This window comes from Magnolia sinica, chromosome 10, assembly GCF_029962835.1.
Source record: "Magnolia sinica isolate HGM2019 chromosome 10, MsV1, whole genome shotgun sequence".
Lineage (NCBI taxonomy): Eukaryota > Viridiplantae > Streptophyta > Magnoliopsida > Magnoliales > Magnoliaceae > Magnolia > Magnolia sinica.
In genome coordinates, this window is record NC_080582.1 from 21,942,728 (window position 1) to 22,003,675 (window position 60,948).

General features: G+C 41.7%; 2 protein-coding genes across 4 annotated transcripts; both read right to left on the reverse strand.

Moving 5' to 3' along the window:
• Nucleotides 1–8,463: 8,463 nt before the first annotated feature.
• Nucleotides 8,464–10,311, reverse strand: LOC131217427 (disease resistance protein RPM1-like). Its single transcript, XM_058212348.1, has one exon. The coding sequence runs from the start codon at nt 10,309–10,311 to the stop codon at nt 8,464–8,466; it is 1,848 nt and encodes a 615-aa protein (XP_058068331.1).
• Nucleotides 10,312–24,087: 13,776 nt separating this feature from the next.
• Nucleotides 24,088–60,670, reverse strand: LOC131258156 (poly(A)-specific ribonuclease PARN). Of its 3 annotated transcripts, XM_058259266.1 has the most exons (7): nt 60,266–60,670; nt 36,130–36,260; nt 35,265–35,593; nt 28,710–28,823; nt 27,965–28,091; nt 26,605–26,875; nt 24,088–25,160 (listed from the first exon to the last, which is right to left on the reverse strand). In XM_058259266.1, the coding sequence occupies exons 1-7, from the start codon at nt 60,622–60,624 to the stop codon at nt 24,323–24,325; spliced, it is 2,169 nt and encodes a 722-aa protein (XP_058115249.1). In that variant the 5' UTR covers nt 60,625–60,670; the 3' UTR covers nt 24,088–24,322. The 3 variants fall into 3 exon arrangements, with proteins under 3 accessions (XP_058115249.1, XP_058115251.1, XP_058115250.1); XM_058259268.1 differs by lacking the exon at nt 36,130–36,260 and having other exon boundaries at nt 35,265–35,574; XM_058259267.1 differs by lacking the exon at nt 28,710–28,823.
• Between the last annotated feature and the right edge of the window lie 278 nt (nt 60,671–60,948).

Genomic DNA, 60,948 nt, shown 5'->3' on the forward strand with positions numbered 1-60,948 from the left:
TCATGTTATATGGGTCGTAGTTGATATAGGTGGTTGTCAATTGTCATGTTATATGGGTCGTAGTTGTATGAGTCGTGGTTGTCATCCGGGTCGTGGTTATCATGTCATATGGGTCGTGGTTGTCATGTTATGTGGGTCGTGGTTGATATAGATCGTGGTTGTCACGGATCGTAGTTATCATGGATTGAGGTTGTTACGTGACGTGTGCAGTTCGTGGTTGTAACGTAATAAGGGTCGATGTTGTCGTGTTATAAGGATCGTGGATCGTGTCATGATTTATGTGTCGAATCCAATCAGTCCATTGGATTTAGAATTTAATTTAACATCATGAGGCCAAAAACTGAATTACATCAAAAAAATGTATGCCCTAAAAGGTTTTCAATGGTAGGTTTTCAATTTCATTGCTTTCTATGGTGTGGTCCACATAAGCCTTTGATATGCCTCATTTTTTGGCTCATTCCTTAAAATGATCTTTCAAAATGAATGGATGACGCAGAAAGATTGGATTCATACACGACCCATATAACATGACAACCACGATCCAAAAAACATGATAACCACAATCAATATAACATGATAACCGCAGCCCACGTCAACCACGACCCATATAATAGGATAACTGCGACCCATATAACAGGACAACTGCGATCTATACAACCGCGACCCATATAACAGGACAACTACGACCCATATAACATGAAAACTGCGATCCATATAACTGTGACCCATATAACAGGACAACTGCTACCCATCTAACATGACAACTACAACCCATATAATAGGACAATTGTGATTCATATAACAGGAAAACTGCGACCCATATAACATGACAACTGCGACTCATACAACTGAGACCCATATAACAGGACAACTAAGACCCATATAACATGACAACTACGATCCATACAACTGCAGCCCATTTGGGTCGTGGTTTGCATGGGTCGTAGTTGCCATGTTGTATGGATCGTGGTTGTCATGTGCACCACCAGATGAAAACAATAGTGATTAGATATCCACCATTAAAATCCTCTTAAGGCCCACTGTACTGTTTATTTGACATCCAATTTGTCGATTAGGTCATACAGACACAGATGAAGGTAAAAAAAAAAAAGAGATCATCTTGATCCAAAACTTTTATGGCCCCCAAAAAGTTTTTAATGGTCTATGCTCATTCAACACTGTTTCCTGTAATGTGGTTGACCTGATATTGGGATATACCTCATTTTTTGGTCTCATACCATAAAATGATCCGGAAAAATATATGGACGGCACGGATGAAACACATACATCAAGGTTGGGCCCACAGCGGACCGAGCACCAGCCATTGGCCGGTGGCAGGGGGAGTAGCCAATCCATCACTTTCTCAGGGGTTGAAACAAAAGGTAACTTCTTATTCACTTCAGGACCGTACAACTTCTGATCCAAGGACATGGACATTTTCCTCCAAAACAATATCCAAAGCTTGTTAGAAGGCCACTCTTAGGATATATGGAACGTCGTAGCTTTCTAGGTAAGTTGCCCAAACTTCGAGGTCAGTACGGTCAAAATCCCTTAAGTTTATGAAATGGTGGGGCCACGCTCGCCATCCCACGATTGGGCTGCATATGAGGAAGAACGCTAGCAAGAACCGGAACTAAGGTGCTGTTACTATCCTGATGCACATTACTAAATTGGCATTATTAATCAAACTAATTTGGTGCAACATATCCCAAAATTTCATAATATTTGGTGCAACTAGGCACAACTTCAGTTAAAAAAATCTACAAGTAGTCTGTACCTTACACTGCAACCATGTAGCGACACCACATACTTCCAACGTGGTGAACATTGCGCCACACGTCTATTTAAAACATTGATCCAAACATACAAACATTTTCTGAATCAGGTGGTAAATAATGTTGGAAAACATAATCATTATAGTAATCCAAGTCCACACCATGAATTCCTTGTAAAAGCCCTCATCCTAGTAAGACTAATAATTTTCTAATGCATAGATACATATCTAAGAAGGAAGCGAGAAATACCAAACAAGAAAATGTGCGGGTGTGTGTGTGTGTGTGTGTGTGTGTGTGTGTGAGAGAGAGAGAGAGAGAGAGAGAGAGAGAGAGGCACACAGTTTCTCATTTTAAGCTTTGGGATCACTTGAGAACTAATCGCACCATTTTGATTCCTTGAGTCATGAGAAGGAGGTGAAGTTTATATAAAATGGTGGGCTCATTGGCACCATCCCACGACTAGGCTGCATAAGAAGAAGAACGCTAGTAGGAATAAAGCATGAGTTGCTGACACATGTCAATGGAGCGGCATTATTAATCAAAATAGTTCAGTGCAAAATATTATAAAATTTTGTAATATTTAGTACAATCAAGCACAACCTTAATTAAAAATATAACATATATACTTAAGAGGGGATGAACGCTATATTGCACACTATTCACCATTTAAAGAGTTGATCCAAACATAACACTATTTTCGAAATCCACCAATGAATAGTGCCAGAAAACATAATCATTATACTTAACCATGTTTATATCATGGATTCTTGGTATCCGAAAACATAATCATTATACTTAACCATGTTTATATCATGGATTCTTGGTATCCGAAAGATCCCTAACAATAGGAAGATTGATATTTTTGAAAAATTTACAAAAGAAAAACTACTTAATTAATATGAAATTTGCATTCTAATACCCTTTTGAAAAATTATTTAAAAAAGCTACCTCATATATATATATATATATATATAGATATATATATATATATATATATATATATATATATATATATATATTCATTCCACTACCTTCCTTAATGATAGTTGTGAAAGAAAACAGATTGTAACGCCCTGAATTTTCACGGCTCGAGTTTACACTCATGCCCAAGAATTTCAGGTGTTAATAATATAATAATTGAAAACTTCAAAATTTCACCTTGTTATATATATATATATATATATCACATTTATGAAGGTAAATCATTTACGAGAATAAAACTAATCATACTAAAATTCGTATTCCCTTTAAACATAAAAGTACAACTAATCATTAATTTATTGCTCACTCAGGTGAAAGCTTATTACAAATATCTAAATTTATAGCATGAAACGTAAATAAAGTTGAATTAAAATAAAAACATTAACAACATAATCCCCTGTCACTCGTAGTCCTTCGTAGGGAAACCATGCATTGCCCATATCTTCAACTTGTGCATCACCTGCATCATCTATATAGTTGGAGTTGATCAATGCTCGACTTGTAGTGATGGTTATCTTTCAAGATTAATAAATTTTTAAGTAGTTTCTCAAAGTAAGACAATATAAGAGTTCCAATACTTTTCCTACTCCACCACTACGAATAGTATCGATATGTACAAGCAATCTACATGAATGCATGTTTAGCATAGTGTGTGTGGCTCATCATACATAGTGATCATCACATTGTGGAATATAATTCATAAAAATCTGGCTCGCTCCATATCCCATAATTACAGAGATTCATCGGCATGTCTAAAACTACTGTGGATTTACGTGAACACCTTGAGACAGCACGACTCATGCATTTGATGAATTACATAACACGATTTATTCATAGAGTAACTAATTGCGATATCGAATCCTAAAAAGGTGATGTAACATGCATTACAGATTACGTACATCGATGTGTGCACCACTACTCAAATCCAAGAATTTACACGTTAACTAAAAGGGTTACTACCAGAGTTTATTACGTCTACAATAAATACATATAAGTCATTAGTTGTGAGTCCTTCAATATATCATCTACATTAATAGAGAACTAAATCAAACCATGAGAGTTTTGGAATTCCATAACACATGCCCAATCCATAAAATAAGGGAGGTAGTATAAAACTAACATAATAAAAGAAAAAAGTACCAATAATCTAACTCAATAAAAGAGAAGAGTAGCAAATATGTTAACTAAACAAAATAAGAGAGATGGGCAAAAGTCAACTTAATACAGAGTGAAAAACACGCATCGCTCGAATTCGTAAAAAATCCAACAGCATTTTCATGGACTAATTAATATAAATTATAATAAAATAAACCATTTACGGTAGAAAATAATCCATATACTTCAAAGTGAATCTATAGGCACGACAGTGCGATATCGAGTCAGACGGGTTACCTGATAAGTCCAAATTATTCCAAAAGTGAGTCCCGCTGCTCTAAGGTTTAAAATATGAATTTTAGGTCAAATTAATGTCAGTAAAATCGTAAGATTTTTTGGCATAATTATCTGGTCCATTGGATGCCCAAACTATACACAGTTCGGGACCCAAACACGTGTAGTCTCTCGATTTAAGGCATAATTTTGTAATCCAACCGGCAAAATATGTTCAACATGATTAAAATCATATCTCAAACATATTTTCAACACGGATAAATAATTCATAATTATCCAACAACTTATTAACATAGAAATCCAAAAAATTAAGATGGCTTGTGATTCATGTGATGGATATACTTTTTTGGACAAAGACTTAAATGTTTGTGTGGAATCTAGTGATTGGATTGGATTTCATCTGATTATCAAGGTGGATCCTTAAAAATCAAGAGTGGATGTCCGTCTCCAAATTGTTTACTTTGGTGTGCCTCACTAGAATCACAGATTAACTTGAATTTTTACCTTTGGGCCTCATATGGTACTTAATATCTAATAATTAGAGTAGATTTTATATAAACATCATGGTGAGCCTCATCAAAATTAAGAGCAAAGTCCTATGCAAGTCTTTATTATTATTATTTTTTTCTTAATAATCTCTTTTCAGTTACATAAGTGTGCACGGGACTTTGATTTTTGGCAGGGCCTACCATAATGTTTATGTAAAATCTACTCCGACCATTAGATGTGCATTCCTATTTTAGACCTAAATCCAAAAAATTAAGATGGCTTATGATTCATGTGAGCCACACCAAAGAAAAAAGTTGGGAGAGAGATGTCCACCCTTGTTTTTTATTAGGCCCACCATGAAGATGATATGAAATAACTCTAGCCATTATATGCGGGCCTAAAAGTCAAGCCTATCCATGATTCAGGTGGGTTATACCAAAGGAAATAATTTAGAGAGTGGTCATTGACCTATACTTTGTTTCAATCATATGGTCAACCTAAACCACATATGGCGGTAATTAATGAAGTGTTTGAATTTTTTATTTTTTATTTAAGTATGGAATATAAATTTCATATTAATTAGTTATAGTTCTTTTCAAAATTCTTTAATGCATGGACATATCAAAGAAGAGTGCAAGAAAGAACAAACCAGAAGGTGTGTTTGGGGGAGTAGGTGCGGTCCGACCTCACCCAAGTGCAGCCTTTACTGTGGGCCCCACCTTGATGCATGCTATTTTACTTCCATGCCTTCCATCTATTTTTCTAGATCATCTTAGGGTATGATCCCAAAAATGAAGCAGATCCAAATCTCAGGTGGGCCATGCCATAGGAAACAATGGTGAATGAACATTAATAAGTCATAATCAGACACAAAATTTTTGAATCAAACTGATATATATTTTTTTTTTCCCTTAATCCAGATTTACAGGGCCTTATCTGTAGGTCGGATGGCAAATATACATTACAATGGGTCTTAGGAAATTTTAAATAGTGGAATGTTCGATCACCACTGTTTCCTATAGTATGGTCCAAGTGAGACTTTGAATATGCTTATTTTCAGGCTCATGTTCTAAAATTATCTTTAAAAAAAAAAAAGATGGACAAAGTAGAATATATAGAGAAAGAAAGAGGAATGCTCACACACAACTGGTAGGAACTAAGTGCTAATGACTGTTAATAAATGACTCTCTTTAAATATTAATTCAAACAAACAAAGGATTAGCTAGCTTCGAATACCCCACCGTCATGTTTATATAAAATCCACCCTAACCATTAGATGAGTCACCCCTTGTTAGATCCGGGGCTGAAAATCAGCCCCATCGGTGGTTAAGGAAGACCACGTGATTGAAAACATTGTACAAGGAAAACTCACCCTCCAAACTGTTTCCCTTGGTATGGGCTACTTGAATTATGTATGGGCTGGCATTTTAGGCATCATATTTAGATTTTGGTGCAGCATATACCGGTTAGAGTGGATTTCATGTGCTCATCATGGTGAACCCTTAGCAATCGAGGGTGGACGTCTCTCCCAATTGTTTCCATGGGAATGGCCCACTTGAATCACACATCACTCTGATTTTTTGGCTCTAGCTAGGCTCAACAAAGGATTATACATCCAATGATTAGAGTAGATCTCATGTACACATCACGGTGGACTTTGAAAAAAAAAAAGAAGCGTGGGCGTGGGCGTCCATCAAGAACATTAGCCCCAAGAAATGTGCATGTTTCCGAGAAGAGGGGAGAGTGGATAGGTATTACCCGGATAAGAATGGAACGGGTGCTTCAGTGACCATCAGACCCATCTTATGTATGTGTTGTATATCCACGCCGTCCATCAGTTTTTACCAAACATTTTAATATTGGCTACCAAAAAATGAAGCATATCCAAATCCCTAGTGGACTAATTAAACAACAATAGAACAGGAAATAGTGAAAACTGAACGTCCACAGTTAAAAACTTCCTACGTCTCCTTATAATATTCATTTGCCATCAACCAGTTGATAAGGTGAAACCGACATGGATAAAGGGAAAACACAGATATCAGCTTGATCCAAAAGTACTTAATTTATGCCCCTGTGAAGTTTTTAATGGTCAATCACCATGGTTTCTTGTGATGTGGTCCACTGGATATATGGATGTACTTCATTTTTTTGGGGCCATGCCCTAAATTAACATGAAAAAATATTGATGGACATCAAGGATATATAACACATACATGAAGGTGGGCTGATGGACATCGTAGATATATAACACATGCATGAAGGTGGGCCTCATGGCTAGGTAAACACCCACAGTGGTGTTGCCGTGTAACCCGACTTGGAATGCGTAGGGACAAGGCCGGTACCGTTTGATGTGGCAAATTCCTATGGCCCCAACATGATGTAAGTGATATATGATCTCAATTGCTAGATTATCTCAAGGCACGAATCCAAAAATGGTGAGGCAGATCCAAGTCTCAAGTGTACCACACCCGAGAAAGCAGTTAGGGCAATGACTAATCTACTGTTAAAACCTTCCTCGGGCCCACCATGATGTTTATTTTACATTTTACCTGTTCAACACTACTGTTTTATTTCTGTGTTATCCATTTGATCTTTGGATCTACCTCATTTTTGGGCTCATACTCTAAATTGATATGAAAAGATGGATGAACAGTGTGGATATAACACATGCATCGTGATGGGGCTGTGAAATTTTGCCACATAAAATGGTACCTAGGTGCTAGGCAATCATGGTCTTTTATGGGAACCAACAAGAAAGATGCGTCCGACCCTTTATGTTTTTTTATAGGGCCTAACTTGACCTGTACCTAAGATCTACTCTATCCTTTAGATGTGTAATCCCATGTCAAGGCAGACAAGAAAAAAAAAAAGAATTACGTGACTTATGGGAGCCATACCAATAGAAACAATTGAAAGAGAGACGTCCGCTCTTAATTTTTAAATAAATCACGATGATAAGCATTTGAAATTCACCCAAACAATTAGATGCCGTATCAAAAGTTAGGCTTCAGGGCTAAAAATCATGCCTATATTTGATTCAAGCGCGTTATACCAAGGGAAATAGTTTGGATGATAACCTTTTGATGTATATAGTTTCCAATCGTGTGGTCCACCTGAATGATGGATGGGGTCGATTTTAGGATGCTAACTCTAACATTAGGTGACTCACCTGATGCACGGATTAGATTTGACATTAGCACCATGGTGGGACCACCCTAACCGTCGAGGCATTTTCATTTTTTAAATAACTTTTCATCTAAAACTATTATTAACATTAATTAATATTTAAAGAAGGTCACTAGTTGGGCCCACGTATGATAAGGGCCGTCCCTAATCTGCTTCAGTGTTTGGGGAGTACCCCTCCAAGACGTAATTAGAGACGATGATCATGGAAGGGGCCTGTGGGTTCACCATAACATGTGTTTTATCAAGCTGTCCATTCATCCAGATGCAGATGGAATGCTCAAGTTTTGGATCAAGCTAATATTTAAGTTTTCCTTCATCCAGATGCGCCGAGGAAGGATTCAACGGTGGGCATCATTGTCACCACTGCTTGCTGTGGTATGGTCCACTTGATCCTTCGATCTGCATTCTTTTCCGATGATGGCATAAAATGATCTGTCAAAATTGATGGACGGCGTGGATAAAAACACATACATTACGGTGGGCCCGACAGATCCCTGTAACGACTGTCCGTCTCTAGTCAGAGGGGTTAGTACTCAATCCGCGTCCCCGCGTGTCTGTGAGAGAGAGAGAGAGAGAGAGAGAGAGAGTTACATACAATTTCTCATTTGAAGTTGGATCGCATGATGATTGATCCCGTGAGTCATGACAGCTCATCCTCGACCAATTTCCCATCATCATCGTGATAACGGATGATATTGGGGATGTGCTGGACCTTGAAGTGGTCCTCTCCACCCTTCTTTACCCTGTCCATGAATTCTTCGCCCATGTCCTCCAAGGCTAGTTGTTGAAGAGCGGCAAGATGCTGAAATCCGTCCGGGAGCTTCTTTAAATTTGGACATTTAGAAATGTGGAGATAGTCAAGGCATGGCATGGTACCCTCATCTATGCTGCTCCACTCCTCCAATGCTTCCATTTCTTGTAATGACAAAGTTCTGAGCTTAGGAAATCCTCCGACCGTACAACCAATCCGCTTCCCCATATAAGCATTCAGTAGAAGAAGGTACACCAGATTGGGTAAATGTCCTAGAGCTGTGAGTGGGTCACTTGTTAATTGGGTGTCAACAAAGAAGATCACCCGCACACAGTTGAGAGAGCCGACCCAAACCGGCAACTCCTTCATCACGCCTCCCACTCTTAGTTTCTCAAGATACTGCGGAGGCCTCGACACTGTTTGTAACTGGAGCCGCTCATTCTCATCAAAAGCATATATTTTGAGGGAACGCAGGTGTTGCAACTGACTAATGGAATTGCATAGTTCTGCACAGCATTCTTCTTTAACCTCAACATTTAATTTCCTAAGTTGGGTTAACTCACCCAATTCTCTCGATAATCTATCATCAACAAACGCACCTGATAATGTTTGGAGGTTACGTAAATTGATTGCTCCGCTTGGCATCTTAAGGTATTCAACAAAGAGAAGATGCCTCAATTGCAGCAGCATCTCTGTTCCAGCAGGCAAGCATTCCAAATTGGAATCCCTGACATCCAATGTCTGTAAGTTATGCAATCTTCCTATTGAAGTCGGCAGGTTCTTGATCTGTGTCCTCCTCAAGCTTAAATACCGTAAGTGAATTAGGCCACCCACTTCGTCCGGTAGATTCTTGACTTGAATGCCATCGAGATCTAGTATTCTCAGCAGCTTAAAATCTAATAATGTTCTGCGTAATGAGGAAGGAAAGTCATTTACATTATTTACAAAGAGTGACCGAGGATTCAAATTGACCATACTAGATAGAATGCCAATTTCACAGTTTTGAATTGCTAAATGGCGTTGCTTTCCATCCACCTTGGTGTCTCGGTTTGTTATGATTGTCCCAAACCCTTCCTTCTTAAACATATAGATAGCGATGTCACGCATGAGGTCATGCACTTGACACGCTATCAACTCCCCTGTAAAGTCTTCAAAGATAGGCTGGAGGAGGCTTCTGTTAATGAGCTGAACAAAGTAATCACTTGAGACCTCCTCCAGCGTCTTCCCTGGACTCTCCTCAACGAAGCCTTCAGCCACCCATATGCGGATCAGCTTCTTTCTCTTGATTACATGATCCTCAGGGAACATACCACAACACAAGAAACAGTACTCGAGGTGAGGAGGTAAATAACGGTAGCTCATGAGCAGGGCTTCGTTCAATCTTGCAAGATCTTCGTTGTGGCTCAATTCCCAGTCCGGATTTTTTAATACATTATTCCATTCAAAAGCATCCATGCTCTTCTTCGACATGAGGCCGCCTATAGCCGCGATTGCAAGTGGTAAGCCTTTGCATCTTCTGACCAGGGCTTCTCCCACTCCGACCAAGTGCTGTGGGCAAGTCCCTTTGGGGTCTTTATCCCAAAAGGCCTTTCTGCAGAAGAGCTCCCAACCCAAATCATCAGATAATGGCTCGAGTTCATGTATGTTACATCTCTCGCCCACGGGAGAAGCTACATTTTGCATGCGGGTGGTGAAGATGATCTTGCCTCTGCCCTCACGAGGCAGAGCATGCTTCATGTTGATGCAAATGTCCGATTCCTCCTCTTGGACCTTCGTGTACCTGCACAAAAGAAAAAGGGACAAAGGAGACCCTGGCTTGAGCAGGGGACCCTCCGATGCCAAAGTCAGGCTTGGATTCTAGGTCTAAGAGTATTGAGGAGCTTTTTAGAGAGGATTTTTTCCGTACCTCTCAAGGTGACAGGGGTCCTTCTTTTATAGCTACTGGGGCGTATGTCGCACGAGGATTCTCTTCCCGATATTGAGCGCGGGATCTTCTCCTGGGATCACGGGGATAGGATCGTGCCCATCTTGAGCCTTCATCCGATCCCATGAGCTTCGGGGTCGGAGATCTTATCCCAAGATATTCGGGATGAGGCTCGTCCTAGTGATGGTCGGTCTGGCAGGGTGGTCCGCCCGACGCATGCCCGGGACGCTGATGAGTCGTCCGAACCGACTCAACCTTTGTCTCGGTTTAGCGCACCATGCCTCGGACTTGACACATCCTTTTGTGATCCGAGGCATTAAGTCCGAGTCTGCGGACTTGTATTTTTTATCCCCAACAGTAAGCCCCCCCTACTCCGTGTGTTTCATATGACACTTAGGAGTAGCGAGTTTTGAGTCGGTTCATAACCCAGTCCGAGACAGTAGGTGGTCATTTAATGCGTTCCATGTCGCCTTTGACGGGAGGCGGTTCGGTTCCTGACATCGCATGCGCCGTCAGCCGTCAAGTCGCTCATCCCGCCAATGAGGGTTGGACACGTAGCAAGGGCATTATTGTCGTCAGTCGACGAGCGCCACGTGTCGAGTGGGGGAATCGATGCAGGCGTCGAATCATTTCCTCATTAATTACTCCCGCCGTATGGCGATCTTATAAATTGGTGGGGGTCCGCATTTTGAACTTCTATTGTCATTCCTACTTTTCATTCCCTTTGGAGCCTTCTCAGTCTTTCATCTTCTTCCTTTCCTCTCTCTTAACCGTCAGCGCTTCCTTCCGCCATTTCCGTTTTCGTTTCTCCCTCCGGTGAGTTTCTTCTCCCTCTCTATTAGATAATAATGGCGGATAGGGGTTCTCGAAGTCCCCAGGGGGGAGCTTCCGGAGACGAAGGCGAAGCGCAACGTTTTTGGAATGTTGCGGAATCGCCTTCCTTACTGACGGAGATAGCAGTGGATGCCAACGCTGCTTTTCTATCTGAGAGAGTCGCTGAAGCTCCGGCGGAGCGCCCTGCTTCTGTTGTTCCTTCTCGTGGTGGGTCGTCTTTATTAACCCGCCCGGGAAGGCCTAACTTCCCAAGGGGCATGGAGGAAGATGAGGAGGAAGAAGATGAAATGTTGATTGCCGAGGGAACCTCCGACCCAGTTCCCGTTGACGAACCGGCGCATGCCGAGTCTGAAGGAGAAGGATCGGGGGAAGATTTAAGCGGTCCAGTTCCCTCAGTTTTAACTGAGGCGGACTTAGACAGAATCCGGATCGGGTATCACATCCCTGAATCGGTCATCACCTATCTCCCCCGTCCAAATGATTTGCCGGATCACCCTCCTGCTGGGGCGGTCGCCATTTACCAAGTGTCAATGCAATGCGGCTTGCGTCTGCCCCTTTAGGCCATCGTCCGGGGAGTATTGTCTCGCATTCAGATTGCCCCGGGGCAGATAGTCCCGAATGGGTGGAGAAATTTATTCGGGTGTGCGGTGTTGTGGGCCGAGATGGAACAGCCACCGCTCACAGTCGACGAATTTCTCCACCTGTACCAAGTGCGGATGAATCCGAACTACCCTGGCTTCTACGTCTTCGCTGCTTGGCGAGGCGGAGGCGGTTCCTTGATAACTGACCCTCCCACTTCCAACAAACATTGAAGAGAGCGTTGGTTTTGGGCATGTGGTCGTTGGGAGACTGATGACTCCGGGTTTTACGAGGCTCGTGTTCCTCGGACATTCCAGAGGGCAGGTGACTTGGGTTCTCTCTCTCTCGTCCTTTTTCATTTTTTGTAATATTCTGAGTCTAAACTTGTGTCCAGCAGATATCCCGAAGAAGCGGGCGAAGCGGCTTCAGTGCCTCGGCTCGGATCAAAGAGTTGAGGACGTTGGATCCGTCAAGTCTTGGAAGGTGCTTCTACAGGAACGCCTTCATCTTGCAGTTCTGGACGGAAGTCACGGGTAATTGAAAATGTGTCTTCTGAGTTTCTGAATTTTTCCCGACTTACTTCGTTTTTTTTTTTTTTTTTTTTTTTTTACGATCTTATGAACAGGTCCCAATCTCAGGATTATTCACGAGCCGGCTCCCTCAGAAATGACTGGAGCTCGTCCTCCCCTTAGGGCAGTCACGAAGTTGAAGGCTCCTCCGCGGTCAGTTCTTTTGTCGGAGCCTCGGCCGCCTAAGAGGCAAAAGGTGGTGCGGAAGGAGAAAGAGCCAGCGAGTTCTTCTGCCCCTCCCGTCGTCGTAATTCCCGACCCAGAAGAAAGGGCTGAAGAGACGGCGGTTGCTGCCTCGGAACCTCAGGCGGCACCCGACTCGGCAAACGTTAAGACGGACGTTCCGAGACGGGAGGAAGAGACCAGGGCCGCGTCTTCCAGAGGGGAAGGTGAGACGAGGACCGCATCCTCCAGAGGGGAGGAGACGAACCAGGAAGGGCCGTCTGTCCTGCAGCAAGTGGTATCGGGGATGGTTCCCTGGGCCTTAGCCCACGGGGGCGAAAGAGAGTTCGTGAGGCTCTATAACGCCCCGTCATCGCAAACCGTCAGCCATGCAGCGAGGATGCTTTTCGAACTCGCTCCCTGCTTGATTAAGGCCAGCAAGGAGCTATCCTCAACTCATCGGCTGCAGACCCTTCTGTCAGAAGCTGAAGGGCGGCGCGAGGAGGCCGAAATCCGGGTCGGCATCCTGACAGGCGAGGCGGCTCTTGCCCGAAAGGCTGCCAAAGATGCGGGAGCAGAGGCGGCTTCCTCCAGAAGAGCCTTGGATGAAGCGAGAGCGGAGGTCGCTCGGGTACTGGCTCTGCTCTCCGAGGCTGAAGAAGAGAACCGGCGAATTCTCGCAGTTCATGCTTCGTGCGCAGATGACTTAGCTCAGGCTAAGCTTAAGGCGGCGGAGCGTATTCGACAGGCCGACGAGAAGGCTCGGGAGGCTGAGAAGGCCAGGGACCAAGCCGTCCAAGCTTTCCTTGAGTCGGCAGAGTTCGAGGACGAGAGGGACCGCTTGTTCCAAAGCGGATATCTGGAATGCGTCAAGGATATAAAGGAATCTTTTCCTGACCTTGACCTTTCGGAAATCAAGGGTGGAGCAGCCCCGGAACCCGAGAACCCGGACGCCGCTGCCGAAGACACTGCTGCTGGGGGCGAGGCCGGTGCATGAGGACAGTTACCAGGGCCCTTTGATTTTTTTTTCACTTTGATGTAGTCACACATTGTATTTGTACGTGCTTTGATGAATGAAAGAAAAATACTTAGCTTTATTCATTTGATTTGGCTTTAACCTTTCTTAGTTCAGAGTCTTTAAACATTGAGTACCGAGCTAGGGATAGTAGACCTTGAGGTGTTCAGCGTTCCAAGGGTGAGGCAATGGTTGTCCGTTTAGGTCTTCTAGCCGATACGTTCCTGGTCGTATGGTGCCCGAGACGATATAGGGTCCTTCCCAATTGGGTCCCAGCGTACCCGATCCAAATTCCTTGGTGTTGGAGAAAACTTTCCGGAGAACCATATCTCCCATTCGAAACCTTCTAACCTTAACTCGGGTATTGTAGAACCGAGCCACTTGTCGTTGCCGCGCCTCCGTGCGCAGCCGCGCCACTTCCCTTTGTTCGTCCAAAAGGTCGAGTCCGAGTGCAAGGAGTTCTTCATTCTCTTCTGCATTGAATGAGGTGATTCGAGCCGAAGGTAATCCGACTTCAACGGGAGTGACGGCTTCCGAGCCATAAGCTAGTGAAAACGGAGTCTCTCCTGTGGCTGTTCGAGCTGTAGTTCGGTAAGCCCAAAGAATCTTCGGGAGCTCTTCGGCCCATGCTCCTTTGGCCCGGCCAAGCTTGGTCCGAAGATGTTGCTTGATAATCTTGTTAACCGCCTCAACCTGTCCGTTGGTTTGAGGGTGATGAGGTGAAGAATAAACGTTTCTGATTCCGAGGTTGTCGCACATCTCGCGAAAGCTCCTATTATCAAATTGCCTTCCATTGTCTGTGACAATGGTACGGGGCACTCCGAATCGGCAGATAATGTTTTTCCACACAAACTCGGTGATCTTCTGCTCGGTTATTTTAGCTAATGGCTCCGCCTCGGCCCACTTCGTGAAATAGTCCACTGCTACCACGGCAAACTTGGTCTGACCTTTTCCCATAGGGAGCGGGCCTATGATGTCGACACCCCATTGTGCGAAGGGCCAGGGACCAGTCATCGGCGTCAGTGCCTCGGGGGCTTGCCTCGAAATTGCTGCGAATCGTTGACATTTGTCGCATTTTTGGACGAGCTGGCGAGCGTCGTGTTGGATAGTGGGCCAGTAATATCCCTGTCGTAGGACCTTATGGGCGAGAGATCGCCCTCCAGAGTGGTTTCCGCAGATTCCTTCATGGATTTCCCGTAATACATAGTCTGCCTCGCTGGGTTTGAGGCACCGCAGCAACGGGGCGTAGTAACCTTTCTTATAGAGGGTTCCGTTGAGTATGGTGTAACGGGAGGCTCGGATCTTAATTCGTCGAGCCTCGGCGCGATCCTCGGGCAACTTCCCTTCGTCAAGGTATTGGCGGATTGGATCGATCCAGGATGGTTCCGAGTTGATTGTATTGACGGCCTCGCTAATTGGTTCATCTATACTCGGCTTATCGACGTATTCGACAGGGACGGACCTGGGTATTTCATCTTCATCGGCTGAGGCGAGCTTTGCTAGTAAATCGGCTTTGCTGTTTTCCGTGCGAGGGATCCGAGTGACACGACAGAGTTGAAATCCGTTGATAAGTTCTTTCGCTTTCTGCATGTACGCCCTTAACTGGTCTTTTCGTGTCTGGTATACACCGGTAACTTGATTAACAACCAACTGAGAGTCGCTGAAAACACTGAGGTGCGTGACCTCCAAGCTAGCGGCGAGACGGAGGCCGAGTAACAATGCTTCATATTCCGCCGTATTGTTCGACGCTTGGAATCCAAGTCGTAAGGCATACTGTATATAGGTATGTTCCAGCACAACCCCAGCCCCACTTGCCTTCGAGGTGGAAGAACCGTCGACAAATAGTTTCCAGGGAATAGGGTAGGTAAGGGTCGGGGGAGCGGTTGTTGGAACTGCAACATCCTTTGGCATATCGTTGACCGGGAGCTCGAATGGTGGAGTTCCTTCGGCGATAAAATCAGCTACTGCTTGCCCTTTGATTGCTGCCTTCGGTTTATATTGAATGTCAAATTCACTCAATTCGATGGCCCATTTCGTGAGTCGGCCGGAAGCTTTTTTCTGCAATACCTGGCGAAGCGGAAGATCGGTCATTACGATGATGGTATGGGCATGGAAGTACGGCCTGAGTCGGCGAGAGGAAGTGATTAAAGCCAAGGCCATTTTTTCCAGGCTTGGGTATCTTGTTTCCGCCGGCAATAATGCTTTGCTGACGTAGTAAACCGGCAGTTGCTTTCCTTCGGATTCTCGTATCAAGGCCGAGCTAACCGCTGCCTCGGACACCGCTAGGTAAAGGAGCAGAGACTCCCCCGATTCGGGCTTTGATAAGAGAGGTGCGGAACCGAGACATGATTTTAATTGTTGGAATGCCGCTTCACATTCTTCCGTCCAGTCCATTGTTTGTCTTCCTTTCAACTGTCTGAAGAAAGGGAGACATTTATCGGTGGCTCTGGACAGGAACCGATTAAGTGTTGCGACTCGTCCAGTCAACCTTTGTATGTCCTTTATGGTTTTAGGGGATTCCATATCAATCAAAGCCTTTATCTTCTCAGGGTTTGCCTCTATTCCTCGCTGACTAACCAAGAAACCGAGGAACTTTCCAGAGCGCACCCCAAAAGCGCATTTATTCGGATTCAGCTTCATCCGAAACTTTCGTAGGGTGAGAAACATTTCTTCTAAATCATTCACATGATCTGCCGCGTGTATACTTTTGACGAGCATGTCATCAATATATACTTCCATGGTTCGGCCTATCAGCCGAGCAAAGATTTTATTAACTAATCTTTGATAGGTTGCGCCGGCATTTTTCAGACCAAATGGCATCACTCGGTAACAATAAAGGCCTTTGTCGGTGACAAAGGTAGTTTTTGATTTATCTGTCTTATGCATTGCAATCTGATTATATCCTGAATAAGCATCCATGAAGCTAAGGAGCTCATGTCCGGCGGTGCTATCTACTAGCTGGTCTATCCTTGGAAGCGGAAAGCTATCCTTTGGGCAGGCTTTATTTAAGTCAGTATAGTCAATACAGACCCGCCACTTCCCGTTGGATTTCTTTACGAGCACGACATTCGCGACCCACTCTGGATAGTATACTTCTTCTATGAAATTAGCCTGGAGGAGTTTGTCGACTTCTTCCTCAATGATAGCGTATCGTTCAGGGCCGAGCGGTCGCCGCTTCTGTCGGATCGGTCGATACGACGGATCGATGTTGAGTCGGTGAGTTACCACAGAGGGGTCGATCCCGGGCATATCTTCATGACTCCAGGCAAAGACGTCGGCGTACCTACGGAGCAGGGCTGTCAGCTTTTCTTTCAAAGGGGACTGCAGAGACGAGCCAATTCGTACCGTCTTGGATCCATCTGTCTCGGCCAAGGGGACCGAGACAAGATCCTCGACCGGCTGTCCTCGTTCATAATTCTCGCCCCGAGGGTCCAATGATTCAATCGTTAATATGTTGGTCGGACTTTTGTCGGCGGCTCCTTTTACGGCTATCATGTAACATCGCCTTGCATCCTGCTGGTCTCCTTTGACAATTCCGACTCCCGACTCGGTCGGGAACTTCATTGAAAGGTGGTATGTGGATATCACGGCTTGGAGGAGACTCAATGAAGGTCGGCCGAGTATTGCGTTGTATACTGAGGGTTGATCGACGACCAAGAAGTCAACCATCATCGTCGTCTGACATGGGGCACTACCAGCGGTGAGCGGTAACGAGACAATCCCTTCAGGCAGTACCTGTCCTCCGGAAAAACCGGTCAATGGGGTCCGAACTGGGCGTAGTGTGGACCGTTCGATCCCCATTTTGTCGAACGCCTGGGTAAATAACACGTCTGCAGATGACCCCGTATCGACGAGTATCCGAAACACCTTTCGGTTAGCGATAGCCAGGGTGACAATCAATGCGTCATCGTGGGGGTGATAGATGCCTCGGGCATCTTCGTCCGTGAAAGAGATGCAATATCTTTCTCTTTTCTTCTCCTTTGGTGGCCGATCTATGATCATAAGCTCGGACTGAGGCTGAGTAAGTTTTCTTGCATGATTCCTTCGTGCATTGTTTGAGTCGCCCCCACCTTGTGGACCGCCGATAATCGTCCGAATTTCTTCCATAGGCTGGCTCTTGGTCGGGCGTGCCTCAGCCGCCCCAGCTTTAACCATATGTTCTCTGAGTCGGCCGTCTTTTATGAGTCGTTCGATCTCTTCTTTTAGGTGACGGCAATCACTTGTGTTATGTCCGTGATCACGGTGATAATGGCAGTATTTATCCTTGTCCCGCCGATTAGGATTACTCCTGAGCTTACTGGGCCAGTTAACAAAGCCTTTATTTTTTATTTCCATCAATACCTCTTCCCGAGTCTTGTTCAAGGGAGTATACGCGGAAAATCTTCGGTCCGGCTGCTTTCCCGACCTTCGCTCATCGCGCGCTTGATCATCCTTGCGTTTCCTTCCTCCGGCCGAGTCGGCTTCCTTTTTGGTTGACTCTTTGGCTAAGGTTTTAGTTTCACGCAGGATTCGCGCTTCCTCGGCATTCGCATACTTATCCGACCGTGCCATAAATTCTGCCAGAGTATCGGGCGAAGTTTTGTCTAGAGATGCCAGGAATGGCTTATCTCTAACTCCTTGCATGAGCGCATTGAGAGCCGTTTCTTCCGAATGTTTTCGAACCTGAAGGGATTCGAAATTAAAACGCTTGATGTAATCTTTCAGTAGCTCTCCCTGCTTTTGAACTACGTTGTTCAGATGTGCAGGGGGCTTCAATTTCTTCTTTCCGCCGATGAAATTGGTGAGGAAGGCGTCACTCAGCTCAGCGAATGAACTGACGGACTTTGGTTTCAACTGTTTGAACCACAGTCGAGCTACATCGGTCAATGTAAGAGAAAAGGCCCGACACATTACTGCGTCCGAGGCATCGTGGAGCTCCATATAGGTTCTGAAGCATTCGATGTGCTCCGTTGGGTCGGTCTTGCCGGCGAAAGGAGTGATTTGAGGTAATCGAAACCTCTCGGGCAACCGGGCCTTCAGTACCGAGTCCACAAAGGGGGACGCCTTCGCTTCGGATCCGGTTGGATATACATTCCGGCCGTGCTTTATGTCCGCCATCTCTTTCGCCATTTCTTCCCGCACTTCTCTTTTAAAATTTTGAATGTCGGCTTTCCAAGGTTCACTGCTCTCTACCGTGCCTTCCATGGATGGGCGATTGCGCCTTCTTCGTTCTATCTCGTGCCGAAGATCAGTCGGGGGGAGGGAAGCGTTGGCTGACTGCGCTGGAGATGGTTCTGATCCGCCTTGGGGTTGGCTCGGCCGGAAAGACTGCGGCGCGGAAGGTTGAGGATCAACCGCCGCCGCCGGTACGTGCGCTGTCTCCCCTTGAGGATGCGGGAGTGGCTGCATTTGCTGCTGATACATTTGTTCCAGCATCTGCTTCATCATATTCATATCGGAGCGGATTTCTTGAACCTCCTTGTCCAACCGCCCATCGTCGATACCCCGCTGATTGTTGCTTGTTCCGGTCGCCCCTCGTCGGGGGTTGTTAGGTGGGTTCTGGGCTGCGGGAACCGCGATTGGACCCGCTGGCCCTGTAATCGCATTCTCATTCAAATCTTCTTCTGGGACCGTCCTTCTAGTCATCACCATTGAAATCGGTATAGAGATACGAGATGGCTTTTTGTACGTTTCCCACAGACGGCGCCAAGCTGTTGATGCAAATGTCCGATTCCTCCTCTTGGACCTTCGTGTACCTGCACAAAAGAAAAAGGGACAAAGGAGACCCTGGCTTGAGCAGGGGACCCTCCGATGCCAAAGTCAGGCCTGGATTCTAGGTCTAAGAGTATTGAGGAGCTTTTTAGAGAGGATTTTTTCCGTACCTCTCAAGGTGACAGGGGTCCTTCTTTTATAGCTACTGGGGCGTGTGTCGCACGAGGATTCTCTTCCCGATATTGAGCGCGGGATCTTCTCCTGGGATCACGGGGATAGGATCGTGCCCATCTTGAGCCTTCATCCGATCCCGTGAGCTTCGGGGTCGGAGATCTTATCCCAAGATATCCGGGATGAGGCTCGTCCTAGCGATGGTCGGTCTGGCAGGGTGGTCCGCCCGACGCATGCCCGGGACGCTGATGAGTCGTCCGAACCGACTCAACCTTTGTCTCGGTTTAGCGCACCATGCCTCGGACTTGACACATCCTTTTGTGATCCGAGGCATTAAGTCCGAGTCTGCGGACTTGTATTTTTTATCCCCAACACTTCACATCATCCCAAACACGAATATCCCAAATATCGTCGAGGATGAGCACATACCCTCTTCCTTCCAGGTAGTTGTATATAGTCCTTCTCAGTTCTTCTCTGGGCATGTTCTCCATGCTGCTTGGAGGTGACTCTTTTCTGCTCTTGCAGAATTCTGTGAGCATTCCTCTCAAAATGATATCTATTTTGAACTGCTGAGAGACATAAATCCATGCATGCATTCGAAACACACCTTTGCAGTTTTGTATACTTTCTTTGCAAGGGTTGTCTTTCCCAAACCACCCATCTCCTCGATGGAAATGATGGTACGTTGCTGCGTCTGCTCTTCTGTGAGCAAGTTCATCAGGTGCATGGACGCATCCTCCAAACCCACGATATCTGGTTCTTCGACCCAAGGAGCAGCCACTCCAGGATCCGGATGCCCATCATCCACCAAAATTGAAGCCGTCTCTTGTGTACTTCGGAAATTGTAGTGTTCCTTCCTATCTTGAATCTCTTTTGCATTTCTTTTGATCTTTTGAACTTAAGTGCCGAATTGTCGACGAGCATACAAGCGCTTGATGAAGCAGGCTTGAAAGGCAAGGCAACCCATGCGCCGGTCAAGAAGACGGCGTTGCATATCCATCCGGATCATGTACTCATCAACTGCATCTTCAGCATCAAAGGCTAAGTGTCTCACTTGGGTGATCCAAGCCTCAACACCTTCGTCCCTCTCTCTTCTTCGTTCAGCATCTTTCAAGAAGGCTTTTATGGAATGTAGCTCATCCCTTATCCACTCGACTCCTTCGCGAGCTCCAGAGAGGAGCTCCACTTCCTTCGTGAGCTGCTCGGCCAACTTTTGAAGGAAAAAGGTAAGAACTGCCTCGGCCATTGCTACTCTCTTCTTATGCTTACGGCCTGTTTGATGCCACCAAATAAGTTACTTTTTAACTTATGTTAAGCTGATTTAAGTTACTCTTTTTTTTCAGTTATGTTAATTTGGTACGCATAGACGGAAGCCTATGGACTGTCAATATTGAAAGTAGGCCTGCGCAGATGGGAACCGTCGAAGTAGTGCCTCGAATTGCCGTAGCCACTACTTTGACTTCTTCCGTGTGATTATGAACTCTTTTGAAAGATGTCCCAATTGCAGCAGTATCTCTTGAATGCGGTGAGTTGACTGCTCTTGTAAACATGAAACAAAAACTAAATATAAATAGTTTGGAGCCCGACTCCCAACAACTTCACAAGGGAGGTAAGGTCTCTCTTTTTTTGGTTGAAATAGTTCAACCAAGAATAAATCAGCATCAATTACTTCTCCACAAAGGACGGTCTACATTAAAAGTGGACCCTACATGTTGGATGACCCCAAATTAATGCAGGCCCACATAACAGATGGTCCACATCAAGGGTCCGAAATTGTCCATATCCAAAGTGGGCTGATATGATGGACAACTAACTTAAGGTTGAGCATGCACGATTGGCTATCCAACTCAAACTTGGGCTCCCCATGTTGGGTAGTGGATATTGAAGTTGGGCCCCACATGATGGATGGCCCACATTAAGGTGGCCCCACATGATGGACTGTCCACATCATATGTCGGCCCCTAATAATGAATGGTCCACATACAAGGCAAGCCCCGCATGATGGGCAACCCATATTGAAGGTGGGGCCCACGGGATAGACAGTCCACGTTAAGGTGGGCCCCACATGATGAACAATCCACATTAAAGGTATGCCCTAACAATGAGTAGCCCATATCCGAGGCAAGCCCCACATGATGGATGGCCCACATGATGGATGGTCCACATCAAAGATGGGCTCCATGTGATAGGCATTGGATATTGAAGGAGAATCCCACATAATGGACAGTAACATTGATGGTGGGCTGAACATGATGGATGACCAACTTCAAAGGTGGGCACTACATAATGGACGATGCACATTAAAGGTCAACCCTTAATCATGAATGGCCCACACCCAAGGTGAGCTCTGCATGATGGATAGTCCACATCAAAGGTGGGGCCCACAGGATGAACGCTCCACATCAATGGTTGACCCTACATGATGGACAATGGATGAGGGGATCAAACTGACTTGATGGATCAATACCTATGATGTTAGAAAACTAAGATGCTTTTTTACTTTTTAGTTGTTAAGTATGTTGTTTACCAATCATACCTCTTCATTAAATAAGTAGAAATCAAGATAACCTACTTCTAGCATAAATATTATTAAATAAGTAGAAATCAAATCAAGATAACCTACTTCTAGCATAAATATTATTAAATAAGTAGAAATCAAGATAGGTCCTTACTCTTACCCGGTTGGTAGACTCCCAGGAGTTTCAACACCGGGTCAAGGGTTCAAGTACCCATCAGTGGTGAAGTCCCACGGCGTGCATGTGTGGGGTGTGTGAGCATGTGTAAGAATGTGTGTGTGGGGGTGTTGTGTGTGTGCGCGCACGTGTGTTAAAAAAAAACAAAAAAGTAGAGATCAAGGTGGCTCCATACGGTGGGCAATAGACATTGAAGGCAGGCCCGTGAATTAACATTGATGTTGGGTCTAAGGGATGGATGACCCACATAAAGGTGGACCTCACATAGTAGGTAGTCTACATCAAAGGTCGCCCCACATGATAGATGAACTATATCAAGGTGGGCCTCACATGATGACAGTTCACATCAAAGGTTGCCCTTAATGATGAATGATCCACATACAAGACAGGCCCTATATAATGGACGGCCCACTTCAAGTTGGGCCCCATATATGATGGGTGGTAGACATTAAAGGTGGGCTTGCATGATGGATGGCTCACATCCAATGTCTAACATGATGGACAGCCCCTATCTGAGGTGGCCCTGATGGATAGCTAAATATCAAAGGTGAGCTTCCTAAGGTTAGATGGTCCACATTGAAAGTAGGACCCACATGATGGATGGTTCATACTGAAGACAGGGCCAAGGTGAGCCCAACCTAATGAATGGTTCGTATCAAAGGTTGGATCAAACAAATTTAAGGGATAAATACATATGCCGTGTTGGAAACCAAACATACTTTTGTGCTTTTGTGTTGATAAATATGTTGTTTATCGAATATGCTTATCTGCTGAATAAGTTTCAAAAAAAAAATAAAAAAAAAAAATGAGCTACATGAGGCATAAGCTGCTTACGTAAAGTAACTTGCGATCCAAACCCGCCCTTGCTGTATGAGAGAACAGAAGCCTCTCGTTCTTTCAGATTATATGGATAAAGAGCACATCCGATCTAGCTATCTTATAAAAGCTCAAAGAAAATGCTTAGCTTCTTCAGCTTATGTTTGGCATCTTACTTTAACTGCTCCTTGCATTCTCTTTTTCTTCACTCCTTCCTTTATTCTATGCTCCAGTTACTTGGACCCATTCAGCATCTTCCTTTGCTTTTATTCCCCTGTTTGGACAGAATAGAAGCAAAATTCATTTTCGGTGAGAGGATGAAACCTAGATTATTCTTGTCATATTCGGTAAGAGAGATTCGATTAGTTTCCGGTGTGGTTGGTTGCAAACTTCATAATATTTGATGAACATACACCGGAGATCAGCCTGGTGGGCGGTGTGGTTGGTTGCACCAACTTCATGATATTTGATGAACGTACGTCAGAGATCAGCCTGGTGGGCCACGCGAATAATCTAGTGAATATGGCTGACATGGACATCCATTTACAACGTTTGAAATAATGTAGATACAAATTTATATGAAGATTAATTTCTTTGAGAATTTATTATTTCTAAATTAAATTGTAACTTTCTCAAGCCTTTATTAGAAGTGCACCCATGCGGCCTGCTTGTGTAGGATCCATAACGTTCATAGATTGGTCCCAGTAGCTGGCTTCAATCTTCGCCCTGTTTGCAAACTTAGCACAAGTTCGGTGTTTGCTATTGTGTAAAGTCAAAACTCCACTTATCAAGTCTAGCTTTCCCAAAGGCCAACACACCTATGAGAATGGTTAATGGTGCGCATTCAAAAGGAAAAGCTGATGGCTACGACCATTTGTTAAGTGTGCTCTAAATACGAGAGGCCATTAAGGAATATGACCCACTGGACCGATGGACTAGATTCACCACTCCACCTGCAACTTATCAGGTACTGGGCGACCAATGCAAGCCAAGTAGGGAGATGGACCAGCAGTTGCCAAGGTGTCCTGCTGAGTACAAGCCACACAAACACAAGGAGGACCTGCTCGAGTTAACATTCACATGTAGCTAAACAACACTATATAGTTCAAAAAATTAATGTTGTTACAGATGGCACATCAAACATGCTGGCATGTATCGTTTCAAGTGCTGCCTGATGCATGCTCCAGTATGGAGATTGCTACAGAGCAGCATGACCAATGATCAAGTTAAAACATAGACTGGAGAAGGAAAGATTGACCACTTTGTGCAGCTCTGGCTGTAACGTACAGATTTCTCACACAGTCCTCGTTTGTTTACCATGTGGAGACTGGATAACATACAAAGAATCCAAGACATGTTCGCATGAAAATTTGCAGTCCAGATCCTTTACCACCTCGCCTTTCTTGCCCGTTACGCTTTTGCTACTAAAATTGGAATTGGGGTTTCCCGATACGCGTTCACTGAGACATGCCATTTCTGGCTTCTCTGTCTCTCCTTCCACTTCTGTCTTCCACCTAATCCCTACTGCTTCAGCCTGGTCCGCAAACAAGACCCTTGCGATTGGAGAGCTGCAAATCTGTTTATAAATATCATAGTTTCCAACATGGGTGCTACCACCTTCCAATAACTTTGCGAGCGGGTGCAAAACTGATATTGGGTCATTTCGCATCTCCAGTGTATCCTTCAGAACAAGAAAATCAGAGGCAAATTCCTCCTTGCTGAACTGAATGAATGCAGCCGTTTCGTCCAAGTAGTAGATCGATGTGACAGAGTCCGGGCCGAACACTTCACAGATGCATTCTCTTAATTCTCTAGGCTTGAACTTGGACGGGAATCCCCAGATAAGGACGGTGTTGTCGAACACAATTTTCGGGTATCTCCGTTTGTAATTTTGAGAACCCGACTCAGGAATCTCAGTTCCGGTTTTCAAATTGATGAGAGTTCCGCTGTTCCAGCTGAGGTATAAAAGATTGATGTGCATCTGCAGTTTCTCGCTTTTAGCTAACTCTGTGGATGGCGAATGGAGCTTGAAATCAATGCCTATATGGTTGCAAGCCTGAGCAAAGATGCATCCGGTCATAAAAGCATCATACCCAGCTTCATGCTTTGCTCCTGAGTTCCAGCTAGATGACCTGCAGAGGAATGTTGGTTAAGCATCAAGAGAGACCTTATGACAGCTGTTACTTTTGTTTCTATTGATTAAAAGAAAATTTATCGGTCGAAATGGAATTTTGAATGGGGACTTATTTAACAGTCTGGGGTGGCATGGTTGTGGGTGATTGCGTGCATCCTCAGGGAATAGTCGCGCCTCAAAATGGGGTGGGTACACCCTGTGTTGTCAGGAAAAAAAAAAAAAAAAACCTGGTGTGGCGTGATGGTTGATCCTCAAGCACACTATTGTAGTCAGGCAAGCCACCCCTTGTACCAAGAGAATTATATGGATGGTCTCTTGCCCACATGTACTTTACAAATAACCAGGCACATGTTCAGGGCAAAATGTATTTTGTAATAGGACTCAATTGACTTTTTATAATATAATTTTTCAAACAGTTACATCCAAACAGCACTAAAAAAATGAGAAACAGTCTTCAAAACAGCATTTAAGATGAAACATTTAAGATGAAACAAGTCCTCATAAACCAAGGCGTTCCGCATCCGTTACGATACGCCCATAAAGGCCGATACATATAGGTAACAGCCATGACTGTTACGTATTACGGAGGTGAAAAGGGGCAGTTAGATTTTTCAGACCGTATCAACCGTTACAGTGGCCGTAAAGGCCGTTGCAGGGACGATCACTTTTTTTTCTATTTAAATTCATTTTTCTCCTCTTTTTCACTTTTCTCATTCCAAAAACTCTCCTATATCATTTTACAACAGATTTCGACCACTCTTACCATAGCTTTTAAGATTAAAACTGTGGAGTGAAGTGGTTTGAGCGAATAGAATCTCTGAGGGCCTTTTTTTAGTATTTATGCCTTTTTCTGATTTCCAGTTCTAATGCTTGATTGTGATGTGTAAACATTAGAAACATAATCATATTAAACAATTCACTAGACAGCCCAATACAACACTCTCACCAAAGAGTGGACTGTTACACTATCATAAACATGTTCAAAACAAAAAATGAATACATTTAAAATATTTACATTATTTTTGATTTTCTATATATTTTTTCAAAATTTTTCGGGCAAAAGAAAATTTTCAACCGTTACAGGGGTCGTAACGGCCGTTACGCCCTAGTATCGGCCGTTATGGCAAATACCCGTATCGGTAATGGTGGTGACAGTTATAGCCACTGTTACCGGTACAGAATACCTTGTCATAAACTGCATTGCCACAAAATGAATTTTGCATAAACTAATTTCTACACAGTCAACTAGATTGGGCCTCTTATCTATCCCTTTATATTTACCAACCTGAAAATTGAATTTTATAACTCAGGAAGCCAAAACAGCACTGTATACACCAGCAGATTTCACAAGCCAACAATCATAAAACAAGTTAATGTGCCAAACAAAAATATCGTGAGAATTTTGAAATTGAAAATCCTCAAAGAGAAAATTGCAAGCAAACCTCAAGTCATCCACTTGAACCTCAACTTTCACACATGGACGAGAAGCCAAACCAGAAGTGTTTGAAGTATTAGCGATTTGCGGGCACAAGACAGCAAAAGCCGAAGACAATGATGTTCTGTTTTTCTTCATCAGGTGCTGAATAATGGAGCTGCCCTTCAGGAGGCGCTTCGTGTCAATGACATAAGGAAAACTTTTGTGAATGGAAGAAGCAAATTCTTCTACTGTTGAAGGAAGAGGGCCAAAAAATTTACTGTATATATGTGCAAGATCTGTATCAAAGAAAATAAATAAGATACCTTATTACAATAGGGAATAAATAAGATACCTTATGACAATAGGGAATAAATAAGATACCTTATTACAATAGAGAAAATGATAATTTTAACCATGCAAGAAAGGCCGAATTGCCCTTTGATTAGTTCACATGAGGCCAAATTACCCTTTCAATAGTTCACACAGGCAGTGGGACCATGCTCCTAATTAGGCAAGCTTTCCTACTCAGGTTGATTGCCTATATGCAGTGTTTTAAGTATCAACAATATCGGCCGATATATCTTGTACCTATGCGATACGAAACGCACTAGTAGTGGGATATATCCCACATGTTCGATTTGGTGAGCATTTTCGATTTTCAATCCTTTTTTTTCTGTAAATCATGTTAAATCAGCGCCAAATTGTTACAAATCGATGATTTTTCATGTTTTGCATGAAAAATCATGGATTGGGAGATTCAATTTCGAGATTTGGAGGAGATGGGTCAAGTTGCGGAAAATTGAAAAAAAAAAAAATCAAAATTTTCCAATTTCTTGCAAATGGGTTGCAATCTATGTCCAAACATAAAATCAAACATGCAACTTGATCTAGTGATTCTTCTTTTGCTTGAATGTATTGCTTGTGCTTCCACAGGTCTTCTTACATTTATAAATTATATGAATAGACTTTGAATATACTTGCTACAATTCAGTTAGACAATGCACAGATCAGCACCCATACAAAGAAAACCTATTATTATGTGCACTTGCTTTTTGTAATGTTTTGATTTATAAGTGTATTGATGCCTTTTTCATCAATCACTGAAGTTTCATTAAAAAATTTAACCAATTTCCCAATGTTTTCCCATGTTTCCAACAACAGTGATACATTACATGATACAACCGATATATCCCATGAGATAACCGATACGTATTCATATCCCAAGGGTGCGATACTTAACGCAATACCAATATTTCAAACACTGCCCACATGACCAATCAAAGGGTGTGGCTGTTTTTCTCTCTTGTAAGATTGGCATTTAGCATGCTCGTAAATATAATAAGATAGGCATGCCAATTTATTTTAGGAAATTGAGAGCTACATACCTAAGAAGCAGTTGTGACCCACAACCAATTTTTGTTCTGAGGCAAGAAGATCGATAACATGGCGAAAACCAACTGCAGCTGTGACCTTGCGCTCTACTTCCTTGCGCAAGTCCTCATTGACCTCTTTCTAAGGGAGAAACAAATCAACGTGATCAGTGATGCACATGAATTCCATGACTTAATAATGTACTGATGTGGAATTTGTGAAAATTTTAAAAATATATCTGAGATTAGTTTGCATTTATTTTCAGATAAGGTTTGTTTTTCATGGACCACGGCCAGTAAATTCATATGCAATGTGAAATCTAGATATAGACTCAATACCAGTGACTAGAAATATAGAGATCCATGTTTCCAGCCTCTAGTTTGAACCTGGGCCGTGAAATTCCAGGAAGAACACCTTTTTAGAACAGCCATTTTTTTTTATACACTAAGCAACTAACCAACGAAATAGTATTTTCATGGCATAGATGTCCCAAAAACTACACCGTCAAATTGTTATGAACGTGTTTCAACTGTTGGTTCCAAACATTTTACAAATAAGAAATGCTATCTACCATTCAATTCTTTTTATTTTGGTGATTTACATTATTTACAACTGTCAAAAAAAATATTTGACATGATTGCTCACATCAAACTAATTTCATCGTCTTTAATAGCTAATTAGAACTTCTAAGAAATTCCGATCATTTTGTTAAGGCATATATGCGACTCATTCACAGTGTCTTTCTGCATTTCTCCTTACCATAAGCAGGGCCCTATTGTCCTCTGTATCTGTGTACACTACTAACTTCTGCTCAGAAGAATTTTCACCCACCCCGCAAACATATGTCAGATCTTTGAAATGCTTCCTTATGACCTGCACATTTCTAGTTTCATCTGTTAGTTATGCAAAGAATGCTGCTATTTCATGTCCAATATAATATATATATATATATATATATAAAAGAAATAAATAAATAAAACAATCAGCAAAGAGTATCAAGGATCTGACACCTGAAAATTTAGTCATTTGGTAAAACCCATCAGGAAAAAAAATGAAGTGAGAATAATCATGCTTTTTTAGGACATTTTCAAATCAGTAGAAGTTTTGCATCTTGAATAAGCACACTCTACTCAAGGATGTTGTGCCCTTTTGGTAGCATAAAGAAGCAGTTGAAATTGGATGTACTTCATAGTTTAAGGTAGCAATGGTGAAAGATTCACTTCCAACAATCATATAGGGACGCATCAAGAATTTTTTTTCTGCCAGTTTTTTATTTTCCCACTAAGTGTCCTTATCAGAAAAGGTCCAGTTCGCTGCTCCTTTGTGGAGATCAGTGGCTCAGCCAAGAATCTCAGCATTACCAGTCAATAGTGATCCTCAACAGGTGCTTGACGGTAGAGAAATTGTAACACAGGCATATATACCTTTACCAAATATATGCATTACATGCAATGTCCAGTGAGGAAAATGGTAATCGCCTCTCCTCAATAGTTCGGTATCATCAACTTTATGGAGCAAAGGTTGCCATCCGTTAGGACATAGGAAGATTGACAAGTGAATGCGAAGATGTTCATCGATAAGATTAAAGGTTCGGTTATTGACTGAGTGGTGCAACCCGGCTATCGAATCAACAAACATTGAAGGCCATGCATCAAGTGTGTGTGTGTGTGTGTGTGTGTGCGTGAGAGAGAGAGAGAGAGAGAGATCAGGCCATTCATCAAATAGGGCACATTGGGAACATGCCATATGCCAAAAATCAGGGTAGCAATCGTAGCACACTTATCGTGAGCCACAGGTGTACATTGAATCGGGGCTGTTGGAAATTTTTCTGGAGGCCCGTTTTTCCTATACAAGTTTGACCTGGCCGGATATCATTCATGAGAGAACGAAGCGTATAGAAGTTGATTGCCATTTCATTTGAGACAAGATATATCAGGGACATATCCACACACCTTATATTTCATCACATAATCAAATTGCATATTTATTAACAAAGGCTCTTCGAAAATTTCAGTTCGACAAACTTGTTTCCAAGCTAAACATGCAAGACATCTATGCTCCAACTTGAGGGGGAGTGTTAACGGTTGGGTATGGGCCCATGGCCCTCTTGGTTTTGGTTATGGGCCTATGGTCCACAAGTTTCTTAGTGTTTTCAGTCTTGGGATATGTTGAACATAAAGTTTATTGTACAGGGGTATTTTTGTCATATTTGCTTTTTATTACTTAAATAAAAGAGAAAAGGGGGTGGAGACATGTAACCCTAACCTATTCCTTTCTTCTTCATCTTTTCTTCTCTCTTCTCTCCTCTCTTCTCTCTTCTTTTCTCTTTCTTTCTTCTCTTTTTCATCTCTATACCAATCTACAAGATCGAAAGCCTAAAAAAAACTTTAGACCCATAGGCTAGATTTGCGGGTCCCTAAAAACTTTTGGCAAAGATTCTGGCTACAAGACTCTGTAATGGGTGGTGTGATCTCTAAGTCTCAAGAGGCCCTTTTATTCAATATATAGATTCTAAGGGTCGCACCCAGATCCATAGCTCAAGTGGTAGACTGAGTGAAAGATACCTCGTTTCAACACCGAGGTCATGGTACCAATTCCCAAGTGGGGGTGGCTAACAGTGAAGTGTGAACTGACAGTGGGGTGTACTAACAAGCTAACAAAAAAAAAAAAATCTAAGGGTCCTCATCGCTCACGAATGCATTGAATCAAGGTGAGATGGAGAAAGGAATGCCACTATGTGGAATGGAATTGTTTGAATAATATGTTGAGGACGTTGAGATTCAAGGTACAGATGCAAGAATGCGTAAGCTAGCAGACTACTCTATTTTGGTTAACGGATCGCTAAAAGGTTTTTCAAGGGTTCATCAAAGCTGTGGCAGAGGGATCGTCTCCTCTCTCCTTTCCTCTTTGCCATAGTAGATGAGGCTCTTAGCAGAATGTTAGAAAAAGCTATGGAGGAAATTTTTATTATGACTTCAGTGTGGAGAATAAGCTCCACATCTTTAGTTTGTTGATGATAGGCTTTTGTTCTTTTGATGTGGATAGAAACCAAGTCATTAGCTTGAGGAAGGACTGGCATTGTTTTTAAGCAGTCTCTAGGAAAAAAGATCAATCATCGTAAAAGTGAGTTTTCGAGGTCAAACTAGAGATGAAATTTCTCTTGCATAGGTGTTTGGTTGCAAGCCAGGCAAGCTTCCGTCATCATACTTGGGCCTTCTTCTGTGCGTTGGGAAGCAAGCAAACATCTATAGAACTTGGTAGTGCAGAGAATAGAAAGAGAACTTCCAGGTTACAAGAGCTCAAGTAGCCAAATCACATAGATAAAGGTGGCTATATCAAAGTTTGTTATATGTCCTTGTTGCAGTGTCTTGCACGCAATCTCAATATGTTGGAGAAAAAAACCCAAAGGGGTCTCTTGTGGAGATGTTGACAAGGAAAACATAAAATTTAACTTGTGGACAGGGGAAGGGACATAAGCAAAAGGCAAAGGCAGATTAGGATCAAATCATTGAAAGTCATGAATACAATGTTGTTGGGGAAATGGTTACGGAGATTCTAGGTAGAGAATGACAGTCACTGGGAGCAAATTATTTCGAGTAAACATGGTAAGAGCATCAATGGTTGGAACAAAAATGCCACTTCTCACTACAAAGCATCAGATGTGTGGAAAGCATTATCTAGAATTGAGAACCATTTCAAAAGGGAGATCATTCATGGGATATGGACAAACCAAATTTTGGGAGGATGTTTGATGTGGAGGTTGGCTACTCAATAGTATCTTTCCCGAGATGGCTCAAGCGGCTCTTGAGATGGAGATGACGATATTTCTCATTTATTTTGGAAAGGTGACGATATTTCAATATTATTTCTTTGTAGGAAACCAAATAGAATGGCCCCCTTTGTTTCGTAGAAACTTGAGAGAAGACATAATTGAAGAACTAGTGTGCCTTATGGAGCACCTGCAATGCTAGAAGCATTCTATCAAAGAAAGGGGGCAGATGATCTTGGAAACTTGATGGATAAGAAAGATTTTCAATGAAGTTGTTTTATTCAACGCTATCAAATGATCCCATGAAAGGATAGAGGGCTCCAAAATCAAGTATATGGATCTATAAGGGCCCACTGAGTTGCTTTCTGTTGGTTGTAGGGTAAAGCTTTGATTCTCAATCATCTAAGTAACAGACAAATGATCAATTCCAACAACATTGTCTTCAGCATGCAGAATCAGTGGATCACCTATTCATTCATTGTGAGTTTTTCTAGCCCGTTTTGATGGACATTCTTTGAGCTTTCAAGATTCATTGGTGATGCCCTGATCAATTGTCTTCATTACTGGTAGGGCACAAGAGTTGCTGCTGTCCAAAAGGTAAGATATTGTGGAGGCTCTGTTTGCTTGCAGGTCTATGATTAAATGGGCAAAAAAAAAAAAACATTCCATAATCCAGCAAGTCATCTAGAAGAAATATTCAGGAGATGAAAGTGGCTAATTCAAATGCTTTTGCAAGATGTTCCCAAAGCTCTTTCATTGCAGTTGAGGAGACGATTCAATATTATTATCGAGATTGATTATTCCTCATAATCAATTTCGTTTGCCCATTCTTGTTCCTTCTCACTTCTTTTAATAAAACTAGTGGATGTGGCACATGCAATGCACATGGAGAAGAGGAAGGGTTTCCAAGAAATTGAGGCGAGGGAAGGAGAAGTGGTCGCTGAGAGCAGCTATTTCCATAATGGTTCACCACCATTTTAAAAACGGCAGTGACTCATCATCCTCACACATGGCATTCACGTATGGGTATCCTTGTCAAGCAAATTTTGAGAACTAGATAGACCATATCTCTAAAATCACACTGCTCTAGGAATCTTAACCATCCAATTGATGGCTATCAAATGGATGGTTAAAAGTAAAACAGTTAGTGATCTGAATCCCAAGAGCAAGACAGATGGTCACTATCATCTTCTCGGTGTAGGTTTTTTGTTATGCTACATCCAGTGTTTGAAACATCAGTATCGCGTTACGTATCACATCCTTGGGATATAGATACGTATCGGTTATCGCATGGGATATATCTTTTGTATCGATAATTTATTGCACTTGTTGGGAAACATAGGGAAACATTGGGGAAATGGTTGAATTTTTGAATGAAACTTCGGGGATTGTTTAAAAAACAAAAAAACAAAAAAACAAAAAAACAAAAAAAAAAAAAAAAAAAAGGACCTTAATACACTTTTAAATCATAACATCTCAAAAAGGAAGTGCACATAATATGTTTCCTTTGTATAGGGTCCTAAGCTATGCGCTATCTGACTGAACTAATGCAACTATTTTCAAATTGAATGCATAACATTTAGAGGTGTATGTGATGATCATTTCATCAAACGCTTCTAAATACTTAAAAATTAGTCTCAGTTGATATCTGGTTGATGGAAAATTTTGAAAAGAAATAATATTTTAATAATTTTTACTTTCTAAACATTGATAAGGACTTGACAAATCCATGCTTGATTTCATGTTTGGAGTGCAACATTGCAAGCAATTTCGGAAAATTTTGAAATTCCCCCAATTTTCTCCAAATCATACCACCTACATTTCAAAATTAGAGTGTATGTGATTATCATTTCATCAAATACTCCTAAATACTTCGAAATTAGTCTCGATTGATAGCTAGTTGAAGGAAAAATTTAAAAAAAATATATTGAGAACATGAAGAACCAATGGATATCGGAATCAAAACTCCAACTCCATGATTTTACATGCAAACCATGAAGAACCAATGGATTTGTAACCATTTGACACAGATTTAACATAGTTTCAACAAAAAAAAAAAGGGATTAGAAATTGAAAATGCTCATCGGATCGAACATGTGGAATATATCGGCACTACCTATGCGGTTCGTATCGCACTGGTGGGATATATCGGCCGATATCGTCGATATTTAAAACATTGGCTACATCCACAATAGTTTCAGAATTTCGACAGTCTGGATTGCCTTGAAACTATGTACATTTGAAGAGTCACCAGCATTTTTAAAAAGTGGTAGTGAACTATAATATCTAGCCCATAAAAGGTATGCCTTCCAGTACACGACTTCACCTCCAAATTACCTTAGTGCTCTTTATTTCAGTTTAGAACCCTTCCTGTGGCCTTTAGTAATGGATAATTTTAGGCTTCTAGCAATTTGAGTAACTCTTATGTGCAAATTTTTGCCCCTAACTTCTCACATTATATACAGTGTAGATTTTACCTCTTGAAAAAATAAAGCAGCCTCAGCATCAATAGACCTATTTCGAATTGAATTTCTTCCAAAATGATCTTCAATGTGGCTCTCTACTATTTTCATAATATTTGATGAGATATTGGATCAAAGAAACATTTCCGATTCAAAGACTATTAGGGCCCGTTTGGGAGCATGGATTTGGAACCCCCTGGATTTGAAATCCTCCTATTGTCTTTGGCACCCTAGATTGGGAATCAACTTTAATCCAAAAGTAGATATGCATGGTATATTTACAGGGGTTTGAATTTAATTACTAAATCAACTTTAATATCTCTAATTAGTGAGCGTATGTAATGTTTGACACGATGGTTTTTATAAGCCCGCTGAAATATATACTTAGCTCGAAAATGATGAAATTCCAAGTCTCGGATGGGCCACAAGCACAGGATCATGTCCTAGTGACTAACAAATGAATTTTAACCGTTGATTTACATGGACAATGTTTGGACGGCGCTGATCATCGTATTAAAGTAATTATAGTGATGCAATTGATAATCTAGTTGTTTTGGTATATCATTAGTGGGCCATGTGCCAAATAGTTTAATAGTCTAGTGACACACATTATACATGCAACTCTTGGAAGGATTTTAGATGTAATCCAAGCTCTCACCGAGGATTTCAAACCCCCTCTTTGAGGGGATTTGAAAGCCCTTGGATTTGAAACCCCCAGTTACTTTACGGAGCCAAACAACCAAGGGATTTGAAATCCCCCCAAATCCATGGTGCCAAACGACCCCTTAAAGAATCCCTTAGATTCTCCCATAGCTGAATTGGTCCCACGTTTCACATAGGATTTAATAGGAATGATATTTCAGGAAAGGAGTCACCATTAGTTTTTAAAACAGTGGAAGAAAGCAACTGTGAAGGAGAGGAAAGAAAATGCAGCCTCCAAACACCGTTAATAGAGGGGGGGCGACAAACTATTGAAGAAATTCATTATACAGTAAAAAAATTAACCTCAAATTACATTGATACTTGCAACATGAGTTCATGATGACCATGGAAAATCAAAGCAAAAAAAAAAAAGTAAGTTACCAGCTGAATCAATCTAAGTTGATGAGAAGTGAAACCATTCAGCATCAGTGCAGGGCACATCTTGAAGAACACAGTCCGGAAGTGGGGAATGGAGCCATTGGAATTTGCCTCAAACTGAGATTCTTCGGTTGTTGTTCGTAATAACCAATCACGCCATTTGCGGAATCTATTCTTCATCCGCTCAGTAAAAAGAACGTCAAAAGTACTCTCTAGCGGTATTTCTCTCGCATCTTTCAAATGACCTTGAGAATTAGCTAATTTGTCATCATATGCCAAACCAAGGATGCGCAGTGCTTCAGCTTCTTGTTCTCTGGATAAATAAGATATTCCTGTCAATGCCGAAACAATGTAAATCCTTGAAAACACTTTACCAAAATATCTATGGTTGATCTTGGCCGCAAAAGCTGGGTGGGCACACAGAATGTCAATCAATAATTTTCATTCAGGTAGGGCATGGACCCAAAGAAAGAAATAATTCAAAGATATGATACCAATATGGATATGGACACAAACGAGTATATGGACATGGACACAAACATGTATATGGACATAAGGAGCAGTATGGTATGACTCTGAAGTTTCTGAAATGCAAGACACGCAAATGGGTACAAGCATCCCATCCAAAACTTGTTATTCATATTTACCTGCATAAACTATGTTAGAAACTAGCATGCCTGGCATTTATGTCTTTGCCACATGTTAAATTCAATGAAACTAGCATGCCTTCAAAATCTTCACAGTAAGATCCTTCACAGCATTCCTCATTCATAGCAATAGAAAATTGCTAGCAAAACTAATCCCACAGAAATTTTCCAAACTATTTCCTGCAAGTATCATTAACAAATCGGGTACTGAAAGTAGATACCTTCATGTATGCATGCATTGAAATCGAATTGATATTTAGCCAAGAAGTCGACTGAGGTGGTCTGGCAAAGGAATTCATATGATGGCCCATCAACTGTAAGTTCTTTACGAGGAAATATATAAAAATTGTGCCTGTTAGGAGAAAATGAGATTCATGTCAAAATGAAATTTATGAACGAAAGAATAAAATGTTCCCACATACTAAGAAATTGCAAAGAAATGAAGGGTCAATGTTTTCCGTATCATTTTCAGGTAACGTATCACACACCCTTGGGATCCGGATACATATCGGTCATCACATGGGATATATCAATTGTATTGTTTAATGTATCGCTGTTGTTGGGAAACATGAGAAAACACTGGGAAATTAGTCGAATTTTTCAATAAAACTTCAAGGATTGTTAAAAAAGGCATCAATACACACTTAGAAATCAAAACATCATAAAAAAACAACTGCACATAATAGGTTTCCTTTGAATGGGGTCTTAATCTAAGCGTTGTCTGACTGAACTGATGCAAGTATATTCAAAGTCAATTCATATAATTTGCAGATGTAAGAAGACGTGAATGGAAACACAAGCAATACATTCAAAAGCAAAAAAAGAAGTAGAAAACAAAAAATATACCTATGAATGATGTGTGTGGTTCTGGCTTAGACCCACATAGAGTTAGGGATACGTTAGGATTGGAATTTAGAAATAATAATAATAATAATAATAATAACTCTCAAATGGGGACCAATTGACCATTGATCGAAGTGGAACTTGAAATTGCAGTTTAGACCGCTAAAGTAGAGGAATGGAATAGTTCAAGAGTCCTAGAGGGGGGGTGAATAGGACTTTTCAATGATTATGCCAATTTCAATAATAATAATATAAAAAAAAAAAAAAAAAAAAAAAAACTTCATTGCCTAACTTAAACTAATTTGCAATTAAACTAAGCAAGGCAATATAACTCTAAAGGCTTCCAAGCCAATAGAGGGTCCAATCACATAGGCTACTTAAGATATGCAAATAAAGCAACTAGCCTATAGCATTGTGAACATGAGTGTATGGAATACGCTACCTATTAATCCAAGGCATTCATCTGATCATGCATATAGAATTAAGCGTTAAAACACATAAGCATAATTAAATAAATGCGCAAATGACAATTCCAAACACAAGCATGTACGGTGGTTCGGCTACGTGCCTACTCCACTCCCGGTAGACGCACTCTCTCCTAGAGTGTGCCGGATTTCACTATCAATAGTTTTAAATCAGGTTTACCATAAACCTTTACAGCCCTACACAAAAGGACTATACAATTTATGCCCTACACAAAAGCAAAGGTCTTACACTAAGAACCTACGTTTAGGCCACACCGGCTAAGGTCCCACACTAGGCACCTACATTTCGGCCTCACAGGCCAAGGTCCCACACAAGGCACCTAGTCGAGTTTGTGGATAGCAAACTCTTAGCCTCAATCCTACACGAGGATAGAGACTAACTTATGAACTCTTAACACTGACACTTACTAGTCGGATTGAGTCCCTTTTTGTAGCTCTTCTTGGGTTGCTTGATCTTTGCTCTCTCATGCTTCAATTAGCTCCCCGATGCTCCCTTGATCACAATGTTGTGATTTTCCTATTGTTTCAGCTTCACGATCAAATACCTTTCATATGATGTTCCTATTTGGGTAATCCAGGTAATGGGAGTGGGTTGAATCTCCTACAAAAGATGATGAATGGATTTCCTAAGGAATTCAACTAATGGATGCTCTAGAGTATCATGGAGACTAAAGATTTGCAATAGGTTTGGTCTCAAAACTCTAGAGAAGGCTTGAGATCATGTTCTTCGTTAATAAGAGCTTTGAATGCTCATTGAAGTAAGGAATCACAATGAAAAGAACATGAATCTCGTGTGGATAGAGTTTAGGATGAGTGGGTTGAGCTTGGGATGCACTAGGGACTCTAGAATGCCTTAATCCACCCTTTTCACAAAGTTCTGGGTGCTTCTTTTATAAAGAAAAAGTTCCAACGGATCTATAACGGCTACTTTTCGGTTCTACAGAGGGAACCTTCGGTTGCACCGAACTGTCGTCAACAGGACCGAATTATCTCTCAGTGGCACCAGATTAAGTCCTGAAGTTGCCGGATGAATTTGGTCACTTTCGGTGGCACCAATAGTTTAGTTGTCTCCAGTGGGAGTCAGTGGGACTGAAATTCATGTCGGTGGGACCGAATTAATTCCAAATGTTGCTGGACTGTTTTGGTCTTCGATGGGACCGAAGGTACCATTCGATGGCACCTACTCCAACCGAAGGCGAGACAGATTTTCCTGTTTTAAGTTTTTGTCCTACAATTCTTTCAGCAACTTAGAACTTTCTAAAGCCAAATCCAGAGGGATGGAAAATATGAACTTAAAATGGCTTTGGATAGATGATCTAAGTAGGGTTTCCTATTTGGGTCAGGATCATCTACAGATATGATCAAGATCGTAAGAGCTTCTCTTTACTTTGTGAATGTTGCTTGATGCTTCTGCTCCAGTTGCGTCGTCGGTCTTCATTTTCTAAAGACTCATTCGACTACTTGACACAACGAGTTACGTGATTAACAAACAAGTGTGCAAGGTGAGTGCACTAACAGAACTTTGAAAATAAAAAATTTTATATTTTTTTATATTTTTAATTAAAAAATTATTTTTTCCAAAAAATACCCAAATTACCAAGAATCACTAGATCAGGTTACATACGTGTTTAATTTCATGTTTGGACACTAAGATTGCAACTGATTTGGAAATTTTCAAATTTTCCGCAAATCAGCCAATGTTTCCCAAAATTAGAGTGTATGTGATGATGATGATTTCATCGAACACTCCTAAATACTCTAAAATGGGGGCCAATGGACCGTTGATCGAAGTGAAATTTTAAAAAAAAAAAATTTCTATATTTTTAATGATTTTTTAATTTTAAAAAATCAAAAAATCCCCAAATTACCAAGAATCACTAGATCAGATTGCATGCATGTTTAATTTCATGGATGGATACTAAGATTGCAACTAATTTAGGAGAAATTGAGAAAATTTCAATTTTACCCCAATTATCCGCAAATCAGCCCATCTCCCCCAAATCTCGAAATTAAAGCTCCAAATCCATGATTTTTCATGTATAACATGAAGAATCGTGGATTTCTAACCATTTGCACTAATTTTACATGATTTTGCAACAACATAAAGAAAGAATCAAAACTTGAAAATGCTAAACGAATCAAAAACAACCCCAAATCAGCTTAGATCTTGATTCCAACTTGAAATTTGTGTTTTTCTTTGGCATGATTCAAGAAGAAGACTTGAAGTCCACAGTAAATCTAGTTAGAAGTATAGAGGAATCATGAAAAAGAGATTTAGAATTGGTTTTTTTTTTTCAAATTTTCTAAAGAACGCCCCTGGAATTCCCACGTTTCTGTGCATTATCAGTCAACATCGCCCGATATTGTCAATATCAAGAATTTTATAAAAGAGGCTGGACACGATATCTCGTGATATCTGCGATATTATGGGATACATTGTGATCTCATAAGACGTCTTCTATGATAAGAAGAATTTCAAATACTACCTTGGGGTTTCGTATCACCTAGGTGAGATACAAGATGAATCGTGATATACATCGGCCGATATCGTCGATATTGAAAACACTGAGAAGGATCACAAACAATGCTTTTTTCTTTTCTTTTTAAGATTAAGGATCATGTAAGTGTTGTATTGTATATGAAGCACCCTTAGTTGTCAAATTTCTTTGTGACAAACCACTGTGGATTGATGAACCTGTGTAAGTGATGAAAAGTTCACCTCCAAGTGAAGTGATGGAAAGTTCACCTTCAAATTCAAGATCAAGTCAAAGTGCTAGCTCAAGTGCATGTTCAAGACCTAGTTCATGTGCTACTTCAAGTCTTTATGTTAGCTCAAAGGCACTAAATGTACAAGATCAAGTTCAAGAACTTCAAAGTACACAAGATCAAGTTCAAGATTTCAAGTATACAAGATCATGCTTCAAGAACTTCAAGTAAAAGATCAATTGGAAGCGACTGAAGTTACATGGTTCAATGTTCAACTTTCAGGTATCTATGACCCTAGAAAAACCTTAGGGTTAGGTCATTCATATTGCATATTCTGTTTGGGTTAATATGCTTATTATAGGCTTTTTGCTTCGACTAGTCTTAGCCTATGTTCGACTAGTCCAGGGTTTGTCTCAACCAGTCCAGGAAAAAACTCAAAATTTCGAATTTTTTTGGTAGGATCACGACCAGTCATGTGAACAGTACTCGACCAGTCGAGTGAGATTCGACCAGTCGAGCGGGGCTCGACTCGAACTCCAGCAACTGTTTTTGGCTCCACTCGACCAGTCAAGCAGTCCACTCGACCAGTCGAGGGTCGGTTTTATCCGATCGCGCTAAAATTTTTGAAATTTGGTTGTTCTCAGGACCAATCGAGGGAACCATTTTTTTGCCTATAAATAGAGGTTTTTTCTCAGTATTTTTCATTCATTCCAAGCTAAATCAAGCCACCACTCTGAGAGAAAAGTCTTCGTGATTAACAAGCTATTGTTCGGTAATTTTAGATTCTTTTACAGCTTTTTGATTGTTTAATTTTTTGATATCTTTTTCAATCTCACTTTATAAAAGGGGAATTCTTATCTACCCTTTGAGATCTAAGAAATTCAATTAAGTAGCCCTGTTTTAAGCTTAATTAAAATTCATTTAGAACCTAGAACCCTTCTATATGTGTTTTGGACATTGAACATCCTCATCTACAAGTGAAACGGTTCTACCGGGCTACAACAAAGCAGAATCTACAGATAAGTAGATTTTTATTTGCTTTATTGGTTTGTGAGATAAGCCAGAAAATCTCTGTTTTGGTTTTTGAGATAAGCCAGAAAAATCTCTTGTGGTTTTGACTGAGATAAACCAGAAAATCTCAGCGCGGGGTTTTTAATTGTGAAAGCCCATTGAAAACACAATTGTAAAGGTTTTAAGGTGAACCTTGGAAAACCTTCTTTCATAGTGAAAGCCAATATCACGTGGGTTGTGATTATTGGGAGTGGAGTAGGTGTGGGTGTTTGCGAATAGTTGGTGTACACACTGAACTACTATAATTCTTGTGAGTTGTGGTGGATGTTGTATGTGATGTAGGTGTGTTGAATGCTTGTATCTCTTTCATGTACATGTGGTGAATGTTGTAATAGTTAGATTCTTTTCTATTGCTTCTTGCTTTAGTTTGAGTTTTTGATCCGTACCGAAGTTCAAGAAATCAGGGGTGTAAGGTTGTCCTTTGAACAACGTTTGTATCAACTTCTCGATACTATTGCGATTGAGATTGTTATTTATTTCAGCTATCTGTTTTTACATTCCGCATTTTATTTTTTATTTGGCATAGTCCTATTCACAACACCTCACCCTTTTCAGATCACAAATGCTTAATCATAGATTTCATTCATATAGCATATCTAATCTCCCCAACTCCAATAGGGGAAAAAATACAGGTATAGGCAATTTCATTGGCTATAACAAGCAGTTGCAACAGCTGTTATGGTGCAGTAACAGCTTTTTTATTGATAATGAAATTTTATAGAAAACTAGAGAGAATAGAAGGAGATGATTGTTCCACCTTCTGTTTTTTTCTCTTTTCCTTATAACTTTTTATTCTTTTTAAATAAAATTAAGGAAGACAAGAAAATTTACATGAGGTGTGGTCCACGAAATACCAAACTGAACAGGCCCCTTCTACAGCTAGTTTAGTTACTGGTTAACGCCAGGTCAGGCACGGCGAGCTGAAACAAGATGTTTATCATCAATACGACATTCCTAATCTCATCCCACAATTGTTGATCTACACGTCTCATTTCCTTTCCCACTAACCAAGTGCAGAGGTTTCTCGTAACACCTATGGCTGGGAGGTGTTGGCTTTTCTACCTTCAAAACCAATCAGGCCGTTGCTCATAGTCTAATCAAACTACACTCTTTAAACTCGCATAAACATCATGGTTTGATAATTGCTCTGATTCCGATCTTTAGACATCTTAAGGGTCATGTGTTTAGCACATAGGTTGTATAATTACAACTAGCCCTCTGTTAACATGGTAGCAAGCCAAGACATTGATTCGGGCAGTGCCAATGAGAGAATTGCAGTCCCTTGTCATCATAAAAGAGTCCACAACCAATGGTGTGCTTGAGCTGTACACCAAGAGGCTATCACGGCACTAGATGACCGCTTAGCAGTCACTATTTAAGTCACAGCGGGTTAGAGATGGGTGCTCGCATCAGGACATGAGTGTGCACTAAAGGAAGTCGGCACAAGATGCTCTCAGGTCCCAATAGAGAGCATTCACTTCCTATTGTCATTCCCCTAACCATAGGGAAGTGTGTGGAGACTTATCATGTAGGACTTTGATGCATGCTAAGCCCCAACGAGGGGTGATACCTAAGTGATATTAGGTCATCCGAACGGAAACTGTGTATGCCCACACTCTCCCGAATGGGATCCACACATAATACTCCTTTAGGGAGGACTGTATTCACCAAGGAAGAACATCGTGTGCAATTGGCCCAGTTAGTCATGGCAGCATGCCATCTTTTGTGTCCAAAGAACTGTTTTTGAAAAGAAAATAACTTATTTCACTTTACTTAAGGTTTCTTATTTTGGGTCATGGCGAATCACAAATCTAATAGTAGATCTTCAAGTTCACAAGAGAAGGTTTTCACTTTGAGACCTAGGCCCACCCAATGGAACGGTGATGATCAAGCAGAGGTATAGACGTACATTGTAGACAAATGGGTAAGAGACCTTGTAATGCAAGGGCATTTTCACACCGGGCTTGAGTGGGGTTGTCTACGGGATGCAAGAGCACACTCGAGGTGGGCAGCCCGTGTGAGGCGGGTGGCTCGTGTAAGGCGGTACCTATGTGATTTGGAGCCCACGAGTGGGGTTCGACCGAGGTCTTAACCCATGAGATGTGAGGTTTGGGCTATGAGATAAAGGGATTGATTCGTCATTCTCTAACAGTTTGAGCTTTTAGAGCAAGTGATTGATTGTCCTACGTCAAATTGGTATCAAAGCGGGAGGTCTCATGTTCGAGACTCCTCACCGGGGGTGATTAATACAGGGGCATTTTCACACCGAGCTTGAGTGGGGTTGCCTGTGGGATGCAAGGGCACACTCGAGGTGGGCGGCCCATGTGAGGCGGGTGGCTCGTGTGAGGCGGTACCCATGTGATTTGGGGCCCACGAGGAGGGTATGACCAAGGTCCTAACCCATGAGATGTGGGGCCTGGGCTATGAGATAAGGGGATTGATTCGCCATGCTCTAACAGTTCGAGATTTTAGAGCAAGTGATTAATTGTCCCGCGTCACCTTGTGCATGAAGACCTCTTTTGTACATGCTATTCTGGTAGTGACCTTCATAATTAAAGTGAGGCCATGTGATTTTACCTCATGGAGCTATAAAAAAAGCCCCATAAGGCCTCATACTCATGCATTATTATACTCCTCTGTTTCTCCAAAAATTAGGGTTTGTGTGTGTGAGAGAGAAAGAGAGAGAAGCGATCACCAACCTCCTAATGGTTGAGTACATAGAGAAGTGGGGATGCGAGTTTACGGAGGTTACCCTGCATTTGCTTGGTGACTCATCGTCTTCACAAGGAGGTATATATCTTGCTTTAAAGGATGCCTAAACCTATCCTCCATTCTTGAATTACCCTTTTTTTTCTATTTTTTGTAATCCACACATTTTGAGCCCTACCTGGGAAGGCTATTGAATCCGTTCTAGCCTACAACAGGAGGTTACCATCAAATTATTCCAGAAGCAATCTAAACCCCTGATTGTGGGCTTTGGTTTCTGCCACAAGCGCATCCATGTTTCTAGAGGTAATGAGAAATATATCTGCAATTTTATCCTGCATGTCTCTCAGAATGCAAAAGATCCCAAAACGTCCTGAAGATTCAGCCAGCTATCCCTCAAAAGTTAGACCTCCCACATTGTTTATGAAGCAGTTAGACAGGCCGCCATTCGATGTAGTGCCCATTATAACTCAGAAGATAGTTTTATTGCGTTTATAAAAAAAGGTTCAATTATTTTAAATGAAAACTACTTTTAATTAAATAATATGCGGACGCAAACACACACGCGGACACAAGGACATGCTATAAGCTACTGAAACTTGTCGAAATAAATAGATAAACATATACAACATCCATTACATGACATAGCATGGCTATAACATCTGGGAGATGGGGACCAGTTACCTCTACAGCCCATTATAACAGCCATTGTATCAAAATGTAACAAATAAAAAGGCAAAGGGAAAAGATCCAATCCTAAACACTAATATCTAGATTAGTTATCAGCCCGTCAACCTCATTACAAATGGCACACATGCATAAGATCCGCTGCTCATCTATTGAGCCCTATCCTTTTTTTTTAAAGGCAACAAACTGAAAATGCATTGAACAAAAAGAGAACAGATACAAGGGACGAGAAGAAGAGAAAAAACAGAAAGAAGGGCCCATCTGCTGAGATAGCAGAAGGCACGTAAGCACCTAAAAAGCTAAAATCCACTTCTTTCAGAATCTTAACATTAGTAGCCCAATCAATCATCAATTGTTTAGCCCTAGAACCGATAGCCGTAACCGAAGAAGAGGAATTGTTGAAGCATCTGTCGTTCCTTTCTTCCCAGACAGCCCACCAAATGGCAAGGATGGCCATGCGCCATATGATAGTCTTCAATTTCCCAAGCTTGAGACCATTCCAAGGGACCAGCGAATCAGCAGCTGAGAAGGAAAAGCACCAATCGACCAAGAAGCGATGACAAAATTCAACGAAAATGGAGGAAACGAACGAACAGTGAACCAACAAATGATTCACGGATTCCGCCTGATGCATACAACATAGACAAATATTGACAATCAGCATGCCTCTCTTAGCTAGATTATCAATGGTAAGAATTCTATTGCGACCCACCAACCACCCGAAGCAAATGTATTTAGGGGGGACTTGATACTTCCAAATAAACGGCGCGGCGTCACACTGAGACTGCATAGCAGGATAAATGAAGCATAAAGGGACTTAACAGAGAAAGAGGCAGATTTCTCCATCGGCCACGCGATATTGTCAGGCAGGGAGGGAGTAATCGTAGATTGGGAAATGAATTCCAGAAGATTCATGTACTCTGTGGCTTCGCTTTCAGAAAGATTTCTAATACATCATGGGTCATACACCAAAAATCACACTAGTTGAATTATATTAGTTCCCTATTGGAAGACGCTATCTCGACCGTTGGTTGTACTTTTTTTCTCTCTCTGAATTGTAATTCCCAAATTGTCCAATCAATTACTAGGATTAGTTGAATGGTATCATGAGCAATGTATATACCAAAACGGTTACGTAACAGCAATGGTCGTAACCGTTAAGCGTTACGATCCTCACCATTACGGGGCCGAAACGGCCGTTACAGAAAAAATAATAATAATAATAATAACCCATAACGGCCCCATAATGGTCCTGAAATAGTCCCGAAACAGTTTTTTTTTAAGTCCTGTAACGGGGGCCCTAATGGCCATTATGGCCCGTATTGTAACAGTACGGCGGTGGCTGTTACAGCCACCATTACCATTATAGAACACCTTGATTGTGGTAGGAACGAATAAATGAATGGGTCGCATCAGATATGTGAGACAAGCATATGAAGACTGAGTGCTTGATAATTTAATATTAGCATTGAGCATGGAATGCTTTTTTGGATTTCAAAAAAAAAAAAACACCTGAGTAGACAGAATTGCAACTCATTGTTCAAAATATCAACCGATGTGACAAAACCTTCGAATTGGGATTCATGAAAAAGCATATTGTATTGGCCAATTCAGCTGATCCATATCGACAAAAGAAATCATGTATCAGTCCAGATATTTTATATATTTTTTTTTTTTTTTAAAAAAAACGATCCAAAAGAGTATCATTTCCACTTTCACTTTTTTTCTTGTTTTTAATTCTCTCTTGGGGAAAGATGTATAGGGGGTTTTTACGACTCTCAACACATCTAAGGAGAAAATTGTGAACTGAAACCTATTTTGACAGATTGAACCGTAACCGTACGGAGTGAGTCCAAGGAAATCTTCATGAGGGTAGAAACATGAACATTGTTTTCTTGCTTGCCTTTAATGGATTTCACAAAAGTTAGGTGTGATCAAATAATGATGCTTGTTTTAATTGTGATTTGGGAGTTGTTCATACTTTAGAATTTTGGATTTTTTTTCATCCATTTTTCTTCTGATTTTGGGGCTTTTTTGTTGATGTCTTTTTTTCTATTATTAGGTCTCATCATCATCTTAAAATCATAAATCCATGTATTTAAGGTTTAGATGAATGTGATTATTAGGTGTTTTGGTCTTTTTGTTTTCTTTTTTTTTTCAAGGTTTTAATGTTTTCATATATTATTGTGCCACTTAAATTACGTCTGGAAATCATGTTGGAAATATAGGTTTATGCATTTAAGCTTACATCCATGTGATTATGTACCAATTACAGCATGTTCTGGTCTTTTTGCTTTTTTATATTTTTTTCTTTTATTTTCTCTGTTAAGTTACCAAGCAAAAAGAAAAAAAAAAAAAAAAAAAAATCTTTCTATTTAAGATGAGATGAGATTTTATTAAAAAATAATAAAATGATAATACATGGAGAGAATCTCTAATCAAAAGCAATTGGAGATTAGATCCCTTTCTTGCCAAATCACCCGCTGCATGTTTTCTTTCCCAAAGAAGACGAGTGAATGACACCAAAAGAGAACCCCTCAACCTCCTAATTTTCTCCACCGATCTCCACAGATACTGATGCAGGAAAGACAATTAACCACTTGCTTTAAAAGCTCGAACTGTTAGAGCATGGCGAATCAATCCCTTGATCTCATATAGCCCAGGCCCCACATCTCATGGATTAGGACCTCGGCCGAACCCCCCTCGTGGGCCCCAAATCACATGGGTACCGCCTCACACGAGCCACCCGCCTCACACAGGTGGGGCCCGCCTCACACGAGCCGCCCACCCCCCAATGTGTTCCCGCATCCCACAGGCTACCCCACTCGAGCCCAGTGTGAAAACGCTCCTGCGTTAATCACCCCTGGTGAGGAGTCTCGAACATGAGACCTCCCGCTCTGATACCAAATTTGATGCAAGACCGATGCATGAACTAAGTAACATATGAGATCAAATAGCCGAATTAGGATATTTAACAAAAAAACACAAACATCATTATATTCATCACAAATATCATGAAAATCAAAAGAAGATCATGCGCAATCCTGGCCTAAGCTACCAACATCATAACATAAGATCATTAAATAAAACGAAACTAGGATCTAATGGATGTAGGGACATCCAATTAGCGTAGGGTATAGTCTATTTTAAAATAGGAAACCTAATACAACCTAGGGTGAAAATTAGGGTTTTGGTAATTTGAGGAAAGTTAGGGATTTTGGGTTTAAGGTTAGGGTTTCAGGGATGGAAGAAAGGGGTTTTGATATAATGACAGTGAGAAGCCAAAAGGGGCAGGTGGGATTCACACATGTGATCGTATGAGCACACGTGTGGCATGGGAGGATGGGTTTAGGTCGGTTAGGGTTTGGATTGTGGATGGGTATGGGAAAGTAGGGTTTAAGAGAAGACGAAGGTCTGGGATGGAGAGAATGAAGAATCTGAAGAAAATACCTGGATGGAGAAGAAAAGAGAAGATGGTGTGGGGTTAGATGGAGACCTCGCACCTCCGTTGATGAATATTAGCCTCGCGCTAATCTTCCTTCCAAATCGCATGGAAGTATCATTAAATCGCATGAATATGGGAGAAGAAAGCAAAAGCTTTTCTCTTTTTTTAATCACAAAATCCAATGGGAGAGAGGTCACACACCCCTCTCTTTTTATAGATCCAAGAAATTTCAAAAATTACAATAATCCCCATCCTGTGAATTTTAACAAAAATAGCCCTAGTCTAAATAAAATCAACTAAAACACTCATAATGCGTCCAAATATTTATATTTAAAAAAATTTTTAAAAAAAACGAAGTCCTAAAATATGATAAAGTTTAAAACTGATGTGTACGATCAATGATCAATTGCCTGATCATGTGATCCATGTCATCTAATGGCTTGATCGCCACGTCCCTCCGATCCAACGGTCTATATCACTCCATAAAGCAGCCCATGCGCATCTTCCCGATGTGGGGTCTTCCAGATGCTCGCACATGCACATGGGGTCTTCGGCACGATCACGGGTACTCGCCTAACCACAAGGAAAGTGGTGTGTCCCACCTCCTCCTTTGATACGTACGTAAGGGTGTACGTGACGTGATGTCCTCATCAACTCTCCTCGGCTAAGAAGAGTTTGCCTCTGGCGGACTAAAACTCCTGTAGCGCTCCAAAATGTCTGGGTCTAAATGTTGTAGCTCTTCCTCTGTAATCCACGTACTGTCTGAGATCGGCCTGTGCTACCACTTGACAAGGAATTTCTAAAATCCTCCACGTCAAGTGGAAACTGCTTGTGCATCCAGTATGTCTTCTATCTGTTCGCTTTGAGTAGACAAGGAAGGTAAAGGTGGTAATGGCTCGGATGATTGGTCAAGTAAGGGCCATGGATTTGAGACTAGGTCACGGTCTATGGATGGATCAAAAGGCAAAGTAGTAAAACCCTTGTATTATACTAGATCTTCCACATTAAAAATAGAATTAATTCCCATGGTAGGTGGAAGGTCTACTACATACGCATTAGGACACAGTTTCTGCATTATTTTGTATCGTCCTGCACCACGCAGTTGTAATTTTTTGGGTCCTGCATTATTTTGTATGGTCCTGCGCTATGCACTTGTAACTTTTTAATGCCCCCATGTGGGAACCGTTCAGGCCTCATGCGAACCATGACATAATCTCCTACTTGGAATTCATGAAACTTGCGACGAGAATCAGCAAACGTTTTGTATTTTTCATTACTTATGTTAATTCGCTTCCTGACCTCACCATACAAACTCCTCTTTCTTGATGCAATCCGTGATGGAAGCCATAATAGAGCTAAATCTTCCAATAAACAGCCTATAAAAAGTTGTCAAGCCATGAAAGCTTCGCACCTCATGAATATTGCGGTTCAAGCCATTCAACTATGGCACGGACTTTCTCGGGGTATGATCTCATGCCCTCAGATGATACGATGAACCCTAAGAAGATAATGTTATTTGACATAAATGTACACTTCTTAAGGTTAGTAATGCAGGGGCATTTTCACACCGGGCTTGAGTGGGGTTGCCCGTGGGATGCAGGAGCACACTCGAGGTGGGCGGCCCATGCGAGGCGAGCGGCTCGTGAGAGGCGGGCCCCACCCATGTGATTCAGGTGGCTCATGTGAGGCGGTACCCATGTGATTTGGGGCCCACGAGCGAGGTTCGGCCGAGGTCCTGACCCATGAGATGTGGGGCTGGGCTATGAGATAAAGGGATTGATTCGTCATGATCTAACAATTCGAGCTTTTAAAGCAAGTGGTTAATTGTCCTGCATCAAATTGGTACTACTCACCGGAGGTGATTAATGCAGGGACATTTTCACACCAGGCTCAAGTGGGGTTGCCTGTGGGATGCAGAGGCACACTCGGGGTGGGCGGCCCGTGTGAGGCAGGTGGCTCGTGAGAGGTGGGCCCCACCCGTGTGATTCGGGTGGCTCGTGTGAGGCGGTACCCATGTGATTTGGGGCCCACGAAGGGGGTTCGGCCGAGGTCCTAACCCATGAGATGCGGGGCCTGGGCTATGAGATAAAGGGATTGATTCGTCATGCTCTAACAGTTCGAGCTTTTAGAGCAAGTGGTTAATTGTCCTGCATCAGTAAGTGTATAGCTTTTCAGTTCTGAGGACCCCGCAAACTTGCCTCAGATGGTGGAGGTGTTTTTCCTTTGATATGTTATAAATAAGAATGTCATCAAAATACAACACAAGGAACTTACTCATAAAGGGTCTCAACACTTGGGTCATCATTCTCATAAATGTGCTTAGGGCGTTAGTCAAGCCAAAGGACATGACTAGCCACTCATATAGCCCATCCTTCGTCTTGAAAGTTGTCTTTCACTCATCTCCTGGGCATATACATATTTAGTGATACCCAATCTTAAGGTAAATCTTTGAAAAGATCGTGGCACCCGCCATCATGTCTAACATATCATCAAGACGCGGTATGGGAAACATGTACTTGACCGTGATTTTATTAATGGCTCGACTGTCCGCACACATGCGCCACATGCCATCTTTCTTGGGCGTGAGAAGCGATGGCACGACACACGGACTCTCTTGAATGAAACTATTTCTGAGGAGTTCATCTACTTGCCTCTTCAACTCCGCATGCTCCGTAGGGTTCATTCGATAATGAGGAAGGTTTGGTAGAGTCGACCCAGGGACAAGATCAATGGCATGCTGAATGTCCCTCATGGGTAGAAGCTCATTTGGTAAGTTCTCTGGAAATACATCGTGAAACTCATCCATAATTGGCTTCACCTCAGGAGGTCCCTCACTCCCTCTACACTAACCTCGGGTGTAACTTCTTTCGCCACTAAGGCGTACACTATCGAATCCATAGTAGTCTCTCTCTCAAACTCATTGGCGTTGATTACATGGAGAGACTTAGGTTGGGATTTCCTCGTATCCCTTGGGTAACCCAACTTCCCCTCAGTTTTCTTCTCCACATTGCTCTTTGGTGGAAGAGGAACTAGAGATAATTTTTTGCCTTGATGCATGAATGAACATACATTTGAGCGGCCGTATATCGTCACATCGTGGTCGAATAGCCAAGGTCGTCCCAAAATGATGTGTCCAATGTCCATAGGTAAGATGTCACACCACAGCAAATCCAAATAGGATCCAAAATTAACGGGCACGAGACAACGCTGGGTAACAGGTATGGAAGATGCATCTACCCATGACACTCTATGGGTTGAGGGTGCGATTTGGGTTTCAACCCCAAATGGGACAGTGCTAGTGGAGACCACATTAGTACAACTGCCACTATTGACAATCACCTTGCAATTTTTCTCTCCATATTTTGCATAGGTGTAAAATATCGTAGTCCGACGCCAATTATCATTCTCCTTACCATTGGTCAAGGCACACCTGACTACTGCAAGTGGTGTGGTCTCTTCTCCTTCTACTTCTTCATCACTAGCACCATTGATGTTAGGCTAATAAAATTCTTCTTCAAAATCGCCTTGTTCATCTCCTTCTTCCTCACCATCGTCAATCACTAGGGTTTTGTTCCTCTCTTTCGATAGACATTTTTTTAAAAAAAAGTAACGGGGATATATTGAAAGCGGGAAAAAAGATACAAACGGAGCTACTGAGATAGCAGAAAAGCGACAGCGCAAAAGAAGAAACTATAGGCCTAAAAAGAGAAAATCAAAGCCAACTAGGGTAGGCACATTCGAAGCCCATTCAATAAGAAGCTTTTTAGCTTTCGATCCCACAAACTGAGCAGATGCGTGAGCGTCGTTGAAGCATCTATCATTTCTCTCTTTCGATAAACATAAATGCGCAAAGTGACCAATCCCATGCCAATTGAAGCATCGTGTATGCTCACCTCCCCTAGAGCTAGCACTCACTATCTCCTTTGCTTTGATATCTCTAGGGTTGAGTTGGGACCCAATTTGGGGCCTAGACTGACTCCCCATGTTAGGCTTAGCCCCTTGAGAGTAAGTCTTAACACTTAGATCCCGAGAGTCATAACGCTTACCAACTGGTGCCTTGAGGTAGTGTTCAATGTTTTGCACCACTTGGTACATTTGCTCCAATGTACCAACATCACGAGAATAAAGTTCTCGTTGGATCTCAAATCGGAGGCCCATCCTAAATTTGGACAATGTAACCATCGGGTCCTCCTCAATATCACATCGCATCATGTACTCATCAAACCTAGCGATATAATTTAGAACAGTAATGGATCCCTGGCGCAAAGCCTACCACTGATCTAGGAGCCTTTAACGATAAGAAAGAGAGAGATACTTTTCTTCAAGGACCTCTTTCATCTCGGCCCAGTGCGCATCTGTGGACTCTCCTTTCCTTTCAATTTTACACTCCATGTTGGTCCAAAAAAATTTGGCCTAACCCACCAACTTCATCTTGGCAAATCTCACTCGACGGGTATCAGACATATCATACCACTTAAAATAGTGGTCCATGTCTGCCAACCAATCAAGGAATGCTTTGGGGTCCAAGCGACCATCAAAACTGGGGGCGTCAACTTTCACACCTTTCATGACTTGTGCATCTGGATCATAACGGTCATAACGCTCCTCACGTGGCGATGGCACGTATGCTCGACCACAACCAACACCATGGTCATGATCATGCTCCCGCCTATCAACTTGAATTCCAGCCTGAGATTGAACGTCTTCCCCATTGTCGGGGTTTACCTATAAGAAAGCCTTAAGTTGATTGACGCACGCAGTAGTCGCGATTAATTGAGTGGCAGTGGTTCTACAGTGCGCTTCAATGGTCGTCAGACGGTTATTGATAGTATTAAGGGCATTGGCAATCTGCTCTAGATTTATAGTGGGATGTAGACTAAAACCACGTCCTGAACGAGTGGGCATACACAAGGAAACTCTAAAAGGAATCCCTAGATGTGACTCTAACCTAGATGCGACACAAAAATCCTATATGGCCTATATCTATATGGGGACCCAACAAAACCTAGAAAAAGGGCTGACTAAACTCAACAAAATATGTCCCCCAAAACCTAAACGATTTTTAAAATTTGCGTAGAGGGTTTCTATAGAAAATTTTCACCACAAAGACGGATAGACAATCAACTAACCTACGCTAAAACATGCTCTGATACCAAATTTAATGCAGGACAATTAACCACTTGCGCTAAAAGCTCGAACTGTTAGAGCACGGCGAATCAATCCCTTTATCTCATAGCCCAGGCCGCACATCTCATGGGTTAGGACCTTGGCCAAAACCCCCTCGTGGGTCCCAAATCACATGGGTACTGCCTCACACGAGCCACCCGCCCCTAGTGTGTCCCCACATCCCATAAGGTACCCCACTCGAGCCAGGTGTGAAAATGCCCCTGCATTAGATACCCACCCAACAAAAGCCAAATTAATGGAAATAGAGGAACTACCCTCAAAATGAGGAGAAACATGTATCCAAATGAGCTCTTTCATTCCCAACTACAAGGCCCACCCTTTTACCTCATTGGAATTAGATGCCGCAATAGGCCCTGCAAAGACATGATGGACCCTGCTAGCAAATTTTGAAAGACAAGGAAGAGCAAAACTTTGCAAAAATTCCAAATTTAGAATTTAATTTAGGATCCCTTCTAAATACAATCAAGTTTCAAACTACACAAACCAATGATTAGGATATTACCTCATATTTGCGGCCAATGTTGTCAAATCGCATATGCGATTGCATGCGATCAGCATATGCCATGGCATTTTTTTTCAAAACAAAAAAAAAAAATCTAAAAATTCTATTAAAAAAAAAAAGAGGGAAAAACTCGTCTAATTAGTACACATGATTAGATTGGGTTATTTTACTTATTTCATTATAGTTTGAGTGTTTCATTAAGTGATATATTTAATTACTTATATTATATTATATAATTTTTAACAAAACAATCAACAAGCTACATTAAAAGATAACTAATTATTATAAACTTCGAACAAAGAAATTTTAATGATAAATGGATAACTTGAAACAACTTACAAGTTATAACTTACAACTTAATTTACAAAAAGTAAGCACAACTTATAAAATACAAAAAATAAACATAATAGAAATAATTGTAGAAAGATTGGAGTAAGAAAGAAAAAGGTGTAAGAGAGAAAGAGTAAGAGATTTAGAGCTTTGGAGTAAAGAATAGTGAAAATGGAGGGGATATGAGTGCCTAATTATAGGAAAGTTCTCCAATTTGAAAAAATAAAAAATAAAAATAAAAATCTTCTGCTCTTGGCTATTGGGAAATATGCGATCGCATATGCATTATGCGATCGCATACTCGCATATGCGATCGCATATTTATCACATATAAAAGTATGCCATGGCATACTTGTCAGGATCGCATATGCCATCATAGCATATGCGATTTGATCAACAGTGTGCACATATGCGATCGCATATGCGCATATGCGATCGCATTTGATAACAATGTTTGCGGCGATCACTGGAAAAGTTCGATGCTAAACTTCCAATATAGGAAGTCTCACCCTAATTTGACGCAGGACAGCCCTAATTATGATGCATGCTCATGGACACAATTAAACAGCGGAAATAAAAAGGAATAAATGATCTAAAATTCTAACAATAATCATCATAACTGAAAAAATCATAAAGGAAACATGCAATGGAGCGGGCCATCACCACGACCATGGATTATGGAATTCAATTACTACTTAGGTTGGATCCAGCGAGGGATGAGACCTCCCGATCTTGCATGGTCACACCCAATCGATCAACGAAGATCACTAGTCCGAAGAACCAAGAAGTTTCTCGGATTAGGGATTTGAGAATTTAGGAGTTTAGGGTTTAGATCGGTTCTCAAGATTTTGATCGAAGAAGGATTAGCCAAAACTGGAAAATAGAAGGAAGAAAATTATTACCTTGAAGAAGTTGGAAGGGTACAAGAAGAAATTAGAGGAAGAAGATCAATGGAAGAGAAAAAGCACCATTAGAGAGAAGAGAGGAAGGAGGCAACCAAAGGGTTTGCTTTTCATTAATCAATAGTTAAAATTCGAGTTTAGGGCTTTAGCCCACTTAAATAAGCAAATAAAGACATAAAATTACTAAAATACCCCTATAATAAGCAAATAAAGACATAAAATTACTAAAAGACCCCTAACTAAGTCAAAAACAGGCAAATAACATAAGTACGGGAAAGTTTGGGCGCTCGGTCTTCTTTCTCCAATCTTCCTTCACATGTGTCTTCCCTGAGTGGGGTCTTCTATATGTCCAATCACATGTGAAAGATCTTCAGCTCCTCAATAGTCGCCTATCCACAAGGACAGCACTTGTGGTTGGCGCTTTCTTCGTTGGTACACCTTGAATGCGCTTGTGTCCGCATTTTGTACCAGAAAAGTAGAGAGCAGAGAAGCACAAGGACGGCCCGAAGTAGGGTTGGGACATACACACATTGAGACTTGAGAGCCATTCATAGGTGAACCCATACATGGGATGAAGGATGATTCTCTTTCTTCTCCTTTTCTCTCTTTTCTCACTCACGCTTAACATCCCAAGGGGTGGGGACGTCCAACTCTCTGAATGCTCTCTGCCCTAAGATAGGATCTATTTAAAAGGGGGAATCAGGTTTTTGAGGGATACACCAATTATGGTGCCCCTCACCCCTACAACTTCAATATGCCCCACTACTAAAAAGTCTATGCATGCACCTTATCCATGTACCCAAAATGATCCAATCCCTCAAATTCCAGCGACATCTACTCTTAACCACAATCCCATGTAGGTCTAAGAGGTAGACCACAAGTTCTCAATCATCATATGTCCATCAAGCATGATTAAAAATATTAATGGTTAAAACAAAACATCAATGGTTAAACCTTCGAATAAACATTTAAAACCTTTTAGGTGTCAGGCCCAACTTAAAAACCACTTGATGGACAGTCCAATCACTAAGATCTAAGCCACTAATAAGTTACTCGGGGTAGGAAGTGGTCCCATGTTGAAGCATATGGACCATGACCACAACATTGATGCATGTAACCAACTATACTCGTCTGTCAACCACTAATGTAACCTTTCAGGATGAGCTAAAGCACAAAACACCAAGAGCTCCCATATGAATAAGTCTAAAGATCAGTCAAAGCTAGAACATGATCAAGTTAATCTGCTTTGGACATGATGGGTCTCCCAAACCAGAGACTTGATGCGATCCTCAAATGTAAGTGCCCAACTAGGCCAAAACACAAAAACCTGCATTCTATGAACACTAACACTTCAATGTGCAGTAGGGCTAACTCATCGTTAGTTCCCTTACAAAGATGACCAATTAACCTTTCATAGATTGTGCAATCCCACTACTATGGTCATAGAATTTAGGGTACTAGGATCCATTTAACATAACTCCCCCTTCGCCAATGGTCATTGTCCAAATTCACCTTTCCCTAAGACAACAAGAGAAATTCTCCCTGTAACCTAAAATCATAGCTAGTAAAAGTTTCCCACACATCAATTATGGCATCTATTCTGCAAACCAAACACACTTAGTAATAAATATAAATAGTCGAAGAGCCATCATCATTGGCTTTCTAGGGCACACAATACCAACAACCTCCACTCTACCATCCCAAATAATCACCCCCCCCCCCCCCCCACAAAAAAAAAAAAAAAAAGCCTATTAAGATTAGGAATTTCAGATTTCCTCTAGAACTACCATCAAAACTTAGATTCCATATGCCATGGGAGGAGGAACCCAAAAGGAACACTCCTATCCATGCTCTCTTAAGATAATTGCAAGAGATACTTGTGGATTCCTTGTGTATTGGAGCGCAAAAGATAATCCTTCTTCTAATTCTATTCGCCACCCAAACCACGATTTTCGATGTATTTCTCTAGTCTCTATAATTTCTCTCATTCTAAATCAACCACCAACAATTTGAAGAGACAATCACCATAGAGTTATGCCTCTAATTGTTTTTTTATCTTCCACACCTCACGAAGCTTGTCCCTAGAGTGGTGCATCATCTTGTTCACCTTGAAAAGGTTAAAGATGTTCCACCAAATCTCTTGAGTAGAAGGGTGATCAATGAAGATAAGGTCCACATAATACCAGATTACTAAGGAAAACATGTGACTAGAGGCATTACATGATTGGAATAACACGACGCACGGAGGAGGACAAGTAAAAGGATGCAAGAATGTCCATTGAAATGTAAAAATAGGGATGACAACACATTTGGGATGAAGCAAAGGTATAAGTATTTAGTTTTGATGTCATTCAAAATGCTCAACTGTGCACCTTCTTACATGAGCACCCGTGTGCACCTTTGCACACGTGTCTTAGGCACAAAATTTGAACGGTCATCATGATGCGGCACCCCATTAAACCTCACAAGCCCAACTTTTAGCCCGATACAAAACTCTGGTGGGCCATAGAAAAAGGAAACAGTTTCCTCCCTTGATTTGCATTTCTCTTTGCTATGGCCCACTAGAGTTTTGGATCAGGCTAAAAGTTGGGCTTGTGAGGTTTCAAGGGGTGCCGCATCACGTGGACCGTGTGTTGAAACTCCCGAGAGCCTACCACCCGAGCAAGAGTAAGGATCCAGTGAGCATTCCTCTCTCTCTCTCTCTCTCTCTCTCTCTCTCTCTCTCTCTCTCTCTCTCTGCACACGCACGCACACACACACACACACGCACATATATATGGGTATGCTAAAGTCCCCACCTTCGTATGGACGTTAACAGCATCCCAAACCTTTTGAATGAGACATGGGATACCAACCGTCAATTTGAACCATCCATTCTTCCATACGACTAGGGACAGGCCATGGCGCAAAAAACTCAACAATTGGATGATGGTAAGCATCCAATCAATAGCATGGAAAATGGACAACCAAGATTGAGCCGATAAATGAAATGGGCCCAATCACCATCTTGAACCATCTATCTAGTAGATCCCACTTTGCATTGCTTATGATTCTGAAGTCGCACTTTGGTTGTATGATTCTAACCATGGGACCTATGGCTTATTAAAAATAATAATAATAACATACGTTTGTAACAAATTGGCCTCATTCATGGAAATAGGATCATTTTATCAGCACGATTCTTGCACCATGGCTTGGTCCCAATGTACTATTGAATGAACCATCCCAAATGATAATTGGGCATCCCACGTGTCATTCAAAAGATTTGAGGATATATATAAGGTTTTGGTAATGTCCACATGAAGGTGGACCTTAACAATGTCCCCAAAGCTTTTAAATGGCATATTGGAAGACCTATTGTAGATGTGAACCACTCATTCATTCATTCATACAACTAGGAGTAAGCCATCGTGCAAGAAGCACGCAAATCGGATGACCCTACACATCCGATCAATAGCATGTAAAATGGATAAGATTGAGTGGAGAGAGAAAATAGGTCCAAATTAGCCAATAGATCTCACTTTGTATTGCTTATGATTTCGAAGTAGCATTTTGGTTTGATGCTTCTATCCACGTGGTTTATGGCTTGAAAACAACGGACAATTGTAAAAAATTGGCCCCATTCAAACGGTCAATTTTGTACGATGGTGTAATTCTTGCACCCATGGCTTTCATCCAATTATACTATCAAATAAACAACCCCGATTAATGATTGGGCATCCCATGTGGCATATAATATAATATATATAAGGTAGTGTGAGGTCGACCTTATTGGAGCTTCCCATGATTTTGAGCTTTGTGAGCCCCACCGTGATGTGTGTCAGATATCCACACCATCAATCATCCCACACACCCTTCTATGGTGGGTCATGACCTAAAGATTAGGTCAATCAATGAATTAGGTGGGTCACACCACATACGACGGTTGCGAGTGGATGCCCACAAATTAAAACCTTCCTAATTGTTTATAGGGCCCATGGAGATGTGATTTAGACATCGGGCCCATCCATTGTGTGTCCCACTTGGATGAGGGGTCACACCAAATTTCAAGCCATTCCAAACCTCAAATGGTCCCCACCAAGTGCTTTTAGATGTTTTAGGCATGATTTCACATGGTTTTAGATGGTGTGGCCCACCTAAATTCCAGATGCGGCTGATTTTTAGAACATCCCATAACCTAGAGGGGACCCACCAAATGCCCGATGTGGATGTCCAACACGCATCAGGGTGGGACCCACAAAGCTTGACCTCATGGGAAGCTCCCATGCAGTCAACCTCATAGAAACTTTTCCCTGTATATATGTGTGTGAGTATCGTCTAAGTCTTATCCCAACTAAATGAGATTAGCTACAAGAATCTTGTGCCACCATTACACACTATCAAGGAGCATATCCTGAGTAAACAATAGGCCATCAATTCGTTTCTTACCGTCTCCAAATTCTCTACCTATGTCCTTTTGGACCTTCCCCTTGCCCTTTCAAAGACTTCAACATGAACCAACTTACTCCTAACCAGTGCAGTTCTTGGTTTTTGTTGCACGTGGCCAAACCAACAAAATTTGCTTCCCCTCATCTTATTACCTATTGGTGCTACTCCTAAGTCTCTCATAATGCATTCGTTTCTAATTCTATCCTCAAGAAGAAAACTACAGCAACGGTTCACATTCAACCTAACAAGGCAAAATATCGTATATAGCAAGGATCTTCTCATATGAGCCCCACTTGCACAAACTCAAAACCAAAACGACCATACAAACTCTTTGCGAAAGCATTGTATAACATCTCACCAGTTTACTCAAGATGACATGAAAGAAGATATGATTTTCCATAGTATTCATAATGCAATCATCCCACATCCCACATGTGCACGAAAAAAAAGGCCCACTTTCCCTTTTTAGACTTTCTCTAAATTCCTTTTCTTTCATACATTTATATTAGGAAATAAGTTGTCTTAGATTTTTCTCATTGTGCTTTCTTATTTTAGAGATTCTTATTTTACAGATCATGTCTAGCTAGGAATCCTATTTTAGATTCCATAGATTTTATTGAAGATTGTAAGCACTCATTATAAATAAGGCTTAGGCCTATGGAATAAGAGAAAGTTGAATGATATTCTCTTTGACCAAATTATTTTGTTTCTCTACGGTAGTTGTTGAAAGGGGGGGAAGTGATCTCTAGTTTAAGACTAGAGGACTGTCGAGCTTGCTCAGGCTTGCACTTTTTTTCTTTTTTTCTCTTTTGTGGTTCCAACTTCAATCCGATACATTGAATCTTATTGCAATTAGTTTCTCCCTTGATCTAGATGCATTAATTCATAAGGAGGAAGTAGCCTCAAATTGCAGTTACATTTCTTGTAAGCCGGAGAGTAAGTAACCGAACTGCCATTTGAAGCCCAACTCAACCTTGACTATTGCAATTTGATTTGATAGGTGCACCCAAACGTGCTCAGAAGCATCAAAACTCCTAACAAAGAAAAAGAAGAGGTAGAACTCACGGATGTGCGATGAACGATTCCTTCAGTCCGTCCCAACGGAACGGGCACACGCCAAACTGGACCGCCGCGAACTTCTCTGCGGAGTCCTTCACTTTCAGATACCGCACGTCGGAGCGGTCGAATTCCAAAGACTCGCGCCATGGGGCGCTCGTGATGCCAGTCATCTCGATATCCACGGACACGAAATCTGCGGCTCGGACATGGCGGCGGAGATCGTCAAGCGACGAATCGAAGTTCGATCTCGTTACTGTCTTTAATGCGAAGGTGGAAGATTCGGAGGAGAACCGGCGATGGGAAGAACGAGAGCGAGCTAGGGTTAGGGTTTTGGAGAATGCCCTGACCTGCCATGGATTCTTCATTTTCCGCTCATCTCCTTTCTGAAGCGAGGGAAGACTGAATGAGACGGAAAGGCTTAGTGCTGTGAGTTTTACGCAGGAGGAGTGGAGACTCCTCTGTCAGTTTTCCACTGTCTAAAAATTGGTTGTAACCTTCAAACGTACACGTAGCACAGTTTTAAGGCAATCCGGACCGTCCAATCCATGAACCAGCTGTGGATGGAGCTTAATCGCAAAATTTTAACTGAGGATATAACACTCACAATCTGATTTTTCACTCCAAATTCGGACCACTCACTATTTTAGTATTAGCCATCCATTTTATAGCAATTAATTGAGTGGTTGGGA

What these genes read in the sequence shown, in the direction of transcription:
- LOC131258156 (XM_058259266.1), bottom strand. Translation starts at nt 60,624, where the DNA reads ATGAAGAATCCATGGCAGGTCAGGGCATTCTCCAAAACCCTAACCCTA. An exon ending in AACTTAGATTGATTCAGCTG is followed by an intron (nt 28,824 to 35,264) that starts GTAACTTACTTT and finishes AGAAATGTGCAG; the next exon opens with GTCATAAGGAAGCATTTCAA. An exon ending in GGGTCACAACTGCTTCTTAG is followed by an intron (nt 26,876 to 27,964) that starts GTATGTAGCTCT and finishes TCTTTGATACAG; the next exon opens with ATCTTGCACATATATACAGT.
- LOC131217427 (XM_058212348.1), bottom strand. Translation starts at nt 10,311, where the DNA reads ATGAAGCATGCTCTGCCTCGTGAGGGCAGAGGCAAGATCATCTTCACC.